The sequence below is a fragment of the Dermacentor variabilis genome, chromosome 3, assembly GCF_050947875.1.
Source record: "Dermacentor variabilis isolate Ectoservices chromosome 3, ASM5094787v1, whole genome shotgun sequence".
Classification (NCBI taxonomy): domain Eukaryota; kingdom Metazoa; phylum Arthropoda; class Arachnida; order Ixodida; family Ixodidae; genus Dermacentor; species Dermacentor variabilis.
The window spans coordinates 73,408,513-73,480,601 of NC_134570.1; the positions used below are offsets into that span (position 1 = coordinate 73,408,513).

The 72,089-nt window shown below is 44.5% G+C and overlaps 2 protein-coding genes across 2 annotated transcripts in view; both read right to left on the reverse strand.

Moving 5' to 3' along the window:
- Positions 1–1,187: 1,187 nt before the first annotated feature.
- On the reverse strand, positions 1,188–45,708 carry LOC142575870 (uncharacterized). Its single transcript, XM_075685599.1, has 2 exons — positions 45,045–45,708; positions 1,188–8,107 (listed from the first exon to the last, which is right to left on the reverse strand). Exon 2 carries the CDS (start codon positions 8,028–8,030, stop codon positions 5,520–5,522), a length of 2,511 nt encoding a protein of 836 aa, XP_075541714.1. The 5' UTR covers positions 8,031–8,107; positions 45,045–45,708; the 3' UTR covers positions 1,188–5,519.
- A 24,352-nt stretch (positions 45,709–70,060) lies between these two features.
- The window catches only part of LOC142574563 (NADH-ubiquinone oxidoreductase chain 3-like), an 18,308-nt gene continuing 16,279 nt past the window's right edge, over positions 70,061–72,089 (reverse strand). The window contains exon 4 of the mRNA XM_075683615.1: positions 70,061–70,066. Coding sequence (XP_075539730.1) covers positions 70,061–70,066 — 6 coding nt within the window. The remainder of the gene's footprint in view (positions 70,067–72,089) is intronic.

Sequence of the window (72,089 nt, forward strand, 5' to 3'; positions counted from 1 at the left end):
AGAAGCGAAATCCCCCAAAGTTCTGTGATTAGTTTATATTCCGAGTTTCATATTTCTCCACAAGATGTTGTTCAGCGAAAGATGTCACACATTTTCCTCTATACGTGGCCTCGGATCGTGTGCTTAACCGCAGTTTGCTGTGCTGGTTTTGATGAAGCGCTCTGGCATTCTTTAAATAAATGATTTCACTGTCTTTTCACAAATGCCGGTAAACTCAGTTTCAAGCTTCTTATGCGTTTCTTATCATACATTTTGTTGAGATTGGTGGTAACTTACTTTTTTCTGGTGGTGAGTTGTGAAATTACCAATAATAATCAGGATCTGTACACCTCCCTGCTGAAGAAGGCCACATCTACACGTCGTCCCATGAAGAACATAATACACGACGCTTCAGAAAATGATCTTTTTCATGGCCCTCTAAGGAATGTTGACATATTTCATTCTTTAAAGCGCTTCATTGTTAAGGCAATAGGGGCAACTACTACTAATCTAAGCTTCAAGTGCTGAGATGTCGAAAGCGTTTCAGGACTCGTTGAAAAGTTTCAGGAACAAGTATTTCTGAGTAAGCAACGCAAGTTGCTTTGGTCCTTCATGTGGCTCTCCTTCGTTTTTGTGAAGTTGGTTTGATTGAACATTTACTGATACCACAAGATAACGCTTGAAGACGAAAAAATGACTTAAGGACTGCTCTGCACATCGTGCTTAATTTTAGTAACTAGAATGTGAACTATGGTGTAAATATGTTTTTCGACACATTTTATTAGCATTTGAACGCGCTCTACAACATTCTGAAGCTCAATAATAATTTTCTTAGTAATACGGTTTTCTAGCAATACGTTTTTGAGTAGTCTCGCATGCAAAAATTGTCAGGCCACAAATAAAGATTTCCTGGTAAAATAGAAAAATTTATACCCATGCAGGATCGAACGACCTTGCCTTTTAAATATATTTGGCCAATAATTCAGATGCAGATACACTGCACTGCACCCTTTCACCTCCCGACTGAGCTCAGCATGCGTGAGGCACTGACTATATTCTTTAAACGTGTACCTTAGTTACGGCTAAGTCATTAAGTTAAGCATGAGACAACTCCCATTGGGATGGCACAAAAAAAGGCAAAGAACTCAGGAGTCAGGAATACAGCAAGGACAAACATTCAAAACAAATACATTTATTGTGTCGTCAAAACTTCGAAAAAACACGTGGCATGTGTATAAACTGTAAATATTCAACTGGCACCATCTGTCGTGAAACCGTTCCCAGTCCAGCGCGCAAAAAGCAAAAACCAGACGCGTCTCGTACAATAGCGACTCCGCAATAGTCATTTCAGGTTCCAGAAAAAGACAAGAAACGTTTTACCGGAGAAGGAATGACACGGACAACGACATTCAATATCGCTAAATACCGACAGCAGTTCGCACTGGTTACGCACATTCTATGCGAGCACATTCAAAGTAACTCAAAGAAAAAAAATATAACACAACGGGCACACGAGTGACTCAACCTAATTATTCAGTGAACGGGCAAGGGAACACATTTGCGTTTCACTTCTTCATAACTATGCATGAAGCTAGCATATTTTAGGGAAGGCTATGAGTACGGCTCTTATCAACACCTTTGCAATTTTTGATAGCTTTCTATAAATACATTTCTTGTAAATAGTTCATTTCTTCGTACTGGTAGCTTGATTCGATTGTCAAAATACTATTCTCGAGGAAGTAAAAAGAAAATGTAAATAGAATAGTCAGGCCGCAGTTACATTTGTAAATACGATCCCTGTAATATCTTGCTCCTAAGAAGTTGTTCTGAATATCATTACCGGGCAATAGGGCGCTGCAATGTTCATATGCTGGCGGCGGTTGTATATGAACCTGCTCCCATAACAGGTACAAAGCAGGGGTTTCTAAGTGTAATAGAAAATTAATACAGACGTGCCTTCCTATGCCGCCAGTTTGAAAGAGTAAATTCCACATTAGAATTATATTATATTTAGGCCAGAAAAAATAAAAATAGACATTGGGTGTTTCCTTTTCATTAATACTTTTTTTTGTCGCAACACCCAGAACAGCAGCAGCAATTGCTGCTATTCTTGTGACCAGTGATAACTTCCCAGCTGTTTTCTGCTTCATAAAATTGGCTCCCGCGGTGGCTATGAACATGTAAATCCCCGCTTGTTGGAAGTCTCCAAGCAATAAATTCTTTCTTTGTGCAGAAACAAACAAGTGATGTTTGGTCACGCACTCTCTATCTTGAGTCTTTCATCCGTTCAACCGTGGTCAATCTTTGACGTGTATGTCACTCTGTGTCTTTCACTCACATGTACTAGACAAAACAAGACAAGAATGATGTGCTTTTTTTACACAGATAAATAGGGTTATCATGGTGAACAACATCTAAACATCGAAAGAAATGAACAGCTAAAGCTCGTGAACATTGCGGCAGTGAGTGGCAAATTTGGCCCCTTCTTCGTAGAGCAGCAGCCTCACGCGTTAAGCAGTGCAAGGACCGTGGCCCAAATTGGAACATTCGGTTAGTCGCTTCGGCACTTGTGCTCGTTGGTGACGTCCCTGCCGTAAAAAATTTTCATAGTGTGGCAAGAGCCTTGCTTCGGTGTATCTTGGCAATAAACTGCATCTCAACCCAGTTGTACAGTTACTGTGACTTTTTTACTGCAGTTTGGTTACAGCCACTTTCTGGTCATTAGCAAAGAAGAAGAGGCATCAAAACTCGTGCAGTGCGAATTCAAGCTTTCCAGAATACCCATTACTAAGAAAGTCAGTAGCGTCAAATTCGGTGGAATAACTTTTCTGAAACAGCCATTAAGACTTTACTATTCGATTAGGCGACCTTTACTTTGTCCTTCTTGTTTCGGTGTGTGATATTTGGAGACTTAGGAGTTTACAATGTTTGCAACTCCGGGTGAAAATCCTAACAGATTTGGCAGTCATTTGTCAATTCAATAATGAACGTCGTCCTTATGGTTTATTTCCTCTCAAATACTTTTGTGTGACGGGTCATCACTTTTTTTAGGATATAGGCCTTGTAAGTTTCGTCAGAGTAACATGAGAAAACCTGCAACGATTATGAAACTCGGAAGACAACAGATCGGCGCTATTTGCGAGTAATATGTCAAATACCTCGCATGCCTCATCTTGCAATTGCGCAGAAAGATTATCGTTAGGTTAGTGACTGACCAATGAGCATGTGCAATCGGCTATTTCACGCAAAACGCACACATAAAATCAAGGGGGCACCGACACTTCAATCACCATAAAAGGCAATGTCTACGTGGCAAGAAACGTACACATTCGTTAGCTGCACTACTGAAGAGGGACAAAGTGCTGAGTACAGATTACGTCACATGCAAGACAAACAACGGATAAACGTTTTTACAAAACTTAATTACCGAAAAAAACAAAGATCCTAAATAGCAGACACAAAATCATATCGTGCCGAAGCATGGCGAGGACACAACTAGTAACAGTTTATCGCGTGAAGCAATTACACGCTGTTTAGATTTATGTACAATCACAGGTGCTAGAAAACAATGTGGCTCAAGCGACTTGCAGTGGAATGCTACGAAAGACGAAAGTTTCATGTAGCGTAACGCAGGTCTCAGAACAACTTGGCGTTTACCGTTTGGTTACAGGCAAAACCGGCATGCGCACATAAAAGCCACAGACACCTATGCTGTAAGAGACTGGTATGTCACCCTGTTGTCCTTAAACACATTCTCTTATATCATATTGACAGGTTCACCAATATCAGCCTTGCATAACACAGGTCAGCACATGAGGCCCAGTTCTAGTTACAGTTTAAGTAGAAGCGGAATTTGAGTGGGGCTTTGTGGCTTTCAGCAACCAAACTCAAAGAAAAAATGATGGTGCCGCACAGGTCACCCATTACCTAGTTAATAATTATAGCCATTATTTTATTTAAAGCTATCCATCCTCAAAAATGCTCCCTCCTGCGAATTTTTCTAACAAAATTATTTGAAAATTACACTTTTATGTAGTTTTCTTTTATATTCCATAATTACACAAGAAAACTTTCGCGCTGATCATGTTATAATTTGTCAATGTTTTGTATATGGCCTTAAGCGCACAATAAATATATTTGCACCACACCTGAATACAAATGAAAAAAAAAATTGGATGTCATATGCAAAACTTCAGGTATATGTTTTAGATAGCAATTTTAAAGAAGAACAGCCCTTTAAAGATGTTGTGGCGTGCTCGCACGTTCCCGATTACTAGAAAAGTTTGATTTTAAACGCAAAGAAAGATGAAATAATCTTGATAATGACTTGAGCTTAATTACAAAATAAAGTTAGAAATCTGGTAAAATTATTCAAATATTCCGTGCACAGTAAAAGTTCATCGGCAGTAACCTCTCGTTTAGTACACGCAAACATTGCAACAATAGCAATGTAGTAGCAATAAAATATCACGCCATATCTTCCTATACATTGAGTTTTGGGTCATTATGCTCGTGACTGTAAGAAACAGTTTCCACTGAGTGCGCGTTCGCAACAACATTCATAAACTTTGTAGCACAGCTTCGCAAAATATGAACAAATATTATCAACGTAGCATTTTACACTGGGCGCTTTAGGCACATCATCTCTTGAAATGCATCACGGGATTGTGACAGACCAAGCGAACTTGCTTTCATGTCCTTCTTGAGTTCCGTACTGAAACAATCAAGGTTTACACACAGCACTATAACTCTCACAATTCGGTAAAAAAAAATGTCCCGCAATCGCATAGGTCCTCTTCGAACTTGCAGGTCTGTCCGATGGATGAGTCTCAAGGTGTGGAAGTCCCGCACACAGCCATTACATAGATGGCTCATTTCAATGTCTCTTTTCGGAAGTTGTGGTACATCTTAAATAGCGCTCAAGCATGGCGATTGTTCGCGCCATGATATGAAGAGAAATTAAGCTTATCCATACGGTTTACATACCCTTGCTTTGAGGGCCAAAATATTTCATAACCATTATCTGTACTTCTAAACAGGTGTCGCGAAGCTGCATACACGAACTTTCTACTGTCACCTTTGAACTAGTAATAAACAGCTGTTAATATTGGGGATTTTCAAATTTTATCTGTTCTGCTGTGCTAATTATGACAAATCTTGAAAATATGGAAAAAATTAACTTGCTGCCTTGAACGCGTTAATAATTGTTTTCTCATTTATCATTACCTATATAGCCATTTGTGAATTTATTTGTCAGCTTCTTAGCGATGGGGATTGGTGTTTCCCGTAAACATATAATATTTGACACCTGATATGCAGCTACCGCTGCACCGGAACATGGAACCGGTTGGCCTTAAATGTTTGGCTAGGCATTCACAGCGAATAGACGTGTCATGTGACAGGCTGGAAACCTTGCGTGGCGGTAGTAACCAGACGCCAGCTCAACATTCCATCTCTAAGGCGATGTTTGCCTTAGTCTCAATGACTCAGACCAGTGACAAAAATTCGGCGTCCAAAGAGTAGTTTTCTTTGTATAGTAACTATACTTGCTCTACAAACTTCACCGCCTTGATAGAGCCACTTTCGTTCACTATTGTTTCACAAATGTCACACCTCCCCAACATAGTGTCCTCAAAGCCAGAGTCCCTTCGATCCTGACACTCGGCGGGCAACTGGGTGTGCTGCTGTTGCTGCTGAAGGGCTATGCTGCAGGGAAGAGGTGCTGAGGCATAACCCTGGGACGTTGAGTGATGATGCGGGTGCATGAATGGCGTGGGCGGATAGTGGTACGGTGCGTTCGACGTGGGTGACATGGCGCGGGGAGACGCGATGATGGGAAGGTCTTGCGACTCCGTCGACGTCAATGATTCCAGTGTGGTAGTAGTGGTATCGCTGGAGCCATGCTTTGGAGAGTTCCTCGCCACGGCAAAGCGGGACTTCCGAAGTCCCCCGGACTGGGAAATCCTTTGCGGGGGAAAGGCTACATTCATTTCGTGCTCGTCAAAGGCGAAGGAGCGGCCACGTTTCAGGACCGGTCGGCAAGTGTATCCAGCCGCTGCAGAAGCGGCCGATGCGGAGGAAGTGCTGCCGTAATGGTGTACATGCGCGATGCTGTCAGAAGCAGGAGGTGTTGGGTATACTTCGACACTTTCGACTATAGCAGATACGCTACTCTGTGACTCGCGCCTAGCATTGCTTGCTCTCCTGTGCTGCGAGGAGTCGATGAAGTGTCGGCCCCATTCCTCCTGACTGTAGCTGCTGTTGCAGGACGTGTCACATGTCTCGGTCGACTCTTCCCGGTTGGCGAAGCGGCCACGAATGCGGAAGGACATGCTCCGATCACCACCTGAGCCACTGGTTGACTTCACGGATGTGATTTCGGGATCTCTCTCGAGCGCGCTAGGATATCGCGCGCACATGATCTTGGAGCTGTCAAGGGAAGCTCGCCTGTAGAAGCCGTTCCTGATGGCAGCGCCGCGTAGCCCGGGCCCGCACTTGTGGTGGTAGTACGACTGCTCTTGCTGGAGTTGCTGTTGCTGCTGTTGTGCCATATCGTCCACGCACAGTGGCTGCTGCGAGATAAGGGACGACCGGCGAGAAGGGGGTCGCCTTGGCTCCGTGGTGACGCTGACAATCCTCCAGTCGCCCGACTTGTTCTGGTAGAGGGAGTGCGTCACCAAGGGCCTCTGGTAGTCCACGCTGCCGCCAGAACGTAGAGAGGCTGTGCTTCCGGGCACCCTAATGTCTTCGGAGCACTTTCGCTCCTGCGGCGGACTCTGGTGACTGTAGTGGTAGCCACGTGGAGAGAAGAAGCTTGGCTTGCGCTTTAAGCAGGTGAACATCTTGCGCACATGCTTGCGCATCGCCTTGTTTCTGATGACGTACAGGTAGGGACTGATGAGAGAGGAGCAGAAGAGGAATAACATCGAGATAGCTGGCAGGTTCCTCAGGGCGGTCTTGCGTGTTCGCGCATGTGGCTCCACCAAGGTCATGGAGAAGAATGGAAGGAAGCAAGCCGTGAAAGAGACCACAACCAGGACGCCCGTGCGCACGGCTTTCCACTCGTCGCCGAACAGCGAAGACGCCTGGCTCAGCGAAGACGTTCGTTTGGACCAGGCCGCTCGCCTGTGCACATATAGAGGTGGGTGGCCTCCGCCGTCCAGTCCCGCCGACGAGGGCGGGCTCATCTCATTGCTACTGGTGTTTATGTTGTGAAGCCGGGCACGAGCGCTGTTGCGTCGAGCGGCGCGAAACATGGACGCGTAGATCCACGTGATCCGGACGAAAGGCAGCAGGAAGCCCACGACGCAGAGGACACACGAATAAGAAATGGTAAGCAGACCAGTGTCGTACCACGTGACGGTACACATGGCCCAGCTTTCTTGGTACTGGATATCCGAAACTCCTACGAGTGGTGGCAGCGAAACGAGCACAGCAAAGACCCACGTTGAGACGATGAGCCCACTCGTGCGCTTCTTAGTGATGGTCATTGAGTAGTGCAGTGGGCTATTGACGGCACAGTTCCGATCGACGGCTATGAGCAGGATTGAGAAGACACTGGCCATGGTCAGGCACACAGACACTGTGCCATGTATCTTGCACCAAATATCGCCGAAAATCCACTCCTGGAACATGATTGACACGAATACGAACGGCAGCACAATGAAAGTTTGAAGGAGGTGCACTATCGCCATGTTCAGGACGAACTTGTTGGACGTCATGCGCACCGACGGGCGCTGGTAGAAGAGGACGAACACGAGGCCGTTGACGGCGACGCTTGACACCATGATGATGAGAAGCAGCGTGTAGTGCACTTCTAGACTGATGTAGGTGGGTGATGTCGACTGGCCGCCCTCTACGCCACCTATAGATGCGGAAGCGGCGGCGGCGGCGGCTTCTGCAGACGGCACAAAGCGCAAGGTACCGGATGACTCGTCTGCTAGGATGGAGTTCAGCAAAAATGGTGCTTGGTTCTGGGCAGTGAGGTTGGTTCCAAGTGCGCCGACGTGCGTATTTACAGCGGGCAGCTCCGGGTCAACGTGCAGCTCCATCGCTTCTCCTGGTCAGGAACGCAAGGGGCCAGCCTTAAAAAGCACTATGCGGCTTCTTGTACGCCTTTGTGATGCACCTGCGAAGGGTAAAAATAATAATAATTAAAATCCATGTATGTGTTAGATGAGCAGAAGCTGACGAACTAAGCAATTACTTGTCACTGGCAACAACTTAGAGCCTACAAAATCAGTTTTTATTCTCTTGTTCAATTAAGAAGGAAGAAGTGGAAGATGAGATTAAACAACTTGCTTTCGTCCAAAAAGATAAAGTAGCTGAAATAAACCAATAACAAGAAAAGAGCGCACGCCAAGAAAAACAATATGCAATATATTTCTCCAAAATTGCAGCGTTAACCTCCAGATTAAAATGTGATTTTGGCAAGAGAGAAAAACACATTGCGACTGAATGGTACCTCCCGTGCCCGAATCGTTGAAGTTAAAGACTGTTCACGTTGACATCAAGAGATTTGCGCTAACCCGCACACACTAGGCGGCTCAAAGATCTATATATTGTGCCGAAGAAAGCGTGCAGAACGAACGTGTTTGCCTGCGCCTTAGCAAACACATATTCCCTGCTCTAGGTGGTAGCACTTGTTCTCTTACGAAACGCTAGTCATGGGCCGGGGCACATTCAACGGGATTTCAACAGGAGGCGAATGCCTGCTTTCGTGGCCGCGTTGCGTACAACGACTGCATTGTCAAAGGGCATTACGTAACGTGTGGCTCCTCTGGAATTCTTGGGCAGCTTATGGTTTGTAAGATCCACACGTGAATAGCCGCTTTGAGTCTGTTCCTTAAAGGCTGCTTGTAAGTGTCATTGTTCAGATCCGAATTTACGCATCGCTAAAGCACAGTGGTAGTACCTTTGGTAGAATGCCTCAAATAGCGCACAACTCTGTGTGATGGTGTTGCTTCTCGCGGTTGTTTTAATTAAGTCCTTCTGTAACTCGGTTGCGTCAGAAGTTCTATGCCTTATTAGTGTAGCAATATATTTGTAGAACGCTTCCTATAACAATTAATTTCTGAATTGATGAAAGTGCGGCTGCCTTATGTGAAACCACCTAAGCATTCTAACTACACGGGAAGCCTACTGGAAATATTCAAATAAAGGGCTACGTTACCATACATCCTACAGAAAACGGCAAGACGTTTCTTCATTTAGTAGGCATAACGTTCTTCCCCTCCCCAATATTAATGGTATGTATTAGATATTGAGCAGTTGCTTTAGACGTAGCCGACCTACATATTTGTTAAGCTACGAGGACGTAAGTGAAAAAGCTATAAAAAGTAACAAACGAAATGAAAGTTGATTAGTATAGTGTGATATTGTCATTTAGTCTGAACACTGTGAGCAACCGATTTTTTTCTCAGAAAGACACGGGAAAATTTTTTTCTATTAGAACACGAAAATGCCTTCTTAATATACGTAAAAAAATTTTTTGAGTTCTTAGCTCACAGTTGTTCAATATTTAACTCCGAGTTTCAGAACGCAACATCGCAATGATGACCATGGTAGCAAAATAGGTGCAGTAAAGAAGCCGGAATTTCTTTAGGTCCAAGTTTCAGTAACTTCAGAGAAGTTCTAATAAGAGCCATAGCCAGCTTTTTCAGCTGGATGTCGACGCAACGGGAACAAAAATAGGACCCACATTACCTGACAAGCAGGGCTGCATTTATTAAGATCAACTGTAAAAGTCGTGAAGAAGACGGAGATATGCTACAATGGATCACATCTATGTCATCAACCAGGTAATTGAGGTAGATGAACTGCTCGTAAATTTAGAAAAAGCGCAACAATTTTTAGCAGTGCTATTGCGATCTAACCTGCTTTATTTTGTGAGTTGAGAGCAGGGAAAATGACATGACCGAAAGAGTAATGATTGTCACTGAGAACAGTACATGTAAGTATTAAAATTGCGTGGTTCACTGACACACTTCACGGTCGTACCTATGGCGTTGTAAACACTTGCAAACATTGAACGTAGCCCTGCTGAGCACACATGTCATGCAATAGGCAGGATAATTTTTTGTTTATTTCGTTTTCGTGAAGGTGTCCAGCAAGTCTATTTCGTGCACTGCGATTGACAGATTCGACTAATATTTCAAGTCTGCGAATAACGAACCTGAAATGGACACTGCAACTTCTCTGAATGAGCAACATGCGCTTTCATTACACACACACACACAGAAAAAAAAAGCGACTTGCCATGCTGGCATAGCAATAGCAGATGTCCAGCGAAGCTGTTGCAGAACCATCAGTACGACTGCTGAGAGGTGCATGCAATGCTTTATTGTTGGTTGGGATGCTTGTTTTGAGCTTGTCTTTTATTAAAACGTATGCTCTTGTGTGTGTTGTATGGGTGGTTTCAATGAACGCATGCACTGTTCGCTTCATTTTGCTCAGCGCCTGTAGCCTTTGCTTTACGGGGGTATGAGCCAGTGTTTACGGGGGCATGTGCCTTTGTCGATAATGGTAGACGCTTGTTTTGAGCTTATTTTTTATTGAAACGAACTATGTTCTATGCATTGAATGCGTGATTACAATAAATGTGCTCACTATTCACTTCCCTTTGCTGAGTGCTTGTAGCCTGTGCATTACAAGGGGGATGGGTCAATTTTTTTGCTTGCTTAAGGGGGTTTTTATGAGCCATTGCTGATGATGATAATTTTTGTTCACGAACGGATACAAAACATTCCGACCACCGAGAGATTCACAGCTACGCTGTAAAATAAATATTACAAAAAGGTAACCGAGCAAATGAAGGACGCTTCATTGGCACGTATGAGATAAAAGGACAACATCACAATATCGACGGGCTGTAATTACGTTCTTAAAATCCGCAAGATAGTAAACTTCACTGCACAATTGGCTGGTGTACTTTCGCAGGTGTGGGTTTTTTTTAATGCCCAAGCAATATGGAAATTAAGGCAGCTCGTTTGCCGGGGCCATCCAGGTTGTCCTGGCGACACTTAAACGCCGGTGCGTAAGTGCTAAAGGTTATGTTTGTCGCGCTGTCTGTAGCAGCTAACAAAGTGAAAACAGTACAGCGATCAGCCGCTGGAAGTATATTGAGAAGGGTAACTCCATTTCTCACATTAGACATATGACTCCCCAAAGCACGTGAAGATTAATGTTTCGCCACCAGCCGGGTAATCAAGTGAACTGCGAGAAAGAGACGCCTTTGCTGTGAAAGAAAACAAACCGGAAGTGTAAACACGAGGGCGAGTATACTTCGAACACCGAAATGAGGAAGAAACAGGGGAAACACTACAGCACAGAAAACAAAAGAAAAAAAAAACGTAAAAAATACAAGGAAGACACAGGCAGGAATGGCGTTGCCCGTGGTCCAAGAAACGACCCTGAATCTCTCTCGCAACTCGGCCGCGCGTGCTAGCGAGCATGTCTGAGCTGCGGTCAAAACGCTAATCCTCAGGTGGCCTTCGGAATGAGGAATACTCCGTGTCGCTAAGGCCGAGGTTCCAGTCATACCACGTGGTCCCGGCTCGTAGCGGACAAATGGAGAGAATACGGAGGGGAGACTTGGGGCGGCAGTGCAGCAGAGAAGAAGGAGCATTATATCGGCCTCAAGGACGCCGACGCACTCGTTCTGTTGGCCTTCAGCGCCGGGGGCTTTTCATATTCTCCTCTAAGCCAAAGCTTGTTGTGCGCGTTTTCGCTAAGATGCTCGCACACAGCCCGCTCTTTCTCTCTCTTTTTTTCTCCCTCCCTCGTTATTTTTTTTTTTTACAGCGCCGTGCATTACTGCCTGTCAATCTTTCCTTGGCAGAGCTGCAGACGGCGTCAATCCTTCCAGGGGCCTAAGTGGTCGCCTCTGTCTCAGCCCATGTAGTCTTTCTTTTCCCGCTCGCGAGGCTGTTCTCTACCCTTTTGCATGCGAGTTCTTAAGCTTGTCGCTGTTGTGGTGGTGGTGGTGGTGTTTGAGGGTGGCTACGATGTTTGTTGAGGATATTGCGGCAAGCGGTGTTGTTTGCATAATAATGAAAGGACTTGGGTCACCGCATGCGTGGGACACGAGACCATTACAGATGCCGTTCGTCCAGCTTCCCTTTTTCTGCACTTCAGCGAGAGAAGTTATATATCCATGGCCAGTACACTGGGTTGTCTTTAGTAGAATGATTTATTCAGTCATCTGTGGGTGCCGCTTAGTTTCACCATTGCAGTTCAAACACAATACATTCTTATAAAGGTGACGGCAGTGACAGCGATAGTCTGTGGCAGTGGAAATGGTAGTGATGACAGCTTTAGAACGTTTATGACAGAAAGAAAATAAAATTTAAAAAAAACGTAGGTTATGCCCAACCAGTGCCAGCGATAACCAAACATCATAAGAGGACTATTGGAACCACAACACTACTAATTGTTCCAGCCTCCCATGCTAAATAAGCAGGTGTTATCTTACTACATAATTTTTGCTGTTCTTGTTAATCATATTTATATTATTTTTGAGAGGCTACGTAAGCCTGAATGGAGGCTTTATGAACCTAAACCACATGTCTTCTCCTTTTCAAACCTAAGGGATTGTTACCAAGCTGGAGTTGATTGCGCCAAACTCCGCATGCGTTGGCGTATTTGACATACCTGAGTGAAAGACGGTCTCAAACAGCAACTAAATGGGAGTTGTACAACGTAATTCCGCAGAATGAGAGCAAAAAGCATCCTCTCTCACCAGACATTTCGTCTGCTATATATATATATATATATATATATATATATATATATATATATATATATATATATATATATATATATATAACTGAAGGCCGGCCATGCATTCTAAACAAACTTGCGATCGTGCGCGAAGCTGCAAATGACTTCTTGTCGCAACGCCTCTACCTTCTTCCGCATTCGGCAGACTCATTTCCAGCTTTTTGTGGCACATTTTATTTAATACAATCGTTCAGTGCGCACCTTTCGCAACGTACTCGTATTGCTCTAACCCATGTAGACCTTTAGTTACTCCAGCGAAGCATTTAGCTTCGTCCTCTGCATTTCGAAATATTAGTAAATAGTTCGTACACGTAACAGGTTATGTGTTCTTTCATATGATCGATGTATCTTATTTCGTGTACTTCAAGGAATGCATGAAAAATTTTTGAACATCACTCGAGAAATGAAAGAAAGAAAGGAGGAAAGAGAAAAAGAAAGAGGTGTTGGAATTTACGCCCAGTCACGAAGTTGCGTCGTAATTGAATTGCCAGTAAAGCATCAGAAGTTACTGCTCGCGTTTGGATAAAGTACTTCTTCGAAGTCTAAAGTAAAGAAAACACCCACAAGAAAAACAAGTCCGTACCTCGTATGAACGCGATTCCCTAAAGACGCTAGAAATGATTTTCGCTGTGCAAACCCCATCATCACTTCTGATAGCTTCGGAAGCCCCGCAATTCCATGCCTCCGCACGCGGTGGCAAGTTACTAAACACACGACTCGTTATGGCGCACGCCACCGCAACACAGCTAAAGCCACGCCCACGTATTATATGCTCGCTATTCACGAATGCGCTGTCGCGGGTGAGACTAGAAGGCTAAAGCAAAATCTCCATCTTCCCGCGAAAGGCTTCAGGCAGTTTGCGTAATGTATGCGACGAGGCCACAATTCTCTGGATTCCTTAACAACCCGTCTTTCTTTCTTTCTTTCTGTCTTTCTTTCTTTCTTTCTTTCTTCCTTTCTTTCTTTCTTTTTTTCTTTTTTTGCTCTTTGTTAGCTGTGAAGCTTCTCATTGTCAGCTTCCTTCTTTTATCTGTTTTCATTGTTTCTTTCTTTTGCTGCCCAATCCTCACGTTTTGATTTTCTAGTTATGAGCGCGTCGTGCAGTCCACGCGAATAACTTCGCGCAGATTAAGCAGAGGCTGGTGCTTGGTGACAACGCCCCGTGACCCTTTTCTTGAGAAAGCAGTTTGCTAACAATGTGACCAAAGTCAACGTTATTCTGCAGTAAACTGGAACCAGCGAATGCTGGCCATTAAACGTTATCATTACGGAGAAGATCGAAATACTAAAAGGAGGCTCGGTTGAAGCAACGCGAAGACAGGACGATGGCTTTTCGTCCCTTGTTCTCTAGCGGTGTCGACCGGTGCATTTCAAGAGTCGCATAAGTCAAATAATTTTTTAGATGCTCATGATTCAAACATGCCACTGTTCTTCGTCTTGTAATCTTTTTAATGTTGTGTATATGTGACTATTATTATTATTATTATTATTATTATTATTATTATTATTATTATTATTATTATTATTATTATTATTATTATTATTATTATAGGATGGTACTGCTTTGTTTTCGAAGCACCAGGCAACACCTTTACAGCACTCCGCCAGAACACTGAGGCGAAACACGGACAAAATAGGAATCGTTCACGTTTGCGAACACACGTATTAACAAAAAGGGTGAGTTGCTGAGAAAGAAAAAAAAAAGAATCCCAATAATAAAGATAACCGCCGGTGGCGGGTCTTTTGCATCCTTCTTTTCAAAGCGCCCCCGAACAAATATGTGGTGCTGCGTCGAGACGCGCCTAGAAAATCTTCAGCATAGTATCAGGAAATAGATGCGAAGCGAAAATGCCGCCGAAGTTACGGCTGTGAATCTGGAAGAGAAAAAAATATATAAATCACGTCCCTGTTGTTGTTCTTTGCCGATATTTAAAAAAAGCTATTTGCTTTAATGTTTTCGTCTTTTCTCGCACGAACACGCTTTTATGTACGAAGGAATGTGAGGTTGCTATCCAACCCTCTCGTGTCCAACGAGAAAACGAGTCGTGAATCTTTCCAGGCGGGATTGCGGAAAAGCTCGGATGATAACAGGAGCGATGGTTGTGGAACTTGCATTGCATTAAGCGTTGTTCTCGGGGATGCTTTGAGCCACTGGTGGTAACTGCCAACTAGCTGCTAACTAGAAAAACATATGAATATATTTGCAAAGAAAATCAAATACTAACGTAGGCCATGCTCCCGACAGATGGCAGAGCAAAATAAAGAAAAAAAAAGCAATCATGACTAGCTTCGCCGAAATTCAGATTATCCGCCCACTTTAAAACCTACAACAGGTAAATCTAAATAAGCAGCCCTTGACCTCTTTCTGCGTTCATATAGAAGACGTCTCGTGTCACGAACAAAGTTCGAGAAAGACATAAATGTCCAATATACGGGAAGTGCTGCAGAGTGGCGTAAGTCGGACCTTCCCTTCGACGCGTTTTTGTTTCTGCACATTTAGAAAAAAAAAAAACTGGGTTGAGACAATGTCGCCCCAATTTCAGCGAAAAGCCATAGTCGATTCTTAGGGGCGAGGGATTCTCGTGAGCCCTGCACTAAATCATTCGCGTGCAGATCAAGGACGTACGATAGAGAATGCCCGTTCTGAATGTCCGGCTGACAGACGAACTTACACCGCCAAATTGATGACGCCTCGGGCGCCTTCGCTCTATGGTTCGCAGGCAGGTGCAACACTTTCGTGATAACAATCGGCTAAAATGTAAACACAATACTAGCAACGAATAAAAATGAATTAACCCTTAAAAAACTTGCTGTTGTTACGTTTCTCTATACACGTACAGACGCGCTGGAATACGCTTCCTGCCTCTTCGCTTTTCAAATGGAATCAAATCAGATCCAATTTTTGTGGTGACGTTATAATGCATGCGTTCACCGCATTAAATTTGAACGTTAGTACACGCGTATGTTCGTTTTCGTTTCCTTTTATTTGAGATGAATGTTGCATCGGCTGAGCAAATTGCGCGGTGGTTGCGTCTGAGTTCGTTTTCGCTAAACTCCACTGCGGGGCATTGGAACTGGAATGGCTGATAGTCCTGCATGTGATGTTTGAGAATGCAAGGAGAACATTGATCGCTTATTGTGCCACTCTCCTCAATTTCAGGCACGAAGGCAATTTTTGTCCAACACATTGAGGAAACTAGAATATCGTCCTCTGAGTGAACAGACAGTACTACAGCCCCGTCCCCACCGATCATCGGCTCAGAAGGCAGCGAAGGCACTTTTGCGCTTCCTGAGAACGTCTGGTTTGCACGAGCGGGTTTGACTCAATGATTGTCTGTGCATGTCTCTATACCCTCTCTCTCCGTTCCCTCTCTGTCCCTTCTCCCTTCCCCCAGCGCAGGGTAGCCAACCAGAATCCTGACTTGTTAACATACCTGCCTTCCTTATCTATCTCTCTCTCTCTCTCTGTCTCTCACCTTCGGACCTTCGTTTAAATGGTAGGAATTGCAGTTTGTGTTAAGGTTATGCTATAATTGTACATTATCGGCAAACTATTCTTATTTTTCTCCAAATTTAGCCGTACATCAGTAGCTTAAGGCGCACGGTATCGCCAAGCCTTCTTCACAATATCTCTGCAGATCTGTTGGCAATTCTCACCGTTGTCCTTTTTTTTTAAACATTTCGCGAACCTTCTCGCAGTGTTCCTTTTTTTTCTTGTAGCCTGGATAGCGCAAGGACGTAGAAGAAGAACAGCAACGCACAGAAGGCGCTAAATTCCAACAACCTTGTGCGCGCTTTGTGTCTGTCCTTCCACGTTCTTGTGCTATTTGCGCTACGAGAAACAAATAACTAAAAAATATCGCACCAAATAGCCCATAATTTCTACACTTTGGCCGACCGTTGAATCACCTTTTGTCCCGAGCGCCGCACAATGAACGTGTGCATTGTACTGATACACCGGGCAAGCTCACAAAATACTCGATGATCTGTGGAATGCTAAAACATATATGCCACAGGACAAAGTTACGTAATTGAAGCGAATAATTAGCCCATCTTTTTTTTCCCACAGCGGCCGTTTTTCTCTCCAGCAACTTATATTTAGCCGTGTACGCGCGCGAAGGTACAAATGTTTAAAATCTGTATGTGCTCGAGACAACCCTATAGAGATGCTAGAGATGCTAGAGAGGCAAGGTCCCACCATTTGGAGGTCTGCGCTTTGGTCTGCGTTGTTCAAGACGGCAGCTGTTAACAGTAATTCTCACCCGCATTATGCTTTATTAGTAGTGCATTAATTTCTATGCAGAAACACTGCACCATAATATGTTACACCTCTGGCGTTGCCAACGTTTTGTGACATAATTTGCGCTCTCCCCCCCCCCCCCTTTTTTTTTCGTCTTCTTCCCAAGCACTGAATGAGCTCTATGAAAAGCGAAGCCTCAAAAAGTTTTCCCAGTTTTTGAGAGGCGCCACGCACCATTCAACAAGCGTCGCTACTCGCAAGAAGGTCTTCCCCAGGAATTCGCTTTGAAGATCTTCTCCTTGATGTATCTTTCTTATTTTTCTTTTGTATATGAATACCTCTGGTATTTGGGAGAAGCCTCGCGTTTGGGGTACAAGAAGCGTCTGCCGAGAAAATTTCTCAAGCTGAGAAGCACCGCAGAAAACAGTGTCAAGCGGAATATGAGAATTTTGGGAAGCCGTAGCGGTTGGTGGCTTTCAGTAGAAAGTCGGCAAACGGCAATGGAATACTTAAAAGAAATACGGTAACCCTTCTACGTCGCCTTACATTTGTCGAATCCCATAAAATTTATGAGAACTTGTTTTGCGAAAGGCGATGCGTGCTGAAAAGTTGATTCTTTTGCAGGCACTACTTTCTCACTGAGATTCCCGCCTTATTTCTTTCGTTTCCTTTCTCTACGGTGCTCCTTTCTTTCTTCTTCATTTTTGTGTAAACATTCCCCTTCTTGCAATAACTTCGGCATTAACACCGGTTTCTGAGAAAGGAAGAATGTGTCCCTAGGTAGCGATATCTTGGGCTTTATTCCTTGGAGCCAGGGCAATCGAGGTTTTTCTTCACCCAGAAGTTCGCAGTTAAAATGCTGGGCGCTAAGAGAGATACAAAATTACGCTCACCTATACAGAACAACTGAAGGAAAAGAAATTTCACCACTCACTACCACGCACATATTATCGACCGATCAGAGCATGAGTAGAGATGCCTCAAATACTACGAGGCATTAAATTTTTTGTTTGCATTAAGAGGAGAACGAGAGCGCTGCGTAGCATTGACCAAGGACTCGAATGGCACATTGCATCATACGGGTGTGAGCCGTGTTCCTAAACTGCGTTCTTTTTTTTTAGGGGGGGGGGGGGGGTGAGGGGTCTTAAATAGGCTCCAAGTACTATCACTTTAGCTTGTGACGGTACTAGCTGCAGTACCGGGAGGGGGGATGTTCACGTATGTCACTTTGATTCATGGAATAGTTAGAACTGTCACTCCCACTGAAGATGTGGCTTTAACGGACAACATTTGTGATAGGGTAGGTCTGTTTTTGCTTATTACTTAATCAGCCAGAAATTCGGGTGGCCTGGTTAAACTAGTCAACGAAGATTGTGATCGACAACCGGAAGAAAGTAGGTGTTTAGGATACAATAAATATATCCCTATCAACAAAAAAGAAGAGAGCAAGTAGGCTTGAATATTATTTGAAAAAAAAATTTTAGGAATATTTTCTCGTTGTTCCGGTTCTGTTATGCTTAGGAGCACAATTTTGTGGCCTTTTCGCTAAATATAGCTGAACCTGTAATTTTCTTGCTTTCTTGTCGAAAACATAGATGTTGGTACTTTGTATATGTAATTGATAGGGGGCACGACCACTAGTGTAACAAGCCACTTTAGGCCATTTATTTATGGAGCCTCGTGTAACCTTCGCTTACAACGCCGCTCTACAGGGAACGAGCGACTTGTATTACACCAATCATCTGGAATACGCAATCCCGAAGCCATGACAACGTTCGTTACGATGTTGCCGCACGAGAGTGACGACATCCATTCAGATGCTGAACAATTCGCTCAATTTGCCGAAGAAGCCAGACAGCTATAGCGCGTGAAGGACATTGCATTGTAGCACAAAAAGAAAATATGAAAAGAAAGATTCAGTGACAGACAGAGGAGAAAGAAATACGGCGCTACTCTTTCTAGCTAGCGCGTCTACGCATCCGCCACCAGCAAGACAGGGATGCAACGCGGTACTATCGTCAGCAGAAAATCAGTCCCCTGCACGCCCGGCGACAGATGGTGGGTTTAGATGCCCACAGGGAGTTGAGGTTTTTCTGATAAAAAATAATAATCTGTTGAGGCGAAGATCTTGGGCCATACGCAGTAATCGGACGCCTGAACGACGTGAACTACGAGGTCGCGCCAGGCGGTGAGACTTGTTCGCGGCTCCGTAAGCAACCTACCGGAAGTGCCGCACGTGGTGCGCGTGAAGCCGTGCGTGTCCAAGTGAATCGCGTTTTAATGTTTCGGGAGTGCGCACGCTTAAGTTGCGCATAGCGTCGATGCTTCCTTTGGAAGGGAGGCAAACGCCGCGTCTGTACTACGGTGAGGACGATGACGATGAGAAGGTGCGTCGGGATTTAAAGGAAACATCGCGAACAAGAAGTGACTAGCGCACAGTATTAAAGAATACGTTCCTGTTACTGTTACTGCCGACTAGTACGTTCGTCCCTCGAATTTCCGGCGCTGTGACGATGTTTATTCATCATTTATTTTTAATACCTATTATACTATTATTTATGTGTATTTATTGCATAATTTCGAAGAAAATAACGTTACCAACAGTGTTTTCGTTTGTTGTTCATTTGTGTTAAATTTTGACGGATGTGGACATCTACAGGCACGTTCTATAACAACGCAGACTTCGTACATTTACTGAAGCTTGAAATGGACAGTGTTCATTTGCTCAACACCAAGCTTTCCGGAATTTGACCTGGCTCTCTATAATCTAAAGCACAAGCAACGTTCACATGCTGATACATCTAAGCCTAATTAATTATTCGGAACTTCTCTCTTTTTTTATATAACGCATTGACCTTGACTTATGTGGCTCAGAGGTCTTGCTTACGGAGGATAGATGCGAAAGCTCTGTATATGTTTCTCTAGAAAGAACATTTTCGTCTGACGTCTTATTATGCATATCGGCTTCTTGTGCTCTTCATCTCACGTGCGCGACCAAAATTCAACATGGGCTGGCTGAAAAAATACCAACTTGTCCTAGTTCTATCACAGGCCATATCAGGCCGGCTAAAACTGCAGAGTAGTTGGAAAAAATGAAGGAAACAGAACCAAACAAAAGTGTAGTTTGAAAGAGAATTCTGCGTGCCGGTGAGTAGCGTATTGGTCGGACACCTTGTTACTGGCCGCGTTGCTCTTGTTATCAACAGAAGTTTCGTAGTTTCTCCAATTTCACCGAATTGGAGGAAATTCATTTTCTCGGGATCATTCGTTGAGACACTTTTGTGGTTTTTCTGCTTCCAACCTATACAATCGACGCGAGTCTGTTTCCTGCTAGAAGAGGAGCATATTGATCGTACGCAGGGATATGCTAGGTCACTTCCGACCGGATTTTTGCTGTTTCTCTGAATTCAGAAGCTCGGAGGAAATTTATTCTTTGTAGAGTCATCCCGTTAGCGTCAACGCGGAGCTTTTCTGTATCCGACGTAGCCAATCGGTACAGCGCTAGAGGCAATTATTGCAAGGAATAGCTTGAAAAAGTAGCGGTTGCTTTCAAATTTTCAATGTTTTGTATGTTCGTAGAACCCTCCAATGCACGCGCGTGTGGGTTCCTCCAAGTTTTACTTTGCTTGCAAACATAATAACCGAACTTCAGATGACATATGCATCCAATAATGAACTACTAAGTGATGTATATAAAAATCAGTGTACCAATTTTTCACTCAGTCTGTCACAAGATCAATAGATGCCGCGAGTGAGTTAGCAAAGTAACGATGAAACAGTAAACCGCTGAAACGATCAATCTAGCACGTCCTTCACTCGCTTTTCAAAGGCCATCGGCTGTCGCACGCTAGGTTGGATATCACTCAGTAAGGATTGGGCAGAAAAGTAAAGGATGTTTAACGACCAACGCAAGCAATATCGGTATTTATTTTTGTCTGGCTTCGCACTTTACCGAAACCATTATGTGGCACGCGGAGCTTGCGGGCCCGGCGGGCACTTTCGTGTGTTGCCTTGTTCAAGGTCTTCTGCTTTCCTTTTTCTTTTTTTTTTGTTACGCTCACATTCCATAAGAACGAGCAACGACCCTTGTGGGATACATACGCGAATCGGCAATTCAGGCCCTGCATCACTCCGTCCCGTGTTGTTAGAGAACGCAAACTATGAACTACAATGCGATCCAGAACCTAAATTGACGCGGCCTTGATGGAAGGTCCCGTTGCTTCAGGGGAAAAAGCCATTCCGCTCTTTCTCTCCCTGCCTTATAACACGTTACGGCGTTTTATTCGGTACTTTCCGTAGGTAATAGGATGCGGCAGCCTGGTTTCAACTAAAGGAAGAAAAAAAAAATAACTCACTTGAGAAAAAACCTTCGTTTAAAAGAAAAGGTCGATATTTATTACAATGGAGGTTGTTCTTCTGGCGTGCTTGGCAGCTAGTGCAATCGGTTCTAGCTTTCAAGAGCTTTATGGTTATCAACTGTTTTCATATTGTATTTGTGTCGACTTCTCCTTACTTTCTTTTCTGAACGTGATGCCCCCATTAAACGAATAGCATTGCAGTGTTTTGTTCGATACATTTGTTATAATTTTATACGTTATTGCTTGCGCATCAAACTGCCGTGAGTCTGACAAGCGAACATGGCATTGACCTCGTGCGATTGTTGTACGCAGATGGGGGCTTTTATTTCAAACTTTTCAAGAGGGCACCTAATTATACGAGTTGATAGATCTAATAGACAGCGTTTCTCCGGCCAGCTTTTTCGGCATTACAAGTTTTTCCGTTTGCTTTATAATATGAATTGGTACCACCTTGCCTTCTTTACGATGGTTTCGGTCCCCAAATATCATCAGCAGCATAAGGGAATTTTTATTTTCTGACGGCAGACGAAAAAAAAAAATGTGCGCAACTTGCTTGTTCAGTTCTTGCGGTGCGATTCGCTCTATATATAGGCAAGAATTTGGCGCCACACACTAAATGAGAGAGAGGGAGAGAGAGGAAAGGGGAAAGGCAGGGAGGCTCGAAGTGGTTAATAGGATGATCATTATCTCGAACAATTACTTGAGAGAGTCTGCGATAACTGTAGCATGGGGTAGCGAGTGTACCGAAAGATACGATGGGCTATGTAGTTGCGGTGTATATCTGTCGTTCGTGGCGAACGCACTCTGCGAGGCCAATTGATTTCCGGTACTCCGCTTCACTCATTCTTTCTTGAGCTGAATTTGTGCGGCCGAAGATGCCGCCAGGGCCCAAGGGCTCGAGGCCGTCATTTAGGTAGAGGCCTAGGTCTCAAATCTGCTGTGCACAAATAAAGTTTATTCCTCCTCCTCCTCCTGAGTTTTAGCGCTCATCGTTAAGCAGAGAACGCTGCTATATATATATATATATATATATATATATATATATATATATATATATATATATATATCTATGCCATGATCCCAAAAGAGAGCATGAGACTCGCCATTGTTGTAAACATGTCCCACAGTTCGTGCCTTTGCTGGGGTTAAATCAAGACCGTTTCGTTCCCTTGTGCCTCGCACCACCACTTAACTGTAAGCGGCCAAGCTATACGTTCGACGCTTCCTCTAAGTGCTAGACGGCGTATAGGCTTCTTCGCGGAGATATCCCGTCACCGACACTTTCTCGCATCCCAGGTGTCGCTACTCGGTCCACTGAGTCGCGTCAGCGAGCTTCCGGGTCTACGTAGTTGCGGTGTATATCTGTCGTTCGTGGGGAACGCACTCTGCGAGGCCAATTGATTTCCGGTACTTCGCTTCACTCATTCTTTCTTGAGCTGAGTTTGTGCGCTCACCGTTAAGCAGAGAACGCTGCTGGATGTATTCGCCTTCCTTTCTTTTTTTTCGACTGCCCCTTTCCTTTGTTTCGAGCGCAAGAAAGCAGAGAGAAACATACAAAGGAAGCGCCCTCTACTCATGACAGAAGTAGCAAAGTGGGATTAGGATGTCTGCAGCTTTTCACTCTTTTCGACACCACCTTGCCGTGGCTCCCAAGAAAGTTCAGACAGAACTCTGTTTTGCTCACAAACTTGCGCTCACTATATTGGGAATTGCAGCAGAAACACTAAGTACTATCTGTGAGGTTGCTGCAAAGCCAGCACTCAGACACACGGACAGGCGGTTGTGGCAGGTCTCTTTGTTTTTTACTGCCTACTGGAAGAATTAGGGCCACTAAGTATGGCGCTTGCGTTCTCTGCTCGTTGTCATGAAGCCTGTACGCATCTTCTCTTAAAGAATAGTCTTTCCTATCGCGTTTATGCGGCTAGAAAAAAAAAGTGTTGGCGTGCATACTTCCGAACAGCAACTTTGCGACTTTATCGAATTTCCAAAGTGCGACTATTTAAAATTGACGTTGATATCTTTAGCAAACTTGGCGTAACCATCCGAAAGCTCATCTACGCACAGTGGGGGGAGAGTTATCCGAGCACGTTGAGATATGCTTACTAGTTTTGTCGGGTGTTAAAAATCTGATCTGTCCACAGAGCTTGTTTGATGTAGCATAGACGAAACTTTATGAAATGATCACGGGGCACAGAAAGAAGCCTTCATATAGCACATTTTTGGCGTAAGCTTTTGCTTATTAAAATACTTTGGTGTGCTCAGCCTCATTAACCAACTTATACAGATACATCTTCAGCCAACTTAACTATAAGTTTCAAAATACGCAAAGCAGGTTGAGGTGTACCAAAACTACGGCATTTACTTTTTTTCATCCTTAAGCTTTCAGCAAAAATTCTTCAGTAATGAATTAATGCAATGTGGCCCGTTATGGCAATCAAAATTCCTACATATCAGTACACAGGCTTTATTCGTTTCAAAGCACTTTATACAAATGATCGAGAGTTATGAGAACCAGCTCTTAAGAGTACTTCAGCTTCGATGCGCAAAAATAAGGCGACGTAATGTTTTATTAGTACTCTATGTCTGGGTCCACGTACTAGTACCACGTCAGTGAGAATAGAATGAGAACAAAAATGCTCGATGTTATCAAGATAGCTTCACTGCATTGGCTACTGCAGCGCCAGAAATTTTGCCTTCAACTAATTATATGACTACATTCTCAGCAAGACTTTCTCTAAATTTATTTCCTTCAAGTATTTTGGCTACTCCAGAAATTACTGATCGTAAAGATGTGGTTTTTCTCCCGATAATTCGTGCTAAGAAGAGGTTAGCTGCAGCGTTTTTTGTTTATGTTTGCATTTGTGCTAATATTGTTAGAAGGCTTTTTTTTATTTGTTGGCAGTAAGCCCGCTCTGTGGCTCGCTTTTATTCTCGAAGTGGTTAATAGGATGATCATTATCTCGAACAATTACTTGAGACAGTCTGCGATAACTGTAGCACGGGGTAGCGAATGTACCGAAAGATACGATGGTTTTGTAGACAAAATGCGCAGCTTTCACTGAGTTTATTTAGTCAACTGCGTTTGCAGTAAAGAAGTTTACCTCAACAATAAGCCCTCGAAGCGAACCCTGGCATTAGAGCGATGCTAGTTTGCGTTATACTATCGCTCTTGCGCTTCGTTCTTCGAGGCAAAGCCGCCGACGTCAAAGGCGTAAGAGTGGGGGTGTTGCCTCTGTTAGAGTATAGTCTTTAATGCCGGCCCCGACGCTGTGCCGTCGGTGTGGTTAACGAAAATCCTTTCGTTGGGCTGCTGCGCGTTGTCATTGCGACTGTTTGCCGCGGTACGCTCGGTGTGTCGTAACTTACCACGCATTTCGAGCCTATCGGTGTTTCCACAACGTTTTTTCTGCGAAGCTGGTGCAGCAATTACACGAAGCGACTAATTGGTATGGGGATTGCGATGTCGAAGGCCTCGCGCAGGCTTCACCGCAACAGTAAAGCTAGAGGGCGTAGGCTTCCGACCGCGAGTCACTAGACGCGGTCATGGGGTTAAACATCCTCGATGTCCCGGCAGCACGAGTCCAATCGAAGCCAGATGGAACAGACGTTATATAACACAGCGCTGAAGCTGCTAGAAATCGGAATCACCCCCTCCCCTTTAATCTTCCTCCCCCTTTTTTTGGTTGTGTAGAGAACGAAGCCGAGTAGTTGCTTCGAAGCTAATGAGTGTAGCCGAGGATAATTGAGCCTCTCTCGTCTTTTTGTTCGGTGGCAGAAATTTTGTACTCAGGTTCCAAGGTTTGATCCCTTACCCGCGTTAGGATCCGTTTCAACTTTCTGTTTTGTAGCTCTCTTAGGTTCACTTTTCTGGATGGCTGGACACGAAATAGATGCAGACGTCGCAAGAGCGTTCAATGACTTAAAGGGCTATAAAAAAAAGAAAAGAACACGAACGCCGCCCTCATGGGAAATCGCGGATTCTAGATGAAGCGAGATGCTTAGCTGCGTTCGTGACAACACGCAGTGGATACAGTAAGAAGAAAGCCGCAAAATATGCTTGCTTGAAGTCGTTAGAGCCGCGCGGCAAAAGCGAATAAGGTGTGTAACATTTACAACAGCTGACGAAGCCTAAATTACATATATAAGAAACAGATTAGCTATTTAGATATAAGTTATTTCAAGGTAAACGAAGATCTTGCGGTTGCTTGCGAGAGCACTTCATTATACAACAAAATTATGTACTACAACATTATGACTTCATTAATTTGCTTGCCCAAACTGACATTTCATTATAACTGACATGTAATCATACGTTACACCGACATTAACTACGACATGTATCGAAATCTTGGAGAAATCACTTGGGATCGCGTGCCACCGAAAATACTTTGCGCAAACCGACAATCAAGTTTATCATACACATAAGATAATGTGCACGTTAGAGCGTGACCTTAGCGTGCCTGGAAGTGTGATTTTCGTACATTTTATTTTTTATACGTTTAACTGTAAACACAATGCAAGAACTTATGAGCCTCCACTTCACATTTCTCTAAAGCTTCTTATTTATTGCAGATGGCTGGAGCTATTGCGCCGTGCTCCATTGAACATCACGGCCCTCCTAAAACTTCGCATTGAGAATTTGATGTCGAAGACGCGCTGTAGAATAGAGATTCTCGCGTTTCTTGGCACCAGTTCTGCGATTGAGCATTTCTGCGAATCTCTTTGTCCACATTGCTTTGCTGGCGTGGTGTAATCGTACCGGACAATTATGCTATCCCTAGGGCTGGCGCGGATTCCCTAATCGAACATCTTACCATAATGAAGTCACGAAGTCGTCTCCGGGAATTTCTCTCTCTTTCTTATTGTCGAGGAACCTATACCCATCCCTGGTAAACAGAGCCACGGTAAACCGACGAAGTCTATCACGAGGCCACACAGGGCCCCATCGGCAGCAGTCTATTCTCGTCCGATGCGTGCTTCCCGGGAAGGCGACTGAGCTAGGGGGGAGGAGGGGGGGGGAGGGGCAATGGGCGGCAGTGGAAGATGCCGAACACGAAGAAACTGCGTGCACCGATCGGGCACGGGTCGGAGCGGCGCTGCCGCAGGCTGACTGGCAGAGGAAATAAACAAAGCTCGCCCGACCGAAGGCATGCGCCAAAGGAGACGGCCGGCAGTGTTCACGACAGAGGAATTCAGGGCCGGGCAACTATACCAGAGCGAACGGACCTGGTCATCCGCGCGAAGCAGCGCAGGCATGCGCGCCGCGGTACCCGGCGAGCTGCGCTTGACTCTTCGAGGAAAGGCCGGAACCCCTGTTTTGCGCAGAATGACGTTGTAAACGTTAGCAGTTTCACAGGACTCGAGCATCTCGGAGTAAAAAAGGGTGCCGTCAGAGTGCCGTTTGAAATACTCGTCCAAGTGCACGGTAATAAGCAAATTCTCGCTGCTTGCGAAACGCTTGCAAAACGAAAGCTCAAATAAACACTCTCTAAGTGGGATCAGGCGGTGAACTAAGAGCGCGGAGGTCGGTGGAAGAAAGCAAGAAGAATGGGTGCTCGTTTTCTGCAGGCACATTTTTTTTCTCGGAAGTCGCTTGTTTTTTGCGCGGGGGGGAGAGGATTGGGGGGGGGGGCGGAGGCTGCCCTTTAACTTTGCTCAAGGTATATTAATAAAAAGCACTATCAGAAAGCTTTTTGTTTCTTTCCTAGAGTATCTGCACATTATTGAAACAGATAAGTCGTAGTAAGAAATACCCAGTCTTTCTTTCAGAGAACATCCAGCGGCTGCTTTCCCGAAAACTGGTAGTTTATTATTATTATGGTATTCAATACGAAAACGCGGCTATACAACGAACAAATAGGGAAATATGGAGGAGGTAGGCTTGCAAAAACGGGTATACATACTGTTTAGGGGGGAGGGGATGGCACACAGATAATAGACAAGTCACTCGTGTTTCGCCATTCGTCCCCAAATTATTACTATAATTGGATTGCGTTTTCCAGCTCAGTTTTCGCAAATAATGTTCGCACGGGAAAAATTAAGTGTACGAGCAGACAGTCACGTCCTATGATTTCGCTCTGCAGAGAGGACCTTCTGCCGCATTGCCCAAATCGTGCAGGCATAGAGTGCCAATAACGATTCGTTCACCTCTCAAGGTTTGGTGTTCCATCTAGCCTACTTATCAATCATCGTTAGTCACCATTTGCAGCACTAGCGCTGTGCTGTCTGCCTATCCATTTGATTCCATTCCGAACTGCTTAACAAACCTAACCTAGCACGATGGCCGATTCATCGTGCACGCAGTGCTCTGGTGGTTGCCGGCTGTTGTCATACTTTAGCGTCGCTATTGGGTAAATTTATCTGCCGGCTTAGTGCTCCTCCGTTTGCGAGCCTCTTGTTTTGCGACAGCTCATCCATCACCTGGCGATTACTTCGCACTCCGCAACGTTGAACATTCTAGTAGAGCGCCTGCAAGTAGCATAAGAACAAGGCCGCCGTGCTAGGCTCCTAATACACTGATATCTTTGCAGCTTCGAAACTTGCTCAGAAGGGAAACTGAGCGGACCATTTTTTTGTGCATGATGCAGTCGTGCTCTTGCGACTGTTTTATCGCGCTTGATAGAGCACGCGCTCAATCCTGACTGAACAAAATCAACTCTTCTTGTCTCAACGCAACGTAGCTTCTTTGCCCGTCGCAGCTTCAAGAAAGAAACGTGTCGAACAAACGCCATAACTGCTGTAAGCCCTGCCCTTGGAAAGAAAATATATATTTGTCAGTGCGGAGTATTTTCCAATGAACGATTTGGTGCTCATGTCCAACTACTTATTATACGTTATTATACGACCTTGTAGGGATTGGCCTCGTGTACAAGCAACTGAAATTGATGGCAGAGAATCTCAAACAGGTTTTTCAAAGAATACTGTGCCAATCTAAACTAACTGAATGTGGCTCCTAAGATTTCCTTTCCGCTAAATATGTGCATGTACACCGACTCGATATGCACTGTTGAGACAGGCGAGAATGCGAATGTGGGGATTAGTGCATGATGTATTTTATAGTTTATCTGCTATGTACTGGTCACAAAGGAACTGTTCGAAGAATACGATGATCGTTTTTGCATAACAGGTGTGTTTACATCAGGATCGGTAGTAAAATTTGAATTGTCAAGGAGCAGCTTTTACATGTCGTGCATTTTTTTCGTCGGTTTTAGATCCTAGGAGAGTTGCGCTACCTTTATCAGTATATCGAAACTATGTGTTTTAGTATGAAAGAGTGTATCCTGGTTTGGGATAAGCATTGTACGTCTTCGCGTTTTAGTGTTGTGAAAAAAAAACGTGTTTTTGTGAGCAAACTTGTCAAAAAGCAAACATTTCGATTATAGCCACAGCCATCAGCTAACTGGAAACAATACTTGAATAAAACTTTATGGCACACCAATTTCGAAGGTGAAGCCGGCACTTCACGAGCAATAAGGAAGTATTCAATAAGAATTATATCTAAGCACTGATATTTTACTGGTGCTTTCAGTCTGCGCTAACGCACCCCACTTCAGCTCTGCTGAAATTACTTGGAATTCACTGGAGTTACCACTCGTTGAACGCGCTTAGTTAACGCTGATGATAACTGCCTCCAAAACAGTTCAAGCAGCCTTGAGGGCCAAGCCGACGTCCAGCCATGTTGTTGCTTCTCGAAAATCCTGAGCGAGCCTTACTCGGGGTCAGTGGCCCTGCTGTCATGAAGGTAATGCGCCGAGGTGAGCGGCTGCTGGCAAACGTCTGCAGCAAGCGATCGCCGTTGGATACTGGGCAGCCGGAGGAAATCCTTTTTTGCGAAGCAACGTAAACAAGTTGCAAATATTGTGCCACGTCTTGCTCGGTAGCAAGTCTTGAAGTGAAAGAAGGGATTATCTTCCATCCCGGCATATCAGCGATAACGTATCTTCTTGCTTTCCCTAATTTCTGCCTGCCAGGCACATAACCCCCCCCCCGCCCCCCTCAGACTCGCAATGCACTACGTCAGAGTGGGCTTGCAGATTTTCTACAACGTTGCCTTTTGAAGTTTCTTCCACGTGCGTGAACTTTGATCGTGTAATCGTGTGCTTCAACTTCCATCGACAATAGAATTTCTCAGTCTACGAAAAAAAAAAGGACAAGCACGGAATTTCAACACAGCTTGGTGAAGTGCTTATGACAGCGTTTCCTTCTCGCTCGAATAAGTGTAGTGTACTGCTCAAGAGTAACCATCTAGGTAGCATTAATTTTTTTTATATATTCATTAATACGCATTTCGTCCATGAAAAACAAGGCGTCAAAGAGTCATGAAAGTTGGAACAGTTCCCAGCAAAGGCAGGCGGTCAGCTTCCAACAGTTTCTAAGAACTGTTTGGCGTAGACCACCCTCTTTCACTTATAATCAGTAAGCTGTCATGGTCGTCTGACAGGGTCTGACATGTTCGCAAAGTAGTTCGCTTGCTTGAATGAATCGTAGGAACAGACATCAACCAATCGCGACGCGAAGCGTGCTAGTAGCGATTGTGGCCGCGATAATAACAAACAGTATACTCACGAAAAAAACAAAGCCGTATGAATTCCGCTAGAGGGCCCTTATTTGGACAACTTCGATGTAAGAGTATTTTCTTGATTAGTTTTCGGGCGCCGGCCACTCATGACGGGATCAGCGTGATAACGAGATAATAGCTACGGCAGCGTCCAGCCTTCTAATACACACACAACAGATAATTGTTTTTTTTTAGTAGAAGCACTGAAAAATTTCTCAGTATTCTTGCTGCTGAAAGGAAAACCAGAGTACAGAACTATAACGGTCAGATGATACGATGTGAATTGTCACAACAATAGCACATAGCGAAAACAATGCAACTTTATTTCTACAACGCTGGGTGCAAAGAATGCAATAACTAGGATGTCGAAAGCGACTAGTGATAGGAGAGCAGATTTCATCACGAAAATCACCAAAAGCAAAAAGGGCAAAATAAATGGTTGTTTTCAGGTTATGTGATGCAAAGAGAACAATGTGGATTTAGCGCAGTTCTGGGAGTCAGCTGAACAAAAGCGGGCATGAAACAGCCGATAGAGACCTAGAACTTGGGCGGAAAAAAATTAGCAAGAGTAAACTTTGCGAAGAAGTTAGTAAAAAAATTAAACCGTAATAAAAACAGTGCGAGTTTATCGGCTAATCCAGAACAAGAAATACATGGCAGGGGTTTCAAAGTCGGGCCTGAAAAAGCAGTTCTGCGTTTTCAAATGGCGTTCGGGGAAGCAGTTCTTTTTTGTCATTCTTGACTGTTGTCTGAGACAATGACTGATGAAGGACCACATATGTACGGCGCATTTATCACTGGTTGTGTTGTCGTAGGATATGGGAGGGCAATCTCCATGCTTCGCCGTTTCTTGAAAATGAAGCGCAGGCCCGCTGTGAAGTTATTTCCCCAGTGCACAGTGGTGGGAGATTAAAAAAAAAGATTCTTCTCCAACCAGCCTTCTTCTGCATTCCTGCAAAGTTTTATTTGCCTCCTTCTCCTGATTAGCAGATATTGGCTGCTGCTTCCCTGCTGATTATACAATTTTGGACACTGGATATTTTTCAATGCGTATGTTCCCGAATAGACAACTTGGAGCACTGGATATGCACAATCTGGCATGAGGCACTATGTGAACGTCCTTGGCCGAACTCCCAAATGGACATGTGCCACAGTGTATCCTCATCACAAACACTTTCTGCGGAGTTTGTTCCCTGATCTACACTTGTAACACTTAACTCGCAGGCTACCGAACCAGAATAGCTGCTTGAATATAACAAGAGAAAAACAAGGAGAAGTAGGCAACAAAAGCAACTTAATGGGGAACGAAACGTCAGAAAAAGCAGCCAGAGCGCGCCTTGAGCGAGAAGCACTATGGTCGAGCTAGAGAGAAGTGAATAAGCAGGAATGAAATGAAAACATTTCAGCAAACATCGATGGCAGCATCGTTTATCACCGATTCACTCATAAGCATGGGATCTCCCGAATTCTCTTTCTTGATCCCCTGCATTGTGTACTGTTTCTAACACAGCCGCGTACTCACCCTGTTTTCTTCTGGCCTACCCAGTGAGTTCAGGCTCTACACTTTACGAACTCCACTAGAACATGTGCCCGGATTATTTCTTTAGCTCTGGAGAAGCATTGTTTTTTGCGGAAATAAAAGCGGCAGCTCCATTTCGCTGCTGCACTACAGCCGATACTGCTCTTCTTCGCTGAATTATTATTCCGCCGAAGCACATCAATTATGCCGATTATGAGCCTGCATATGGTGTGATTGGCGATGCCTTTTAGTCCAAGTTCTTGCCAGCGATGGAGGACATGGGTGGGGTTATCTTTAAGGAATGGTCCCTAAGAGGAGGCGTTGCTACCGCATTGCAGAAACTTCCGTGTGACTAAGGTGATCTATGTTAATTTCCGACGCAATAGAGAGAGACTTGCCATCAGAGTGGCTCACCGGGCCATGCTTCAAAATGAAATTACGATGCCGGTTATCGCTTTCAATAGAGGCTGCGAATTTCGGGACAATCCCTAAATTTTTTTTGAAATGCTTCTCTGTTTGTTGCTTCCGCAGAGTTGTGATACAGCTGCAGCGCGATTGTCAGTATTGACACTACCACTTTTGGTAAAGTATCACATAAGTAGAAATTTCTGCCATCCTACTGACTTCATTTTAAGCATTGTTTGCTGCACGTGATGATCCTAAATAGAATTAGTTGTCCGGTGCGACTCACGTTGAATGCGACCAACCGGGAGTCAAATTCTTGTGATAGGTGAATTTAGCGTGACTAGTGGTGCCATTGTCTTAATTCAGTGTTCATATATTGCGTAAAGTACAAAATAAAGCCAATCAATCAATCAATAAATCAATAAATCAATCAGAAAAAATTTCACTTGTTTTGAAACCACAGTCAGGGGCAGTGTGTAGAAGTAGGCCGCATGACTAGTCAAATATGAACGACGAATTAAAACAACAGAAATCGGCTGCAACAATCACATACAATAACAAAATACAACCGCAGAAGAAAAGGAGAAAAAGAAGAACGACATTGCGGTACTTTCCGCGGCTCTGGAGATGCCGACATGCCGACAACGTGCAAAGAAAATATTTGCCTTTGGCGCCTGAGCATGGCCTGCCTGCCGAATATTGCTGCGCGTTTGCCCCCGGAGCTAGAAGTGCCGCGTTCATGACATAAGCAAGTGCGAATGAGACAGAGAGGAAGAAAAATAAAGGGACGAAGCGCGTGCTGGTCGCTATAGTGACCAGAACCATAAACCCTCAACCAAGTAAAGTACTCGCATCCGTGAGCCTTCCTAAGACGCGCATCAAGTGCCATCCCCGATGAGCAATATGTGCCGCGCAACCTTTGCGGGAACTTGAGCCCGCTGCCTTAGGAATATCACGTGGTTTGCGATGTTTTATTGGGCTTGCAGAGTTCTAAGACTACCGGAAAAAAGCTTAGTGCGCCAGAGTTCACTCACGCCACTTACAATAGAGCGTGAGGCTAAGACAATTTCCGTCTGAGCGAGCGCCGCTGGGTAAAGAGGCTGCCGCTTTCAAAGCTTCCTTTTTTCACAATGAATACGGCTACAAGGGGCGACAGACCACGTGTCGCAACAAGGCTTACTTTGCTTTGCGGCTTGACCAAGGCTAAAGCTTGTCTGTGTAAGGCTATTGGTGGAGGACGCCACGCAAGCCGCATTAAAGCAGCAGGCGGGCACATTAGCAGCCAACTCGAGTGGCAGCGCCTGCTCGAAGCTTGCTGCCTTGAACCAGCGTTCTACGATGGACTGAGCAAACTCAGCGTTTTAGAGTTGCGGAACTAGAAACTGCGGCGGTAACTGTATAATTTCTATCTAGAATATTGATGTTTTAGAACTTGACCACTTTAACTACTTCTATCTACTCCTTCTTCCATAAGTTCTTCCCCCTCCCCTATTTACCCTCCCATTTAATATGGTGGAACTACGTTTTACTCCTTTAGTTATTATTGCCGCCACAACACCAGGCACTGCAATCCGTAGAGATGAGAGAACCTTTCAGAAATCATCGCAAGTGCCTGCTTCTTAAATGTGTTGGCAGGCTCTCTGAAGAGCATTCACCTCTGAACTATACGACACTGAAAACATATTTTCTGAACGATGCTTTTGCCATTGCTTAGCGCGCACATTCCGCCGTGCTGACGTGCAGCTTAGCTGTGCGTGGCAGCACAGTAGCGTAAGGCAGCTTCTACATTGCCTTAATAGCTGCTATAGCTTAATAGGCATATCGAACTCAAGGTAAACATGCACTTTCGCAGACGTGGTTACTCATTAGCCATCTGCTTCCTCGGAGGCACAATCATCCGAAGAAGCAAGCAGTAATCAGGTTCCAGAGAAAGGAAGCGGGTTTGACCCCTCGGACCAGGGCAAATTTTTTTTCAACTGAGAAGCTTTCTTGGAAATGCGTCTGGGTGTGCTTTGTACCTACCTTCGTGCTACTCTCAGGTAGACAACCATTTTTTCCCTTTTACGAATATTTCTGCACTTCACGGATTTTCACGGAACTGGTTTGCCATTTAAAAGTTTCACGGAACTTGTCTGCCATAGAAAAGTAACAACACTACGGCTGATGTTAGGGGCATCTTCTTCATCATCATCATCATCATCAGCCTGGTTACGCCCACTGCAGGGCAAAGGCCTCTCCCATACTTCTCCAACAACCCCGGTCATGTACTAATTGTGGCCATGCCGTCCCTGCAAACTTCTTAATCTCATCCGCCCACCTAACTTTCTGCCGCCCCCTGCTACGCTTCCCTTCCCTTGGGATCCAGTCCGTAACCCTTAATGACCATCGGTTATCTTCCCTCCTCATTACATGTCCTGCCCATGCCCATTTCTTAAAGTTAGAAGGGGCATCTTAAAGGGGCATCTTAAATGAACGAGAATTAAGTTAGAGAATTAGAGAAGTGCATATTCACACTGGACTAAGCAGTACAGACAAAAGGCCATATTTAGAAATGTCTAAGAATGCCAAAATAATTATTCGATACATTTTATTATAGGCTGATACTGCTTTTCCACCATGGCAGGCTCTATCAGCAACAAAACAAAGAGATAGAGAGAGAGACAGCGAGAGAGACATGGCCAGCAACGAAGAACACTCATACAAGTAGTCAAAGTGACGCTCAGTACAACTCGCATCCCCCTGGTATCGCAGAAAGGCTAATTCATGATAGAAAGCTGAAGCCATGTAGCAGTTTCAAAATCTGGCGCATATCCCGGTAATTCACGTGGAAAGAAAACGAGGCCACTAACGAATCTGGTAGCCTCTCGTATAACCTAGCGACTCACACGCCCCTCCGCGTAACGAGGTTAGACGAGGCTATTGTTCGCTCGTTTACTCGTAATGTTTATCTCGCTAATATGAAGAAAACTGCCTGACCACATTGAGTGAGCTATGGCGTCGACCAACGGCTGCGTTGACCGACGCCAAAGGCGATGAAATGAGCCAGACAAGTTGGCCAATGCGATCGAGTAAGCGATGCTACGGCCAGGCAATGAAGCGGGGAGGTAACTGAGGCGCCATCAAAAGGCACCGACAATGCTGCCACGAGTGAGAATACGGGAACAAAAGACCAGGGTGTCAGAAGGTGCAGACACGCCCCACGCGTGAACAAAAGGGAAGAAAAAGGAGTCCCTTCAGCAGTGTGCCGCAAACAAAAACAAGAAATAATAATATATACGCGCGCCTGGTAATGAACGTTCTGGCTGTTTGCCTTCTGAGGGAGCCGCTCTCGGGTAGCTTCGCCACGAGGGCTGTGGTAACAGTGCAATCATGTCGCGCAGGCACGCCGCTGGGCCTCTGCTCGAGAAAAACACAACACACGCGTAACGTCCCGTGTTGTAATCACCGGTGTAGCAGCCGAGGCCGGGCTTTGGGCGTCAACGCACCTTGCCTGTGCATCACTTCTCTACCTTTGTGTAAGTGCGCACAGTGGTCAAATACAAGGTGGGCAGAGAATACATAAGTGTATAATGCAGCAGCGAAATTGAGTCGGCTCATATGGCTGAGGCATCTTGCTTCAAATCTACTTATTTTTTAAACAAACATACATGGCACTCTTGGCGTTTATGAAGCGAGAATTCGGCGGCATAATATGGTTTGGCTACACAGCGGGAAGGACTTTGTTGAGATAAAGAGAACAATGAACTGGTAGATTGGAGAGAACGGGATACTAACCTTTATATAATAAAAGAAAGGAATGTCATTATCAGACACAACGATACGGTAAGTAAAGAAGTCATAAGGGGGAACCATATAGGGTTCGAAAAGGGAGCACGAGTGGTTATAATTGAAACGTTACTTTATGAATTTTCTTAACTAACGTGGTCTTTATAACTTCATGTTGGAAGCCATCCACATTCATTAGGCTTAACTTGTTTGTGCAAGAGCTGGCACGTATTCGATGCCAGTCGTGTGAATGCAATTACATTACAAGCACTCTGGGAAGCATATATAACTGGAACAAAGAGGAGACTCTTGAGAAAGCTGTTCACTGGCGTACTTGGGCAAGTCAAATTATATGAACCCTGCGTTCCACGAAAAGACAACTTTTTTGGTTATTATTATTTCGAAGCCTAGGATTGAGTTCTGCAATAAGCAGTGTAGAAGTGGGCAGATCTCCTAGTTCTTGGCTAGGCAGCTGCGTCCCTTCAACAACAACCGAAAAAAAAAACTATAGTTCTGGCACGCAATCTGCCGAGAGAGATCGGCTCCCTACTATGGTCTGGTTATACTGAATGTTTTGGCTCGTGTGACCTTAAAAAAAGTGTAATTTTTGTCATATCGATGTGCCAAGGCTACGCGTAAGAACAAAAAAAAATGTAGGAGCCTGAAATTTCTGCAGAAGTGCGGAATCGTGGTGTTAAACCATTCAGCCAACAAAACTAACAGGAGTTGAACTGAGTTGAACTCAAGTACATCAATATCACTTCCGCAGGTAAGTGAGTGAGCGACGGGTATTATTACTGTGCATATCATAAACACGAATGCGCAGTACAATATGACGCAATATAGTAATTAAAAACCTGCTTTAAACGGCGGAAGCCGTCGGAATGCGCGTGTGCGTCTCTCCTCTATAGGCAACCAGCGCTGAAGCTTCGCCTGCCAACAGCAGCGCCGTAATACACAGCCTAGCGAGCACACTAAAACTGTCGTAGCGCCTCCTGATGAGCGCTATATATTCATATATCAGCTACAACGCTGTGGAATGAATGAATGAAACCATGTTTATTCCACATTCCACAGACGCTGCGGTGGAAAGGGAGGGGTATTATTGCAAAAGGGAAAGGGTAAGCATGCCTCCGTGTGATTAACGAACGTCCTGGAGGCAGCTAAGTATGTATCACTTAGCTGCCTAAGAATGTATTAGCTGCCTAAGTGTGTATGTATACCAAACGTATCACTCCGCGCGTTTCCGTCTATGCTTCGCTGAGCGCCGGCGGCGTTTGCTCGCGCGAGCTTGCACGTGAGGTTGGCGCGACGGGCTGCAATTAAGAAATAACGAAAAGCAAATTGACTCAAAACAACGTGTTTGCAGCGGCATAAGTACGTAGATTGTTTCTAAGGGCAAATTATTTTTGCATTCAGAACTGAGCTTATTTAAAGAATATTTTTGCAGAAATTGGGTCAAGAAACACCGAACTACTTCTAAGCTTGAACGCAGCCACTGAAGAAAGTATCTCTAGCCTCCACGGCGTTGTACCTGATGTGTGAAACGGAGTATGTTAAGGTTACTCCAATGAAAGCCCCAATAAATAAAGCGTCTCTAAAAGTCCAGCTGCTGAAGTGGAGGGGGCAGGCGATGCAAAGAACGTACAGTGTAACACTAATCTTATATGCAACGAGGTCACTGTACTCTGTTGTGGAGTAGTTGGTTCATATCGAACAATTGTTGTAACGAACTTTTCAAATTTCAATACGAAAAAAAAACAGGAAGATAGATAGGGCGGAACGCAGTCCTGCGCGTTCGAATTCCTTCACTCCCTTTTGAAATTAATCTAACGCGTAAGGAAAGGTGGCGACTTCGTTCAAAGTTGAGGTAGCAAAATTAAAAAAAAAAATTTTAAATTGTGGCCTTTTACGTGCAAAAACCACGACCCGATTATTAGGCACGCCGAAGTGTCCGGATTAATTTTGACCACATGGGGTAACGGGCGCCCAATGCACGGGTGTTTTTGCATTTCGCCCCCACAGAAATGTGGCTGCCGCGGATGGAATGTGGCCGAGATGCACGCTAGTACAAATAGTGTGTCACCAAAAAGCAAAAAAAAAAAAATTTGAACTCGAAGCAGCATCTGGCTTAGCAGCGCAACGCCAAAGCCACAAGGCCACCATGGCGGGAGGCAATATTACAACATACCACTTTTCCTTAAGGTTAATTTCTCATTAGAATTTTAAAGCACCATAATATCAGTTTATTCTCAGTCGCCATTGCCTCTTTAGTGCGTTTCTCATTCTCTCTTTTTTTTTGCGTTGCTCTTGCTTGACAATAATGGCTATTGCAGTTCCTAATTTCTATTTTGCTAATTTTACTCCTCTCTACCGACGCAGCAGCAAAATGGCAGTGCTAGAAGTTCACCGAATTGTCAGAGATTCTCGAAGGTCTTTCTGCTTAGTGCTCAACACTGGCGGCCTTGCATCATCCGGACAACGCAATGCTCTACAGCTGACGCTACGCAACACCTTAAAGGTGTACGTGGTGTAGTGTTGCCTATACTCAAGTATAGATACCAGCCATTAAGATTCTATGCGTTTTCTTGTTTCTGAAAGCGAAGGAACGAAACTTACGTAAAGCACTTTGGTATGGATGCGCAAACAATAGTAAGTTCGCTTACGCAAGCAAGCACACAAACAAATCTTGTAGGCTAAGCCAGATGCTCCCCAATACCTTTCAGTTAGATATTTTTTTTGTGGCGCTTTGTTTATGCTAACTTCGATCTAGACATTATCAAGAAATAGAACGAAAATAGAAAGAAAGCGTGAGCGTTATTGTAGGACTGCGTTGCCCCTTCACTTCGCCAAAGTTAAAGAGCGAACTGTCGAGCCGGCCAAATCATAAAGAAATTGGTGAGGGGCTTCATTTTTGTGCATGTTAGACGCTGTTTTAACGTTAATGAGCGCTAGTTAGCGCACTGAAACTGCCTTTATTCAAGAAGGGCATTGAAGTGCGAGGACACTTCTTGTCGTTAGCGCTTCGTGCGAACTTAACGCCTGCTTCTGTTCGTTCGAAGATTGATGTTTATGGTAGTTTATGGTCACTAGTATAAAATAAAGGCAACATTACGCTCGTGGCTACAGCTGAAGCATTTAACGGTGATTTTCAATTTTTTTGGTGAGTTGGACTCGGTTCATATGTTGAACTTCTTTTGGAGCACAAGAATGGGGTTCATAAACCAAGATATTTCTTTCTTCATTGAGTAATCGCTATTCATTTCTCATCACCATAGTTTTACGTTTACTGTTCCTACTGCAATGCATTTCGTCGAGGTCGCATGCCATTTCTTCAGCATACACAGTCAGCTTTTATATATATATATATATATATATATATATATATATATATATATATATATATATATATATATATATATATATATATATATATAGGAAGCTTAGGAGAATGATGCTTGTAATAAAATAGGGAGATCCATGTGACGGAACCACTATGTGCAAGCTGTTCGAATGTCAGCAGAGCGGTTAATTTGGCAGTAACTGAAATAGAAAGTCACAGGCTTCACTCCTTATCCTCTTTGAGTTTCATGTCTCCTTTCCCCAGGGTAAGCTAGACAACCAGGCGCAGCCTTGCTAAACTCCCTACCTTTCCCTTTTCCCTTTTCTCTCTCTCTTTCTCGCATCCGTCACTCTTTAACATATGCCAATAACTCGGTGCAGGAAGAGCGGAGTGCGAAAGTTTCGAAACGCACGGCCTTTCTTCCTTTAACCGCACATCGCAACATCCGGCGCATGTTTGCTCTGCCTTTTTCTTTTTTGCGCATAATCCGGGCTGCACTATTCGTATCAATACAGTGAACCTTTGCGCTTGGGGGACGCTTCGGGTCGGCGGCGGGCACATTCAGGGACCATTTCAGCTGGCACGGCAAGCAAGCTCAGAATGAACCAATGGTAAGATGGCTGGGTCCCGCCACCCCGAGCCGCGTCCGCGCTTTCTGCGGGCGCGGCTACCGAACGCCGCCAGAGTTTGCTGGTGTTTGGCACATTGGTCACGTCCGTCGCGCGTTCGCTGTGCCCACATTTGTGGTGCGTGTGATTAGGCTTCAGGTCACTCGGTTCAGGGTCACCGATGTCCGGAAAGGACTCGGATAGCTACTAGCTGCTTTTGCGGAGACGAAAAGAACTACGATTCCCGATCGATTCAGGCGCACTACTGTTTGCGAATGCGTGAAACAGTGGTGGAGGTGTTCTTTTTCTACCTCCCCCGAGCCCCTTTATTTTTCACTTTATTCAAATATTTTCCTTTGGTCCACTGTTCGGAGCTGGACGCTTCTCTGGAGTACTTGCTTGAGAAGCAAAAAAGAAAACTTACGAAAGAAAGCATTGCTAGATATTGTTCGAGGTATTATTTGCTCTCCCTTTTAGGCCTTTGTCCATGCATTGCACAATAAATTGACGCGATAGAGCATGAGCTTAGCAGGGCTGCATGAAAAAAAGAACTGCTAACTATCGCTCTCCGCCTACCGAAACAATTCTTGGCATAAAACGTCCTTCAAGCTATCCATTGCGGCACCTACGCAATCACTTCGAAGACTATGGGTGAGTTAACTGAAGCAGCGCCCTTGGTATATTGTTACTATGTACCGAGCAAATGTTGCTAAAAGAATGTTGCAAGGCTGCGTTTTGATTACGGCTGTTCCTTGCGCACTTGAGGCAGTACCAGCAAATGGCCCAGTGCTTTTCGTTACATTGTCATCGAGAGCGACTCTTTCATAAGCCAATTGCAGCGAGGACGAAATATCCTTTTACTACTAGGTAAGAAAGTTGGGCACGAAAAGCGAGTGACGCAGAACGTCAATACACTCAAAATTTTGCACCCTTTAGAGCCTATCTTATCCAACAACATTAATTCCTGTCTATCTTGCGTGCACTTCCCTCATTTAACACTCTGCGCCAACTACTTTCATGTCTGGAGCGCAATGTCACACTGGCACACCCATGTTGTTCGGGACTTGAACGTACCAAGAGCGCAGCAATCAAACAAAATAAATTGAGAAAGTAGGTGCAAACAAGATAGCATGTTGGGACAGAGGATACGCTCCAAAGAGGTTTAAGGAGTTTTAAGAGGGTAAGATATATGGGGGACGGTTAGGCACTCTCGAAGGAGTTGCTCCGCACGGCTTACCAGTTTTTTCGTGGATCGATGAGCATGCTCTGACATACCTAAAGAGAAGGTCCTTGCGTTACTTGTGAGATGTGTAAACGGCTGTAGCATGAGAGAGTAATGATATACGACAAAGTGGTAAGGGGAATTGTCTTCAAGTGAACCGAAACTGAAAGAAGAATAAATCTAATGGAATTATTATTTTCTTTAAATGTTCTTTCTTTCGTTACCACTCGCCACACCTTCCCGGTCGTCCAAGGCTTATCTCGAGAATAAGCCACGCCGACGCTGCTATGTTAATTCACAAAGGCCAAAATATAACCCCTGGTCACTGAACCAAACAAGAATCGGCATTTTTTTCTATGGAAGATATGTTTTTTTTATGCAGAAAATAGAAAAAAGGAAAGGAAAACGAAACAAGAGAAAACGTGGTAAATTAGCATAAAGGAAGAAGGGCAGAGGGAAGACATTTCTTTTGAATGCGAACGAATTGAGATATCGTTTGTTCATGCTTTTTCCAAGTGGTTTTCTATGTGCGAATTTATTTCCTTAAGTAGGAACAGATAAAAAAATTTCGAAGTACGAGATTCGTTAATTGATGCACTCATCGCGTGACTCTGCCGCACCTCCGCCTGAGAACGCAGGCGTGACGCAAAGCGGTGTCAAGGCTGACATCACTCTGCCCGTAACCTGTCACGGTAGGGTGCGCGGGCGTTGAATATTTAAATAGAGACCACCGCCGTTTTCAGGATTCGTGCCGCTCTACTACACAGTGCCGACGCTCTTCATGGAGTGCTCACCATGGAAATGATTAATTTCGCGGTTGCAAGAACGGCTCCTGCAGCCGGCGGGGTTTACCATGTAGCAGTGAAAGACGAAGTAAAATTTCACACGTGGGCACATATTGAACCCAGTGGTCTCGCCAGTCCACGCATTCTGAGCACATACCGCGGGAACATTATGTCTCGCTCGAGAGGTTTGTGTTTGTGCACGTGGAGGCTGAATAAAGGGCTGGGGCGGGGGGTGGGGGGAGGGCGGTTGAGAGGGGGTTAACTACTTTTTCAATACGCTTACCTAGCTTACACCTCACCTACCTATTCTTCAATTAGAAAAACTTGCACAATAAATTATATATAGGGCAGAATTAATATCATAACTCCCAGATTGCAGAATTAGCATGGCGGACTCAGCTTGCCTTTAGCTATGAAAGAAGCGTTACCAATTATGTTAAAGGTCTAAAGAAATTTCCCGGCAACTCCGTGTCATGAAAGTGACAGAGCGATAAAAAAAATTACGTACAGGCTATATGCCTGTGGTAAGAAACTATGAGGATTTAAAACTCTAAAAGAGGATAGCTTCCTACACCAATTTCAGGAGCCAACTCGGAAGCTTGCAAGCGTGAATGGCCTGCTTTTGCCGACTGACATCTGTGTTACCTTGGGCGTCAATTTCTTTGTGCCGGCACTAGTGATATTTTTGTGAAACTTGCCCCAAGTTCCGTAGCACAACTGCAGGAGGTATTGAGATGGACCATCGCCAAAACACTCTCGAAGACAGAAAACAAAACGGAAACTAGAATCCAGCATTTCGTTATTCTTACCGTTGTCATCAGTGTAAGTTTTGTTGGCTTACTATGTACCGCATTGCTCAAGGTTTCTATGGCGTCGTTGGCGAAATAAAGTAATTCAGATTTTATCATCGTCGTCAGGGGTGCCTGCTTTCTCTCAAGGAAAAATATTGCCTATAGGATTTTTCGTTTTGACGCGAGACGGGCGATGTATTTCACAGATAAACTTACCCAAAATTTTCAATACGTGCCACATAGGAGCAACTAATAAAAAAATAATGAGATAGCGGTTTCGACTGTTAATTGAAATTAGCGAACACGTTTTTCGTTTTCAACTTTGCCAGGGATATTGGTAAAACACATGGCAGCATAATCAGACGCACACATTACACCAAATGCCTTTACTTATGCTTTCTTTCTTTCTTTTGTAAGTTTTACGCAAGCTGTAAATTCGCATATGAAATATGTCCGCCTTAGATTTTCCAACAAATGCCGTTTAGAGAACTCCGATACCTGTTCTTCCTAAAGACTTACTAATATATAAATTTCGACCTTGAATTTTTTTAATTACTTGTCATTAGGAACATTAATGAAAACATTCCAGGTTCTAAATGAATACTGCTTTCAATAGCTACTAGAATCTAATTTTTCCCTCAAATGAAAAAAAATTACAATTATGCCGGTAAAGCTATTGTTCCAGGAAATCCGTTTGGTGTTTTGCATGTATTTGTATAGGGAAACTGACATTGGTTCTCGAAATAATGGTTCCTCCCAAAGGCCTTCAAGGTTGGCTGTCGCTGCAGCGATTCATTGCGATCCCTAGAATTCATAGCGATCTCCTCAACATCGGCCAGTCAGAAAATGCTCTTATGTAAGCAATGTTTCGTTGTATGAACGAACGTGCGTTCGGTTAGCACAAAAGCTCTAACTCTAATATTTTACCTCTTAAGTAATCGACACACATAAAAAGGAATAAGAAGAAACAAAGAAAACTAGCGAAGTGTACTAATGCACAGGGTGGTATTGTTCAGATTCGCAAAGAAGCATTGTTATAATGGTGCGAACGCTCGCTCTAAATGGAAACGCTCTTGAGCAAGGACCGGCGAGCTGCACACCATAGTTGGCGCATCCATCAAGCTTGCGACACTGCCGAAATACTTTTGTACACCGTCTTTTTCGATATATCAATCGTGATGGACGTGCCACAAGTAGCAAGGTATGGCGCGAATTCTTGGCTTAGCAACGAAACAATAATGTGAACGTTTCTCACTGTTCATTTTTCTCAGTGGTGGACTTGCGATAATAATAAAAAAATGACGACAGATGTCGTCAAACTTTGTCTGCTTAATGGGGTAAAACGAACTTCATAGGTCACTTGCTCTTCTGCCGGAAAACACAACAGACCTCAAGTCGAACTTGCGGGAGCATTATTTATGCGATATTCGTCGCTTCAGTCCATAGAAGCCAACGATGGATAAAGCATATTGAGAAAAAAATATGCGACTCTGTGGCATTAACCTATAACTTAAATGAGGAAAAGAAAAGGACATCTGAGGAACAAGAATATCTTCGATAGGAAAGGTCCTAGTGCTGTGACAGAAATTCGGCACAATTTCGATAAAATTCTGGTTGCACTGGAAATATTGTCCCTTGTCATGGCGGAAAAAAAGCAAGATACGCATATTTCTGTTTATTTCTTCGTGTTAATTTAGTTTGAGAAAGTTCTTTCTTTCACAGAGGGATTGATTCTGGTCTCCCGACATTTCAAAGCGTCGATTGTACAACTACCAATACTGTGTGGCATTAAAACGTTAACCTTCTTTGTGACGCCTTAAGCGAGATGTTTGATGAGGTCATTTGCGGAATTAGTCATTGTTATTAAATTTCACTTGTTGAACTCGCATTTACAAAATGACCAAGATGTCTCACACGCTCGCTCAAGTAGAATTTGTAGCTTGTATTTTCAGTTGCCGTTTTGTTTTGGTTTAACTGGGCAGCAGTTGCACAAGCGCACCTTGCAAGTATCATTACGTTTATATTTGATCTTACACGTCATCGTGGTGCTTAAAACTTAAATTGCGAAGCAATTTTAATTTAGTTACTGCTTACAACATTTCACATTGGCTTTTAAATACGGCGTGTAAAATTAAGTCTAGCGGCGTTATCCTCTTTTTAAAAAAATTGAACCAGAAGCCACAACTTTTTTGTATAGCTTGCTTCCTGTCGAGCACGACTATCTTACAGGCAAAGCACGCTTCGCAGGGTTATCAACGGTATTATCGTTTCGCAACGTTAAGAGCAGTCGTGCTTTACAAGCACCGTTCGGGAAACTTGAAGGCAACTGAAAATTCACTTGCAGAGCGCATTAACCAACTATTGTCTTGAAGTTTCTTTATAATTTAGGAGGAGCTGTCGATGAAGAAACTGTGCTGCGCTTGAAGAGAAACGATCGAGGTAGCAAGGTATAACCGTATGCTACTCAGTTAGCCAGCCGGAATTATCGTTCGTGTGATTAGTTTAAAAGTACACCAGTGTAGCAGTTCCATAGGGTCAAGTGATGAAATTCAGCTAGAACTACGACTGCTTGCGGTCATTCTAAACAGGCAATACTCCTACGTAGTAAATAAAGCTTGCAGATTATCAAAAATGAAAAGCCGATTTAAAATTGAAGAGCAGAATGCAAGCGAAAATGCCGAAACATTCTTACCTCTTACTACTTTCGCAAGTCGTGACGGTCACTTCGCTCTTTATCAGCTGTTAATGCGTGTAGCGCTCTGAACAGTTCAGTCAGGTAACGGATATCACAGCTTGCAGAAAACGTCGGAACAGTTCAGTACGAGCACGCTCACGGAACTTCTTTAGTGAAAACACGTAAACTAAGCTCTGAGCGATATCCAGTGGTCGCAACGCTCAGCCAACGAGCAGGAGCACCGCCGTGCGGGTCGGACGCGAATCGAGTCGCTGCGTTCACACGCTGTCACAGTCAGAGTCACACGAGTTGGCAGCCCTTAGACCACTGACCGAAAGCGTAGCGGCGCTCTCGTGGTGGAACGTTTTCTCTGGTGAATTTACAGCCTGCGATGACGTGGCGCTGCGCCTATGATGCTACAGAAATGCAGTCCTACGGCTTCCGCCTCTTCGATGAGTGGTTCCAAACTAACGGGGAGAGCATATCTGCAGCCGTAGATGACTTTCTGGAAACTTTCGCAAGACAGTCGCGCAGTGGCAGTTACAAAGTGTCAAGTCCTTGGATAAATGCCATTTGGTGGTCCATCTTGGGTAATACTGGCGTTGACGTAGATGCGCGGCTGTCGGCTCCGAGTCCCGGTAGCGTCGGACGAGGAGTAGGGCGCGAGAGCTCCATGGGCGGACCTTCACTGCGCTCGACCGGAACACGACTGGCAACGTGCTCGGTTCACGCATGGACTTCTTATATGCGCCGGGCCCCCTCCCGTCCCGGGATGGATCGGACACCGACCCGTTGCCAGGGAAACGCGTCCCGGGTCCGCCGTCACCGCTACTGGAGCCAGCCTAGAGCCTAACGCCATCTCTCGGAGGCGAAGCCTAGCGCGCTGCGATAGATCTCTGCGGCTGCGATAGATTGATGCTCTCTCGCTGTTTTCCGTTGGTCGCGGCCTGTGCGTCAATATGTTTCTTGCTTCATATTTTTTACGTCTCTCCTGTTCATAAGGGGTCAGTACCACGCAGGAATGAAGTTTCTTTTTTTTTTTTTTTTTGACGAAGGGCAAATGCCTCACAAAGAAAAGGCTATTGGGTTTAACGCCTGAAACAACGACGCTCTGCAACGGACAGACCTCGTTAAGATCTGACTCCTATGAATTCACACGCCACTGCGTGCAAAATTATGTTGCTCTAGTTCTCTATAATAAACGAATAAGTAACTAGCATCATTCATGTCATTTTTCTGCCAGCATATTCATATTAAAGCTGAGGAGTAGGTTCCGACGACTTATCCCTGTATTCAGTAGTGGCTGTTTTTTTTTGTTTACTTCGCCTTTTTTGTCTCATTGATAGTGCGCTTGTGTTTTAGTAGATTGATGCACTGCATGGCACGTGTGAAGCGTGAAAGGGGCAGTAATGAATCTTCGTCATCTGATAACATGAAATAATTATTAACTATTGGCAGTCTTTCACGAGCATGAACTGCAGGCGTCCGGGTATTGAGTGCATCTCTAAGGGCAGGGACGCCTACCAATAGTTGAAACAGCCTCGTCGAACATGTTTGCTTTTGCTCACAAAGCAGATCTGCCAGGGATATGCCGCCAGAGTTTCCATATGGGCTTGACTCCACGTCAGTAGTCTAATTACCCGCGCAGCCAAATAGGTTAAGCAAATCGCCTGCGTCTTCGTCGCGTCATTTGTAACTTGCTTACGCAGTCGCACCACATTAGCCTCAGCGCTGTGTATTCTTTCGTGGCTTGTCAAATAAATTTAGTTTTTGTTTGTCCCTCCTTATTCTGTCTGCGCCTCCGTGTTGTGCTCCTTTTCGCATTCGGTTGGTTCACTCAAGGAACAGCAACTACCCAAACACGATGTCCCAGTAGGGCTACATTGCCAGCGGCGGGCAGCGAGTACTACTAACGTCTGGAGACCTGGAGAATGATCACGGTAAACGTTACTCTATCCAACAAAAAACAACATTGATGCGAAAAGCAACACTTATGGCAACACAGGGCGAGACGTTTCTCAAGGGTATACTTGTCTCTCATTAACAGCGTGGTCTCCAGCATATTGGCGGCCCACTAGCGAACAACGAGCTGAGGCTGTAACCACGCGGGGGCTTCGCTGCTACAGGACTTGTCGCGGAATCGTTTCCGTTGGCAGTCCTTGGCTGCATTCCAAAACAACGACCGAGGACAACTGTCCCTCACACTGGCTCTGTATTGTGTTATGAAGCACAAGGCTACCACGGCCTGACGAGTACCATGCAGGCTTCTCTGGAGTGGCTGTATTTTCTTTATTAATTTCTTCTGCATTATGTTTTGGTGTGTATGTCACTGCAGTAAAAACGAGAGGTATTTACTCTTGTTGTTCTATATTGTTACGGAAGGATGAGAGAAGAGAGAGGAAGAAGAAGATCGGAGACGCTGGCTGCTGCGTGTTGTTGGTGGTCAGCCATCTTAACTATTCTGACTCACCCTGTATATATATTGTAAATATAGTCTGTACATACTCGCAACATCCCCGTAACGATATGAACCAAAAATGTTCATTTACAAAAAGTAGCCTGCTGATCTCTACAAAATTAAACTACTCGACGAACTTCTAAATTTTGGGTGGTTTAAGATTGAGACATTCCTCAGCCCTGCTACTGTCAAGCCTCAAATTCTCGGAAGTTACGCGTTCTTTGCACGCAAAGTGTGTTTCATTCCTAAGTGTCGAAGCTACGTTGCTCTTTATCTGCATGTCTGAATCCTCTGGCTCAACGTGGCTCTGAAATTATACAAATTGGACTGTGCCTTTATTTGTACTCTACTGCCTGTCTTAGTTGGTGCTGTCGGATAAATTAGATTACGTACTACTGATATCGCCTTCCTATCCATCTCAGCACTCTTCTGACGTCTCCGTCGCCCCGCAGCTATGGTGCCATAGCTGCAGAAACGCGAGAAGGCTTGAACAGCTGCCGTCACGTTTGGTATCAGCATATACTTTTGCCTACGGCACACGAAGTGGGGAGACGTAAACGTCAATCTATCGATCCGACCAGGCGACCGCACCGGGCTGACAAGAAGTCGATGCTCGCTTCTTGGGCGCGCAGTGAAGTAGGGTTGTTGTCAAGGCCAGCAATGCTTACCGCTTTCGGTAGGTACACTGCACTTTTTTTTTACCGCGTCAAAATCCAGTGTTTCTGAAAAAAAGAAAGTTTGGTCGACAGTGCGCATTTTTTTACTCAATATGTTCAGAAGCCCCTAGAAACTGGGTGGCTATTTATTTATTCACGGCAAGGTTCGTAAAGCTCCGTATATTTGTTCTTTTTTATTCTTTTAGGCTTTATCTGTTGTAGACATACGTTCAGGCACCGTGCTGAAAGAAGTTTGGGAACTCATATTAACAGCACGGGCCTTCCCGTGGCTGTTAAATATGACTATCGACGTTAACGTGATAGCACTGAAGCAATTTAACGACACATCGTACTGCCATCACCGAAAGGCATATTGTAAGAGGCGTGTACCGGATCCTTTCCGGCCCTTTTCTCTGGGCACGACGCGCCACCTAGCATCGCCGCCCCGAAGTCCACGTAGTATTGCGTGTGCGCGTTCAAACAAAATTGTCCGTGTATACATGACGCAAGTTGCATTCTGCTCAGCAACAAACAATTTCTAAATGTTCTTTTTTTTACATTGAAGTGCGGCAGATATACCCAGTGGCACATAACTGGTCACCCAACTTGACGTCAGAGAAGCTGACTGAAGAGCGGCACATCATCATCATCATCATCATCATCATCATCATCATCATCATCATCATCATCATCATCATCAGCCTAGTTACGCCCACTGCAGGGCAAAGGCCTCTCCCATACTTCTCCAACTACCCCGGTCATGTACTAATTGTGGCCATGTTGTCCCTGCAAACATCTTAATTTCATCCGCCCACCTAACTTTCTGCCGCCCCCTGCTACGCTTCCCTTCCCTTGGAATCCAGTCCGTAACCCTTAATGACCATCGGTTATCTTCCCTCCTCATTACATGTCCTGCCCACGCCCATTTCTTTTTCTTGATTTCAACTAAGATGTCGTTTACCCGCGTTTGTTGCCTCGCCCAATCTGCTCTTTTCTTATCCCTTAACGTTACACCCATCATTCTTCTTTCCATAGCTCGTTGCGTCGTCCTCAATTTCAGCAGAACCCTTTTCGTAAGCCTCCAGGTTTCTGCCCCATATGTGAGTACTGGTAACACACAGCTGTTATACACTTTCCTTTTGAGGGATAGTGGCAACCTGCTGTTCATGATTTGAGAATGCCTGCCAAACGCACCCCAGCCCATTCTTATTCTTCTGGTTATTTCAGTCTCATGATCCGGATCCGTGGTCACTACCTGCCCTAAGTAGATGTATTCCCTTACCACTTCCAGTGCTTCGCTACCTATCGTAAACTGCTGTTCTCTTCCGAGACTGTTAAACAATACTTTAGTTTTCTGCAAATTAATTTTCAGACCCACCCTTCTGCTTTGCCTCTCCAGGTCAGTGAGCATGCATTGCAATTGGTCTCCTGAGTTACTAAGCAAGGCAATATCATCAGCGAATCGCAAGTTGCTAAGGTATTCTCCATCAACTTTTATCCCCAATTCTTCCCACTCCAGGCCTCTGAATACCTCCTGTAAACATGCTGTGAATAGCATCGGGGATATCGTATCTCCCTGTCTGAGGCCTATCTTTATAGGGATTTTGTTACTTTCTTTGTGGAGGACTACGGTGGCTGTGGAGCTGCTATAGATATCTTCCAGTATTTTTACATATGGCTCATCTACACCCTGATTCCGTAATGCCTCCATGACTGCTGAGGTTTCGACTGAATCAAACGCTTTCTCGTAATCAATGAAAGCTATATATAAGGGTTGGTTATATTCTGCACATTTCTCTATCACTTGATTGACAGTGTGAATATGGTCTATTGTTGAGTAGCCTTTACGGAATCCTGCCTGGTCCTTTGGTTGACAGAAGTCTAAGGTGTTCCTGATTCTATTTGCGATTACCTTAGTAAATACTTTGTAGGCAACGGACAGTAAGCTGATCGGTCTATAATTTTTCAAGTCTTTGGCGTCCCCTTTCTTATGGATTAGGATTATGTTAGCGTTCTTCCAAGATTCCGGTACGCTCGAGGTTATGAGGCATTGCGTATACAGGGTGGCCAGTTTCTCTAGAACAATCTGACCACCATCCTTCAACAAATCTGCTGTTACCTGATCCTCCCCAGCTGCCTTCCCCCTTTGCATAGCTCCTAAGGCTTTCTTTACTTCTTCTGGCGTTACCTGTGGGATTTCGAATTCCTCTAGGCTATTCTCTCTTCCACTATCGTCGTGGGTACCACTGGTACTGTATAAATCTCTATAGAACTCCTCAGCCACTTGAACTATCTCATCCATATTGGTAACGATCTTGCCGGCTTTGTTTCTTAACGCACACGTCTGATTCTTGCCTATTCCTAGTTTCTTCTTCACTGTTTTTAGGCTTCCTCCGTTCCTGAGAGCCTGTTCCATTCTATCCATATTATTCTATCCCAGTATCAAATAGCTAGTAACCCAAGTTGGTCCAACCGTTGGTTTCAGAACCCGGTTCCATCAGCACCGCAGCAAATTTTCTTACCCCCTAGACGACGTTGTGACCCAAGCTGGAGTGGAACGAAAACGGTTAGATTCGGACATCAACAGGTACCCCAAAGTGCATGAAAGAGCCCAAGAATACTAATGGCATTAAACGAGCTACAAATCCCGGCGGATTAAAGATTCACGCGGAAGTACCAAGAGCCACAACTGCCAAAACTACAGTCCTTGAATTATCGAAAAAAGAAAAGCGCCCAGCTTTTTTCGCTAAACGCATAACTTGTCTGGTTCATGGAGTGTCTGGCATCATAGAGCCATTCCAAACAGCTGGCTCTTTGCAAACGATATCATGTGCGTCTCTTCTTACGTGATGGTTATAAGTCAGGCATCGTCTTTTTCTTTGCGTGTGCGGGAATAAGTGCGCACGTGCGTGCAGAGGCGTGTTCGTGTAAGAGAGGGGCCCTATCTGGGCTTTTCTTTGCCTACCCATGAGCATAACCGTGTGTATCTTTAGCCTTCCGTTCGGTACGTCTTATTTTGTCTCGATGATTCTTTTTCTAAAAGCTTCATTGCTCCGCTCTGCATGTTTCGCCTAACGTGTGATGGTTACGGCGTAGGTTTGCAGCGTAATGTTTAGGTGGCTACGTATCGTGAAGAGCTATAACAGTGCTCCTCATGCGTTTCCTTTCTTATCTCTGTGAGTCTAGAGAACATGTTACGCCGGTCTGCTTACAAAATGGTATTTTTCTTTCAGCAACAGAGGAATGTTTCGAAACAGAGAGGTATGGTTGTGTTATTGGATCGCTAAAGAAACAGAAAAGCATTTTTTACTCATGTTTTTTATTCGTGTTCATGTTGTTATATACAAGCGTGTGGGCAAACTTGCGAGTTCTACTCAAAGTGGTTTATTTTGTGGGCACTCTTAAAAATAGGATAGGAAGAAAGCTCCTTTGCAAGGGGAGCACGTGATTGGGAGCGAACAACGTGGTCGCTCTATGGATCTCTGTCCATAGTTAACCTCGACCCGCCGCACAGTGTTACGTCAGAGCGAGGCTTATGCATCGCGTTTCCACTGTCATTGCGCGGCCACATGCATGCACAGTTTTATTCTAGCTTTTTTTTTTAACCGCGTCCGCTTTTCCCTTGTAGTGCTTCAATTATGAAAATCACACTTCGGTCATGCACGTATTTTTGCATTCTCTATTTCTGAGCCACAGCGCGCCCACTGAAGTGTTTCTGAGAACGAAATTTCTTTTACGCCATGATAACATGTGATTAAGTTGAAGAGATGATAATGAGGTATTTGCACGCTGCTTCGTGATTTTACAGGGAATTGGTAGAATAACTCGTGGGGTAATGATTTGGGCGTTCCTAAGAGTAGTCCGCGTCTTGAATTCGCCAACTGTCTACTTCCAAAGCGCCAATATTCACCTAAAGTTTTGAGATTTTGGTTATTGAGGTTCTGTTAGTTATTTTTTCATGGTGACGACGCCGGCAATGCATTTCCTCTGCATGAAAAGTGGTCGCCTTGATACATTTGAAGCTGCGTCTATGTAACAGGTCTCTTTGCCCTAGACAGAATCAGTGTGCGAGCGTTCGGTCGAAGCCACAAGGCGAATTTGGAAGACGAGTTATTCACCAGCACAAAGAATATTGGGCAGCGTGCAGGAATAACAGTCGTTTTTCTCAACCCCGGAAAAAGCTGTCAAGGCTCTGTAAGCGTGTAAACGCGCCTAAATCACGTCAGGGTTGTTGCTCTCTCGGGCACAGAAAACGTTTTGTGACGTGCACAACGAATGTGGTTTATTAAATTCCCCTGTTTTGCAGCAGCAAATATGTTGGACAGACAGGCAGGTGCTTAAACGATCGTTTAAGAGAGCACTGTAACAACGTCCATAACACTGTCCAAGGCCACTTTGGCATCCATTGCCGGGACTGCGGCTGCGTGCCCCTCTTTGAAGATGCGGAAGATTTAGCGAGACACAGCTCACAGCTCACCCGAGAAACTGTGGAAGCGGATTTCATCAGAAAACTAGGTAGTATGTGCGTAGTGCCCCCTCTGTCACGCTGACCCCTAGTGAAGTCAAGTATCTAAACAGATGAAAACGTAATGATCGTTTTTTTCAAGCGATCATGTTCTTAGTACTGTGACTTGCTGTTAGAACACCCCCTGCGACTGCCTTTAATTTTCTGCGCATGCCCCTTCTCGCATATACACACACGATGTGGCAACGCAATAAAATATCGTTGAAAGTCAGCGCTGTGTATTTTCTCTCTCGCGGTCCTTGTGCTTCGCGCTGTGCGTTATTTTTTATCAATCTCGGTGATTCACGCACAGGTGTCCTAATTTCCTTCGTTTTGCACAATCTCACTAAAAGTTGAAATTATCGAACCATGACCTGTGATAATCAATCATCCCTTCCGAGATGCCACAACCGTAGCACAAGGCGCGCCCTAATTTTGAGGGCTTTTAAAGGAAGCGTAATTTAGGTCACTGCAGCACTCTTTCCTCAAGATTTGCCCTTCAGAGTACGATCAAGGGAACGGTGCTTCCTCCTCGAAACTTTAACGGCACAGGGGTTTGTGCGTTACGAAACCGTAAAAAACCAATAAGGATTCAAAGAAGCGCACATGACGGATCGTGGAAAACGATGCGTATGGAGAGACGTGTGTTTGCGACACCACAGCAAAACAAGAAGGCTTGTCACCAAAGAGACAGGTCACAGAAAGACGAGATGCGGGGAGAGTCACAAACAAACGCAAGGATGCGCCAGCATAGAATTCCTGTATGTTTGTAGTCTGCCGTCCTAGTTCCCAGTTTTGCAGCGTGCAAGAGCGTCAGTGGTTTCCCCGAGGCGTATGTAGGTCAGAGCAAGAAGAACACGTTATCTCGCCCGCGTCGTTGCTGTTTGCCGTCACCCCTCGCATCATTTGCCCTGTAAACGCTCCTGACAGGCTGCTGACTGCCAGCGACACGCACAAAGCGAGCGGCAACCTGTTTGCGAAGTTCAAGTGCAAAATACGCGAAGCGCGTGAAAAATGTGAAGAATTTCAGCGAGGCGTGTCGGTAACGCCAAGGGGCTCAGTCCTTCCGTCGAACATCCAGAGCAATTTCCGTTAGAAGGGCCTATTTCTTCCCGCCTACAGTTTCAGTTCCTGTTGACGAGTTCTAAAGCTGGTGGCATCAAAGAAATGCCAGTATGGCGTTCAAAGATGCCACGAGTATTGGAGATTTTCGAAGAAGACACGCTGGACAAACATAAAAACAAAAAGGAAGCGCGCGATGAGATGAAAAAAAAAGCTCTTCTGAAAAATAGAGAGGCTATGAACTCGAGATAATCAGGTCTTTAAATGCAAACATCAGAGCCATCGATAAGCTTAAAGATGTGCCAAGCTTTGCAGCAAATCGGTGAGCTCTAGGAGATAGAGGGAATGATGTGCCTTTGACAGGAGTTTTGTGTAGGTCTGTTTCCCTTGAACGCACTCCTGATATATATTTTATTCATGCGCGAGCTTCCTCGCAGGAAATTAGAACCTATAGTTCATCGGATGAGGAAAGGTGAGGCTAGAAAATTACACATGGAGGAGTTTAATCAGGAAGATGTAAAAACGAATCATATGGACAACGTTTACAGTTTTGGTTGCAAGTGGAAGCAAGGAGTAGAAAGAAGTCTGTGTGTTCCATGAAACTAAAAGGAACTGTATGTTTTTGAAAGACAGGTGCCGAAGTTATTCTTCATCAGTATTGTTCGAATTCTACAGCTGCATAATATCTAGACTACGGTGGCGTAGCCAGAAATTTCGTTCAGGGTGGGCTCACGTTGCAGGCTGTCCTGCGCCTTATAGAATTGTTAAGGGATCAAATACATGAATAAGAACTGCATTGCCATTGCGAAAGATGCTGCAAACAAATTCATGGATGCTACGCACTGTCAAAACAAGTAAAATATTTTATTTTTTTTCATAAAAGAATACGCTCGTATGCCCCTAAAGTGGAGTCAGAAATAAGTGATATGAATGCTTCGATGTTTTTTTGTCTATTTAATAAGTAAAGAAGATATCACACGAGCTTTAAAACTATATAAGTTCGAAACCAGCAAAGCAGTACATGCCACTGATATGAAAAATGTAAAGGCCATGAAATGAACAAGTTGAGGGAAAATTTTTCAATGAAACTTTGTCAGTCAAGAACTTTGTTTACATTTTTTTACGTATTCAACGGCCAGGGAAAAATCTCAATGACGCTGTCATTTGTTATAATGTATTTCTGAGGAGCAGCTGTCACCGGTCGTGTATTGTGAGAAATTGCACCTAAATTATAGTGGCAACAGAGAATACGTACAAAAAGCAGGACTTTTGCAAAATATACGAGGGTGGGTCAAATGAAAGTGAGCCAATGCGAATATATGACAAAGAGGGTACTTCATTTAAAATTAGTCTCCATGAGCATTTAGAAATTTGTCCCATTGACTAACAAGTCGCGTGATTCCCGTCTCATCAAACTCCTTGGAATACTGCTTCAAGAAGACTGTAACTCACTCTTTCACGTCATCGTACGACACAAAGCTGGTTACCCTGAGCTGTTTTTGCAATTGCACCAAAATGAAGAAGTCGCAAGGTGACATGTCTGGGCTGTATGGCGGATGTTACAGCGTTTCCCACTTCAACTTTGCCAGTTTTGTATTAACCACATCAGCGACGTCGGCACGTGCATTGTCGTGGAGCAAGATGACCCCATTACTCAATTTTTCACGTCGTTTGTTCTTGATTGCGACACGCAGCCGATTCGGCGTTTCACAATTTCGCAAATGACTGATAGTCTCTCCAGGTTTAGTAAATTCTATCAGTAATGACCCCTGACGATCGCAAAAAAAAAATCAACAGCACTAAATAACGGCCTTTGATTTTTTTAGGGGTGGTGAATATCGAATGTTTCCACTGTAAGCTCTGCCGTCGTGTTTCAGGCGCGTAGTACTGGCACCATTATTTGTTCCCGGTTACAATTGCATACAAGAAGTCGTCACCCTCATTGTGATACCGGATCACATGAGTCAAGGCAGCGCCGAACTTCTCCGTCTTCTGGCGGTGGTTCAACTTCTTGGGCATCCATTGCACACAGAAGAGCCGATAACCAAGATGTTAATGAATTATGGTGTGAACCGAACAGTGACTGATGTTCACACGCTCTGCCAGTTCATCGACGCTTATACTCCGTTATTGTTTAAGCAGCGCATCAACCTTTGCAATTGTGTTGGCAGTGATTGCACGGTGGCTTTGGCCCGTCCTTGAATTGTCTTTGCAACATTCACATCCTTCTTTTAACAGTTTGCTCCAGCGCTCCACAGTGGTGAATGAAATTCAATGTTTAACGCACATGGCAGCAATACGACGACTTAGGAAACACCTTCAGCTGTCAAAAACCTCACGACACCACGCTGTTCACCTTTTGGAGTGTCCATTATGTCGCGCGACCATGTTCAACCCAGTGTATGAGAGCATTAAAGACCCTTTATCCTCCCACCTGCGTGTCACTTTTGTAAATGAAAGATGCCTGTGTGCTGCTCCCATGCTCCGCAGATAATGAACAGGGCCTTTATTGCATGCGGTTGGTTGACTCACTTTGATTTGACTCACCCTCGTACATTAGAAATGTGATGATACAATGGAATATACAAATTTTATTTATTTATTTATTTATTTATTTAGGAATACTGCAGGCCTTAGAAGGCCCAGGCAGGAGGGGAAAGGTACATACAAAAAGAAAACACAATAGATTGACGAAGGAGTAAAAAAAAAAGCTCCGGAAAAATGTAATAGAAAGTACAATTACATAATAAGTAAAGCACCTCTAAATAATGCATAGAGAGTGGCAGATACAAATTGAAACGCTGTTTCACAAGCACAATTTCAAAGCACAGGAAATGTAATAGAAAGAAAAGGAGGAGTGCATAATTCAAAATTACTACAACGCGCCAATCAATAAATATTGCACAACGATACAAATTGAAACGAGATTTCGTAAGAACAAGCACTAATATTAGATAGTAATAGACGCTATTGAGTCAGTGCTGAGAAGTTTGTTATAGGGTAGGCTGTTCCATTCCGTTACTGTTCGAGGGAAAAAGGAAGACATAAAGACATTGGTTCTACCATTATAAGGCGTTAATGATGCAGCGTGGCGATGTCTAGTTCGGCGGGCTGTAAGGGGTGTTATGTAAGGTTCGGGAGAAAGAGATAGTTTATTGTTACTCAGCAAGAAGAGAAATTTAAGCCTGTGAATTTTTCTTCTTAGTTGCAAAGACTGAATATTGTGTTCAGCCATTAACTGAGTTGGAGAATCACTTGAGCGATATTTAGAGAAGATGAACCTAACTGCTTTACGTTGTATCATTTCTAGCGCATCGATGTTAGTTTTAGTATAGGGATCCCATACAATAGCTGCATACTCGAAGATACAGCTTGATAAAGGGCAAAAAAGTGTCACTGGAAACAAAGTTCACTGCACGTATACACAAAATCACGCAGCAAGCAAATTGGATATACGTATATGTCTCCAATGAATCTAAATCTCTAAGAAAAAGTGACTGTTTATAAAGCGTCACACTAAATATAATACGTAAACATGTTGCAAAATCACAGATTCACAGATCACAGAATCCTAAGGCCGACAACCCCCCCCCCCCCTCCCTGCACTCTCCCTGATAATTGCGCGGCGCGCTTCCTCCCCACTTTTCTCCCTTGAGCACACAAGACTGAGCCACTATCCCCCGCTCCCATCCTGCGCTTTCACTCACGTACAGCATGTGGCGCGTGGTGACGATGTTATTGCCCTTGGACTTTATACGGAACTAGACGGCAACGGCAGGAATGTGCCTGTAGTGTCCACATAATTGCGACCGCAATAATATAATGAGAGTATCCGGCAACTGAAGCGCCGCGTGGCCCATTACTTTCCGCAAAAGAAGTAACAAAATTGACCTTTCACGACGCAACAATTCGCTGCGCCGCAACAATGTCTTTCTTTTTTCGTTTGTGGGGCAGGAGCACCAAAAATGAAGAAACGCGAAGCAAAGCATGTTGGCCACAATTGAATGCCTACTTTGGGCACCTACCGAAGGAATTTCTAAGAAAACGTGAGACACTTGGTCCCCAGAGAACCATACGCATACTGCTCGGTATACTGCTCTGGCGTGACAAGACTTTCGGGAGAGGTTGCACTCAACCAAACTCGTTGAAATACGTTGAGTCCCCACAGTAAGGGTGGCGAGCGACCATTGTTCTTTCTTCTCGTCTGCTAGCCAGAAGGCGTCCAAAGCTCTACCAGGCGAAAATCCACTCAGCCAGAGAAAAACGAACGCGCACCAAAGTGCGCCGCGCTGTGCACGGGGCAAGGCGCGGAATGCGCATGCGCTCTGGCGGGCTCTGGCAGCCCGCGGGTAGCGAGAACAAGAAAATTGAAGAGGCTCAATGTGTCCTCGCGAATAAAAGTCAAAGTAGAAAAATAAACAAGAGCGTAGTTACCTTTGCTTGCTTTTGTGTCTTGACATGGAGGCCTTGGCGCAGGTGGAAAAAAATATCATATTTTTTTCTGTGACATGACGGCACAAATGAACCACCACAACACTTTGTCTAATTGGACCTAGCAGCGTGCTTTGTCGACTCTTCTGATAGTATGTCGATTTGGCTTGTATCGTTATATGTTCCGATGTACGACTTTAGAAAAGCCAATGCACCTTTGGCTTCAAATGTCTATAACGGCATTAAACCCACAAAGTTCCGGAATTGAAAATCTACAGCACCACTTTAGAAGTGTCAATGCATCTTTCGTATCAAAAGTTTATGAGAAATTTATGCCCATAAAGTTTCGGAATTGAAATCCATGCGCTCCGTAGATTCCGCGGCCTCCGCGAAGTGCCGCGGCGAGCCCACTCGCCATCAAAACTTCTAGTGCATGAATGTTGCCGCGAAATCCAGCCCAAGTTCATAATGTACGCGCTGAGACGTCTTTCCGGGTGTGAAATATACATTCTAGACAAAATCCAGAATAATTTCTGACGCCGTGGGTTGTTTAGGTCGGCAGTGCATGGACAGCACGAAAATATTCGGGGGGGCTCAAGCCTCATAAGTCCTCCCCCTGTCTACGCCTCTGCTAGACTATAGCTTACGTACAACTTTTCGCATATACCGGTGCCATTTATTAGAGTATATGTCATCGTGCATTCTTCAATTTGACTTTCTCGGCGGGTCTTTCGCTTTTAGTAAAGCCGTCACTTTTTATTGCAACAGTAACTATATGAATGCTCCAAGCGCACTTCCTCCGTCGGCATCGCCGTGATGTCCCGTATAGAGCGTAATTGCGCTAACATCGCAGCAGCGTTCCGAATGCCGTGCGTGCGAGTGAAAGTGTGCGAGGGTGAGACCAGCATGGTGGCTCGATCTCGTACGGGCAAAGGATGGCTGAAAGGAAGCGCGCCGTTCTTTTTTTATTAAAATGAATATTAAGAGAGCTTGGCGCCTTTATGGCGGCACCGGCTGCTTCTTGTCGCTTAGCCAAGGAAAGAAAATTGCGAAAGAAGAGAGAATAATGACACAAGAGATGGCACTCAGTAGTAAAGCAGATGAATAAAAAAATACACAGTCTAACATTAAATGAATCGCAAAGCTTTGTGCACGGGTTCAGTACACAGTGACATATATAAAGACAGATAATTTGAATAGCCAAACACACAACACATGTAAATCAACTGCAAGCACCGAACACAATCGCACACGGCGTAAGAATCACGGTCACCACACAGATCCATCTTTAACCCATAACAACACTGATATCACTCATTTAGCTTATTAGAATCAACTGAGACTTAATATTTCCTCAAAATGTTGGTGTCCTCGAAAGACTTCAAAGCAAGAAGTGCTCTTTTATGAATGCGCGCAGTTGGCTATGGACTAAGTATCTTTTTTAGAGTGAATGGTCTTCTGTCTAAAAGCAACAAATGTGCTTCCAATACCTTTTGTTGAGGATCGTATTTAGTGCACTCGAGGAGGAGATGACATAGATCTTCGTCTGGATGGCCACAAGAACTCTGCGGACTAGAGGCATGTTTTATGCTGCATGAAAAGTGTCAAGTAAATGCAGTACCAAGCAGCAGGTGGTGCACCTATGTTTAAACTTTTCTGTTCTCTCTTAGATTTTCCGAAACTGAGAGGTTTATACATGGGTCAATAAATTATAACTCCGAGTTCTTGGATTGCTGATCAAACCGGATAGTTTCGCTGAGAGACAGGGAATCTGTCTCAGGAGCAGACTGACTTCCCTACGCAAAAGGCGAATATTGGTTGTCTCTGCGTTGCTGTGCGCCCGATTCGCAGCAGCGTCCACTGCAGTATTACGAGGAATATTGCAGTGCCCAGGTATTCACTGAAATGCAATTACGTGGTTCATCGTGCTTGCTTTTGTACGTTCTTTGAGCGTCTGATACAATAGCACAGTGTTCAAACAATTTTTTCTATTGCTTTGTAGTAATCTGAGAGCAGCTTGCGAATCGCTAAAAATAACCCATTCGTGGGAATGCTTTTCTGATGTTATGAAATGCAAAGCACACAGGATTGCAAGCAGTTTTTCCACGGAGGAAGATGTCTCTCGGGATAACTTAAATATTTGCTCTAGCGCTAAATGTGCAATGACGAACGCTGAAGTCGAGAAATTTTTATGACACGTCTGTATACACGTAGATGTATACTGGGGATATAATGAGTAAAATTCGAAGAGCGCCAGTGGCTGTGCGGCTACCATGAACATGTCTCTCTTAGATATAATCCCGTTGATAGATAATTCTATTTTAGGACTTGTTAACATCCAAGGAGAGTAACTTGCATCCACTTTGCATAATTCAAGTCTTGGTAATAATGCTTTATGTTCTTGAACAACATCATGAATTTTGCTTTTGATTAGTTCGCTAAGCGTGAGGTTTAATGGATGCTTCTTGTGTTGGGTTAAGATGCAATAAATATGTCGGCATGTTTCAACCACTCGTATGAAATAATGGTGGGTGACGAGCTTCAGCAATTACTAGAGAACTCGAATTAGCCTGCGGAACCCCAAGAAACACTCGCAGCCCCCTCGCCAGTAAATGTTGAAGACGTTCCTCAGCACTTTGCGATGAACCATGGAGAATAGATGCCGAATAAGCAATTTTTTTATTTTATGAGTGCGTTATAAACTTGCAATAGGGAAGAGATTGATTCCACACTCCCCACCCCCCACGTTGTGCCAACCAGTCACCAAAGTACGTTTATTACAGTATTGGCCTGCTTTTCACTTGCGCCGATGTGTGATGCCAATGTCAGCTGGCGGTCAAGAAAAACGCAAGGAAATTTATTCCCTTTCACGAACGTCAATGTTTGCCCATTAAGCTTAAGTTGGAAATTAGTTAGCAGACGTCTAGTGAAAAGAAGTACGGCTATCTTTGCGTATGAAAGACTCATGCCTCTTTCTTTTAAAAAGGTGTGGATACTATCAAGACATTCTTGCAGCGTTGTTTCAATGTCATGTAAGTGAGATCCACAGGCCCATATGCAGAGGTCATCTGCGTACAGAGAATACTGTAGACCAGGCGGGAGTTTTTGTGGTAAGGCTGCCATGACACAGTTGAATAAAAACGGACTGAGAACACTGCCCGGCGGAATGCCCTGCGTCATGCTGCGATAATTCCTCTCTCCTTCAGTTGCTTCCGTAAATATTTTTCTTTCGTTCAAGAAATTTGATATCCATCACAGTGTTCGACCGTGTAAGCTAAGCTCTAACATACCAGCAAGGACGTGTATGGGACTTAGTGTCGAACGCTCTTTGAATGTCTAAGAATACTGCTATTGTCACATTTCCGCACATTCGTTCATGTTCGACGCATGTGACAATGTCTAATACTGCATCCATTGCACACTGATTTCGTCGAAAACCGGTCATGTAGTTGGAAAACACATTTGTGTGTTCACGCCACCAGTGCAGCCGACTATCTACCATCTTTTCCAATAGTTTGCAAGAAAGCTTGTGAGACTGAAGGGTAGGTAGGAGTCATGGCAAAGGGGTGTATTTACTGGTTTTAGCACTGGAATTACCCTAGCTGATTTCCATGAATCGGGAAGAGTCTCTCTTATCCATATATCATTAAATATCTCCAAAAGAGCCATTATTCCTACAGGACCTAGGTTCTTTAACATCACAGACGTAACGCCATCTGGGCATGCGGTTGTTTTTGTACGGCATGACGAAAGAGCACATTTCAATTCATTTAAGCTAAACTCCCAGTCAAGTTGAGGATGTTGTGACATTAAGCACGCACGAACCTTCTGTTCTTCTAGTGTTGTCGAACTTGCAAAATGTAGGCAAGTAAACAGAATTCCTGGTCTGGATATAGGTTGAAAGAATTCGTCAGCAACAGATGTTTCCGGAGTGCTTCGAGCTACGGCAAGGACTCGGAAAAGATGGCTCTGGCAAACTGGACAACTAAAATATCGGACAACTGAGCGTATTCTGGGAAGTAGGGTGAAAGGAGACAACGACGGGTAATATTCTCGCCATCTTTACCTAATTTTTGTAAGCGTCTGCGCGAAGTTGACTGAACTTTCTGTGCCATATTGTAGTCAGCCAATTTTCCGCTTCTGCGCTAAGCACTTTCTCCGCGTCTTCTAATTGCTCTTAGAAATTCATATTCTCCGTCAGCGTATTCATTTGGAACAATTACTTGCTCTGTGCAGATCTTGTAGGACTCACACAATGTATTTGCAAAACTGGAAGTTCGGTTTTTTGCGCAATGAGTTACCTAAATTGTGACGATAACTTTGCCAATTAGTATAGTTTTAGTGGCGCCAGGTTCCTTCAATCCGTATGAGAAAATGTTTTAACACGACCGGAAAATGATCACTACCGTGCGTTTCTATATCCGTTGACCATTCAACGCCGTCAAGGAGGTCTTGTGAAAAGAGCGTAACATCTATACAGCTTGAGTAACGAAACCCACGCAAGAATGTTGGAGAGCTGTCATTTAACATGATCAAATTACTTTTTTTCTGCAGCGCACTCTTTAATGATTCCGCGGGAATCATTATATTCACTGCCTCAGATGACGTTATCTGTGCTTAAGTCCCCACAAAACCAGCACATGTAAGTTTGCGATACCAAACACCAAGCTCGCTGCAGATATTTTGCTAGAACATTGTATATAAAGGCTTTTCACTGTGACGCATGTATTTGTAAAAGATGTCTTGTATGCTACGGCCTCCGGTAAATATAAATTGCTCACTGTATTAAATAGGATGGCAGGTCTTTCCTCATGCATAACATCGTTCTGCTATGTACTTCCAGCAATGCGCGATCATTTATATATAACATAGCTTGAAAGTCATCTCGTATGCCTGCCTCCTGTATACATAAAACAGGAAAGTTATGTTAAGCTAGTAATTTGCGAAAATCAGCTGACCTATTTCGAAAGCTATTGGCATTCCACTGAAATATAGAAACATTGTTGTAACGATTATTCATTGTAAGCCTGCCGTGGAGCTGTTGGTTGTTGTAGAAGCACCAATGATTCCCTAGAAAGCAGTTCTTCTACATCTGGCAGGTTGTTTGCCTGTGGAATGGCACTGAGAATTGCACGAAGATCTGTGAGTGATGGGAAGGATCATCTGGGCCAAGGGTAAAGACGCGTAAACCCCAAACGACGCTGAAGCTTCAAGCAGGTCGCTGAAGAGTTGACTGGGATGGTCGCTGGGATGAATGGTGTGGTTGAGGCGAATGCTGAGGTAGTCGCTCAGATGTTAGATGAGGTTGCTGTGTCGATGGCAGAGGGCGTTGCTGAGAAGGTCGGCGAATTTGACTCGATGCATGGGAAAGATGAGTAGCATTCTCTGAAGATGTATCGTGTCGCTCGCTCTGAGAACGTTGTCGACCTGAGTGATATAGAGCTGCAGAGTAGATCAATTTGTCCCCTTGCTCTTTTTCTTTGTTGGGAGTTGGAGGCGCATATCTTACAGTATCAAGGTTGGGGTGAGCGCATTACGAGGAGGCAGCCTTCCGTATTTCAACTGATGTCTGTGTCACTTTGAGGCAGCTGTGCTCTGATTGCACCCGGAGTAGGAAGATGTGTGGTTTCCGCCACACCTGGCCCACTTGGTTGACACACAGACTTGAACTCCGAATGGTTGTGGTCTTCTGAGCATATCTTGCGTACATATCTGAGCACGTGGGCTACGGCAGTTCTTCGCTAAATGTCCAAATCTCTGGCACTTGTAGCATCTCAGACCAGGACCATTATATTCTTTTACGGGATGACTCATGAAACCCAAGTGCACTCGTTGTGGCATTGGTTTGTCTTCTCTGAAATCGAGAACAATGGTTCCCAGAGATCCTGTTTATATCGCTCCGTCTTCTTGGCGATTGTAGCGCGCCTGACAGCGGGCTGGTGTCACGCCGAAATCCTTCAGGAAGTCAACCAGTTGTTCTTCTGTATACTCAACTGGGACATGGCGTATCTTACCAACATTTTTTGTATAAGATGCCGGAATAAATGGCTTGACTCCAAAACCAGCCACTTCACTCATCGACAGTAAATGTCTTGCAGATGAGACTGAAGCAATGTTGACAGAGAAACTTTTACCTCTATTCACGTTGAATAACTCTACCTTTTCCTCTGCCGCGGAAATAATTTCTGCCGCAGCGCGGTTTGGATTCACTTGTCAGAAGTTGCTGCCTTCTTGTTAGGGTCGAAAAACAACTGGAATTCTCTCAGGTCGCTTTTTTTATACATTACCAAGGAGAACAGCGTATAATCACAGTCTTTGTCTTCATCTCAGTTTAGCTCATAGCTGGATGTACTGTCTTCACCAAGCCGATTCTGCGGCACTCATGCGCCTAGGAACGCGCTGTCGGACATATTGCTCGTGCCGGTGTTCTTTGCCGCCGCGGTAGGCGTAGATGCGCTGAAGGGCGCAGCAAAACCACGCGATATTGTGCGTGATATTTAGCACATAGGTACCCCATGAGATATCTCATCTCTCTGAACAACAGCACGAAGTATCAACACAGCGCTGATTCTTCGAAGAAAACCGAAAATAATATCTCACCGAAAGAAGCAGCGGCCGCTCGGTGAGACTTTTTCTTCTTCCATTGCGCGCTAGGCACCAAGAAAGGCGGGGGAGGGATCGTCATACTCCGGCGACGGCTATGGATGGATGGATGTTATGAGCGTCCCCTCTGGAACGGGGCGGTGGGTTGCGCCACCAAGCTCTTGCTATTATACTGCCTAATGTCCTACCGAAGTTGAAATAAAAAATAAAAAAATAAAAATAAATATGTATAGCGCGGCTGACCGCCCCCACGCGGGCCTTATTTTAACACCGATCAGCGGTGGCTGCCCCGAGGGCTGATAGCTTCGTGTGCGCTGTGTTCTCGCCGCTCAGTTCACGTTGAACCGGGAGGCAACACGAGCCACGAAGGGCAATTTGCTCGCTGCTGCTGCAGCTCTTTCTCACGCAAGCGTTTTGACATCGAGTGTCCGTGGTCATCGAGTGAAATGTGTTCATGTTTGCCTTTGCGCGCGTGACACCATTTTTGGTAATTAAGTTAGCGAATGCTCACGAGTTTATACGGCCGATAAAACTACTAACCATTTTTGGTAATTAAGTCAGCGAATGCTCACGAGTTTATACGGCCGATAAAACTACTATCCTTATTTCGTAGGGCCACCTAATTATTTGCTATAACAATCGATGCTTTGCATTTAGGGAGAAACTGAGAGTTTTATAAATTATATTTTTTTAATCTTGAGTGGAGAAGGAGATTCTCTGCGCTCATTCAGTCAAGGTTTTCGGAAATTATAAGTGTTTTGGATAAACCACAAAGCTGCAATTACCAAGTTCTTTGTGTGTTCCTGGCTATCGCTCTCACAAATATAAATTTTCCAAGAAACAGCGGCGCTTTAGAGACTTTTGATAGCTTCGAGGGGCTTTCCTTAGTATATGACTTCTTTTATAGTTTTTTTTTAATGTTTCTAAACAATCCTGACATTTAAGCATACCCCTTTTTACCAGCCACAACACGTAGCCTTATATGGAAACTAAGGACGTGGGAGGCGCCTCACTGCTCATCTGTCCAAAAAGCCACATGAGCGTTTCTCCATGCGGCATCTGAGGCAACAGACTTCAGTGCCCTTCTCTAGACACGCTATCTTTCATCTAATGCATGGGGTTAATCTAAACGCCTATTTTATGTCTATTTCACTATCCTATCCTATCCTATCCTATCCTATTCCTATCCTAGCCTATCCTATCCTACCTCCCGCATAATAGGGTAGCAACCGGGGGCACATCTACTGTCTTTCATTGTTCCTGTCTCGATGACACAGTGCATGGAATAAGCTGATGTGACGGCTCTCGATTATCTAGGCCCGACTATCTAGGGAGCAATAATATATATATACATATATATATATATATATATATATATATATATATATATATATATATACATGCGTCTAGTATTGCTCGTTTCCCTTATCTCTACTGACGCCCAAGACCTTTATCAACGTGGGATGGCTTGCACGAACATTTAATAACGAAAATAATAACAAAATTAAGAAAGTGTTCTTAAATGCTCCCTAGACAACTCCTAGTCCTCACTAGAATGGGTTCTTGAATTCAATATTATTTTCGTTACTGAATGGTGGTGCAATCCACCGCCGGTTTTAATTTTCGCTTATGTTTATAGAAGCAGACACTCGCATAGTCAAAAATTCTGCTTATTTCCCTGAAAACACGACAGAACATGCCAAGATAACCACCAACGCTTCTTTCTACAGTTTTGGAGCATACATAAAAAAGAAAGATCAATAAATGCAGATGTAAACGTTGGGTCGTACTAAATTTCGGCGCTCCCAGATTCAAACTAGCATTTACCCAAGAAGGGTAGGAGGCCGAACACAAACCAGTCACAGATCAACAGCGCCGTTCGCCATCCGCATTACAATCAGCAATTCACCAACAAACATTGAACGCGCGTTTGTTTCGAGTTCAACCAAGTGGAGCGAAAGAAAAAGGATGTACTCCTTTCTGAAACATGGCTACGAATAGACTAATGAGGAATATATTGCCGGCCTCGATCACCAAACGACGCCCGCCTGTTGCTTTAATCGACCACCGGCAGCATAACAATAAAGAACGAAAGCAGAATAAACGAGACGTAGAAACTTGCTTCGACGTTTCTAACTACTTTCGCAAGAGCGTTGTCGAGGAGACGAGACGCAAACTATACGTGCCTTGAAGGAGCCCTCCATCAGAACATTCTCTGTGCAGCGTCGTCGTCGGCTGTTCGAATTTCAGTCTGTCAGTCTGGTTCGCTGCATAGCCCGGCCTCGTGCAAGAAAAATTAAGCAGCCCTACAAGACGGGACAAGGGGTATGCATGGGAACCACGACAGTATCCTCAAGGGTGGTGGCGCGTCACTCAACGCAACCGGGTCACTGGGACGACGGTAAATTTGCGGTATCCGGTTCGAGCGAAGCGGAGTAAGCTCCTTGTTAGCGCTCCGACACGCGTTGAACAAAATGCGGAATCATCTGACCCAGCCAGGCATCTTTGTTTCCCCCGAGCGGCCGCCTTCGACGCTTGATTCACGGTGTGTCGAGCCAGGCCGCAAGGATCGCTGTGGTACCAGGCCGCTCGTAATTGTAGGAAGATGCGGCCGCGAGTCGCGAGAAAGACAGGCCTGATATGCTGTCGGTGTAAAAAAAAATGCCGTGCGATGCATCGAGAGTAGTTTGACCACCGCAGCTGCGCGTCCTGTCCCCGACCCTAATTCGCGTCCCCCTTCGGTTTAATTTCGGCGTTGACGTGCGGACCGCGCGTGTGTCGCCGATGCCATGGCCGAACGGGTGAACGGATAACGTGCGTCGAATATCGTTTATTGCGCCACACGCACGCTGTGAGAGAGGCGTGCTGTATCGCAGCGGGAGGCCGGACGATCAACTAGGGACCTGCCTGGAAGCTTTCCATCCAGGCTGGCACGCCAGAACACGTAGGCCTGCGAGCGGAGAGAGCGTCTCTCGGGGGTATACGTGCCAGTGAGGCTCCGTACGCATGGCTGCCTTTGGTACACCAGCTGTCATCGCCTCCGTCGCCTTATCCGTGTACAGAAAAAGGTGTAAATGCGGCTGTGCCACTAAGCATCGGCAAGCGCACACACGAGAAAAACATGGTTGGATCGAGAAATTTGATTATGCTGCATGAGATATTCGGTAAACATTAGGCTATAGAGCCTCGTAATCAGCTTCTGTTTGTTGAAAGCATGGAAGTGTATACATGTAGTTGCGTTGCAGGGCCTGTGTGTGAGTGCATTTATTATTTATTTGCGCTTTTGCGATGTGGGTACAGCGACCGTTCCCCTGTTGTGTGGGAGACCGGACGTTTGTCAAGTCCAAGTGCATTCGACATTTAAAGCGAAGCTGTCTTGGCCTACCTTACCCCGATTTGTGGTGTCGTCGTCGTCGTGGCCGCTGGCTGTATCTGCAGGTAGAAGCGGTTGCTGTCGGCAACGCGATCGCTTTCGCGAGGTTTAACGTGGCTCGGCACCGAACTTGTCGTTGCAAACGATTAACAGTGTTTCTGGAGAGGTGCCGAGCTCACCAGCTTCGTACAGTGCCTGTAACGCTTTCGGCCGTCTCGCGAAAGTGATAGTGACACCGATAGGGATCATTCGACGACAAGGCACTTGAATAAAACTTACTTTTGCTCTGCAAGCAACGCACCATGACTGATGACAGCTACAGGACGCCTTCGTCACCGAAATTCTCTGCGCGCTCCTTATCCCGATGCGCCGTTCTGACTAGCCGGCTCATCAGAGCTTCGCTTACGCTGATTCCCACACTGCAGAGGACCTGCATAATTTGTTTTGCAGCCCTTTCTTTTTCAACTTCTATTGCTATTAATGAAAATAAAGGTGCTTTTTATTAGAGTCATTTATTGATTTAAATAAAGGGATCAATTGCCTAATATAGCTACATACGGTGACTCATTGCAGTCGGTGCCGCGGCGACTGGCCTTAGGAGGTCTGGCCTTAGACAGAGGCAACTGAAACGCACTCAGGTGAGTGAAAGCCACCTGGAGGTAGTTGAATTATGTTCTTTGCTGGAACCTTCTCATGTTTTACTTCGTCTGGTGGCAAGGTAGACAATTTAATTATCCTTTGGGAAGTTTATACACAGGTAATTCAATTTACCAATCGAACCAACATATTTTAACTGACTTATCCCAGGTATATAACAAAAAGCGTACTCATCGTCTGCCTCGCTCCTTCGGTTAAGATTCAATATATGAATATTTGAGTTCCGAGTTTTCTTTTATTTGGGAACTTGAGCAGATTGTTAGAGAAGCAAGAAACCTTACAGCAAGATTTCAGTTGTCGCTTCATAGGCAAGAAAGCAAAAAAAAAATATCGCCGTTTGCTCGACCGTTGCCCCAGAGCCTTTATGACAAATGTAATTACGGCTCGGTTTGAGCTTTCCTATTCTTTTTTATATTTATTGCCAAATGAAGCAGACAAAGTTTGGCTAATGTCTCGGTAGACGTCCTGTGCCTAAACTGTTTCGCCGAGGGGAAAACAAACTCAACTGGAGATCAATATGTGCACATTAAAAGTCCATTTGATTTGGTTATATGTGGTATCTGTAGTAGTTGACTGAAACGTTTGCAGTGCTACGTAATCCTGCGCTCTAATAACTGGATGAATGATGAAAAGCATGCAAGGAGACCGCCGCACCACGTCCTCTAGAAATGGTCGGGAAGGGCAGTTATAAGAACATACCGTAATACCCTTTCCTGCAAAACGAAACCGGGAATATTAGGGCTGCGAAACAAGAACAACGATGAAGCAGAAGAAGAACCTGTTGTTGATGATGATGATTATTATGATGATGATGATGGTGATGATGATGCATTGGAAAATTGGGCCTAAAATAATAATCAAAAACATAATTAGTGAATTTGTGTTACTTATTCGTTTATGCATTTCAATTTTTTTGAGCAACTACTGTCCGTCTCTTCGAGTAGGCCAGCGCATGAACTGTAATTGTGCTATCTCCTTTTGGCATCATTTAAGAAGAAATTTCGTATGTGTTCTCTGAAACACCCGATATACACACATGAACTTTTCTTTTACATGGTAAATTAGTCTGCTATTTGAATTGATTGTGGCATTCCGCGACGCACTGAGGTGTGATTAAGTAATTGGAGGCGTTAATTTAAGGAAGCGAAGTGGGGTGGAGGGTGTCTTTTGCAAGTCTGCAGCTGGAAACGAACGCGCATAGGCCTCGTGGTGCTACGCGCTTACAGTAGGCGGAGAAGCTTAACGTTCTATCAAAACGCACACAGAGATCCCTTGTTTGCACAACCTTAGTTACCACTGCACAATAGACAGAAACGGGGCAGCACAATATCATCAAGCTGTTTTACGCTAAGATGACAAAATTCTGGTTTTAGTTCAATTTAGAGGGAAACCATTTATTTGGCGCCATGCAGTGAATGAGGATAGGTCGTTCTGCGGAGCGCGGCAGCACTGAATACTGGATATCTCTTCAAACATTTTGATGTCACCAGCGTAAAGAAGAAATTAAGACTTTTGGATTACTGAGCAAACATCCGTAATGAAAATTAAGAAAAGAAGCAAATCTAACACGGAACCTTGGAGCACACCACTGCATACCATAAGAACAAAAAAATTACCATTGAGGCTGAAGAAACTGCACCCATCAAGGAATAGCTGCGTAGTAGAGCTACAATAGCAGCTTCGACGCCGTAGTGCGCAAGCTTCTCGAGCAGGAGTGGATGATTGAATAAGTCAAAGTCTTTGCTGAGGTCCCCGTACACATGTGCAGCATCTTACCTCCTTTTGCGTGATGGGCGTGGAAGCCTGCGTCATGAAACTGACAAGGTTGTTGGTCGTTGCATGGTCACAAACAAATCTGTGCTGATTTGCAACCATGACACTTTTTTTTAAAAATCTGAACAACAATGCACTGTGAATAGCTCATTCAAAAGGCTTGAAAATGGTATGAAGAGAAATCGGGTGATATTTTGCGACATCCGTTTTGGAGCCTGATTTAAACATAGGAAAAACGCGAGTGGTTTTCCAGGGACACGGTGAAGTAGAAATATTCAGACAGTTAAAAATTAGTGTCAGCAGATGTACAAAAATACTACCGTAAGTTTTGATATTGGAGGCTGAGATACCATCTGGGGCGCAGGACAAAGGTGGTCTCAGGTGCCTCAGGTGCCTCAGGCATGCGTTGATGACATTTTCTTCCAAATGTACCTCGCTCAAAGTTCAAGCACAACAGCGCGCCTTGTAGATAGTTCTCTCAGGTGGCGCTTTCTGAGCTAACGTTAGCCAAGCTGATCGAAGAAAGAAAAGAACAAAAACACACACACACACAGCGCAAGATACCATTTTAAGATTTACGCTGTTCGTTCTTCAATCCTTTGACGACTGAACGCCGTGTTAAAATCGCGTTTTCTAAATAACTTTTTTTTTGGTTAACACCAAGAGGCTTGCTAACGTTTGCTGAGACGTCCCATACAGAGGAGAAATGAACAGCAAAAAAAAAAAAATGAGTGACTGCTTGCACTCCTCCACTCTAGGCGCCGAGAGACGGATACAATATCCAGGGTTGCTGGAGCACATGCGAAAGTGTCTTCATAAGTCGGCCGTTGATTAGAGGTGGCTGATTAGAGGCGCTTTCCACCAATGGCTCAATGTGAGACTTCTGATCCCGCCAGTAGAGGTGTTTACGGAGCAGCTGCAAGAGGCGGCTTTCTTATATCCATTTGTTAGGCTAACAACTTTTGGATTTTATCTGGGCATTCTCTTTACGCTTTAGAGCAGTTCTGCATTCCTCAAAAAACCAAAGGGAAAAACTACATCGTTTGGGCTTGTGCTGGGCTATGTGTTCATGCGTACAATCCAGAACGATCTCGGTAAACCAACGTACCTATTCGTCTACGTCGCATAAACTAGCCACGAGAGACCAATCAACTGCAGAGAAAAACTTGAATAGGCCAAGATAGTCGCCAGATTTGAAAGCAAAGCAGGGCAAATTTATTTCACTATCTGAATTGTTATCCCGTATGGCCCACAAGAACGAAAATATATTATGCCGCGGGTGAAGCGTGTGATGTCGAACTAGGCAAATGTCAAAGCATGATACTGTTACATTTGGAACATATTGACAGTCACCTCTCTAAAATATCAGTGTGACTGTTCTCAGTTAAAAGGGAGGTAAAAGCTTAGAAATGTAACAAAGAAGAGCATTTCTTCTCCATAATATCATTGTAGTAAGAATAGATGTAGCAGTTTTACTGAAAGCCAGTTGTATTAAGGTCACCACGAATAAGTAGTTGGCGCTTCAAATGCGTGGTCATATGTTCAG

Excerpts from the sequence above, each read along its gene's own strand:
- LOC142575870 (XM_075685599.1), bottom strand. The coding sequence starts at position 8,030 with ATGGAGCTGCACGTTGACCCGGAGCTGCCCGCTGTAAATACGCACGTC.